General features: G+C 39.5%; 1 long non-coding RNA gene across 3 annotated transcripts; it reads right to left on the bottom strand.

The window, feature by feature from the left end:
* Positions 1-4419: 4419 nt before the first annotated feature.
* Positions 4420-7560, bottom strand: LOC126069087 (uncharacterized). 3 transcript variants are annotated; one of them, XR_007515841.1, is made up of 2 exons: positions 5988-7560; positions 4420-5043 (listed from the first exon to the last, which is right to left on the bottom strand). It is a non-coding gene; the product is annotated as an uncharacterized LOC126069087 (long non-coding RNA). The 3 variants fall into 3 exon arrangements; XR_007515838.1 differs by having other exon boundaries at positions 4420-6344; positions 7145-7560; XR_007515837.1 differs by having other exon boundaries at positions 7145-7560.
* Between the last annotated feature and the right edge of the window lie 56879 nt (positions 7561-64439).

The following is a 64439-nucleotide window of genomic DNA, read 5'->3' as shown; positions in this document are numbered from 1 at the left end:
ACATGGAAAATGACTCTATCAGCCTATAGAGGTGCTTCTTTTGAACATCAACAGAACTTGGTAGTGTCTTCATCAACATTTTATTAGTAATTTGAATTAAGCCATAAAAAGTTTATAAGGGAGAGCTATGTAATTAACAACAGAATCAAGATTAAAAATCTCAATATGATGGAACAATGGGATAAAAATCAACCAGGAAAGCTTAACAGGATATATGTGAAGTCATGTTTTTAGGTTATAATTAATTACACAAATACTGTAGAAGTCTAAAACAGAAAATGTAACAATACGACAGTACTAAATTAAGCATGCCTCCATTTGGACCTCTTCCTACAAGCTGCTCCCTTCCTCACATACACCCTAATATGATGTGCTATATACAAGAGACACATCTAAAATAAAGGGACTCAGAAATGTTGGGAATAAGAAAAGTATATATATTTTGCCTGGTAAATAAAATACTGTCTTAGTCATTTAGTGCTGCTATAACAGAAATACCACAAGTGGATGGCTTTAACAAAGAGAAATTTATTTCCTCACAGTAAAGTAGCCTAAAAGTCCAAATTCAAGGCATTAGTTCCAGGGGAAGGCTTTCTCTCTCTGTCGACTCTGGAGGAAGGTTCTTGTCCTCAATCTTCCCACGGTCAAGGAGCTTCTAAGGCACAGGGACCCTGGGTCCAAAGGACACGCTTTGCTCTCCATGCTGCTTTCTTGGTGGTATGAGGTCTCCACTCTCTGCTTGCTTCCTTTTCATCTCTTGAGAGATAAAAGGTGGTGCAGGCCACACTCCAGGGAAACTCCCTTTACCTTGGCTCAGGGAGGTGACCTGAGTAAGGGTGGTGGTAAAATCCCACCCTAATCCTCTCAACATAAAATTACAATCACAAAATGGAGGACAACTACACATGGCCTAACAAAGTTGGAACACTTTGCGGGGGACATAATTCAATCCATGACAAATATGGACATTTTACAATGGTAAAGGATACAATTCTCGATAAATAAATAGCTCTTATGAATTTTTAGGCATTAAATAAAAATAGTATCTACATTTAGAATGCAAAAACCTCAGGGACAAAAGGAAATACAGAGTTATAGCGGCAATACCCATTGTTGTTGAGTGAGTCCGACTCACAGTGACCCTACAGAACCGAGGAGAACTTTCCAAGGCCGTAATCTTTATGGAACTAGACTGCCACATCTTTCTCCTGATGGTTTTGAACCGCCAACCTTTTGGTAAGCAGCCAAACGCTTAACCACTATGCCACTAGGACTCCAGTAGGAGACTTTACTCAGCTCTCTCAACCTACTGCTGAAGGAGACAAAAGTAAAGACAAAGATTATGAAAATAGCATAATTAACAAGATAATCCCGATAGATAAACATTGTTTTTGACTTACAGCAACCCCATATGACAGAGCCATAGGTTTCCTTGGCTGTAACCTTAACAGATGAAGATTACCAGGTCTTTCTCCCAGTGAACTTCTGGGTGGGACTGAAACACCAGCTTTTTGGATAGCAGCTAAGAACTTAACCTTTGTGCTACCACGGCTCCTTCAACAGATATATAAATTAGAATTTGCAACTTTCCATTAACCATGGAACATTTATAAAACTGATCATATATTAGCTCACAAAAAAAACCTTGATAAATTTCAAAAACTATTTTTTGTTAGGTGCCATTCAGTAGGTTCCTACTCATAGTGACCCTATGTATCACTGTCCGGTTCTGTGCCATCCTTACAATCGTTGTTATGCTTAAGCCCATTGTTGCAGCCACTGTGTCAATCTGTTACCAGAGAATAGCCTCGGTTCTTGTCTTCAGTGTAGGAAAGAATTCAAATACTGAGACATATAGTGCCAAGTGAGCAGAGGTTTATTAGCAAGCAGAGGGTTAGTAGCGAAACTACACTTGACTAGGGAGCGTCAAGTGGTCTACTCAGGTAGAGAAAGAATCTGAGCGCTCGATAGTTGTTTTCTTAGGGTTTTATACCCTTCTTGTCTCTTATCTCTCCCTGTTAATGTTTAACAGTCAAGACAGGGACCCCTATAAAGACTATTTCCTTGGCTTACGGTTTAATTACCAAGTTAGGGACCTTATCAAGTTAGGGACTTTATCAAGTTAAGGAACCATATAGGGATCGTTTCCTTGGCTTAAAGTTTAACTATGTAGGAGCCATCTTATTGAGGAATGTCACCACCCCCTACCTCTTCCTTTTCCCGAGTGCAAGCTCTCCCCTTCCCCCTTACAAACCCATCTCGTTGTAGGTCTTCCTCTTTTTTGCTGACCCTCTACTTTACCAAGCATGATATCCTTCTCCAGCGACTGATCCCTTGTGATAAAATGTCCAAAGTATGTGAGACATAGTCTCATCACCTTTGCTTCTAAGGAGCATACTTGATGTACTTCTTCCAAGACAGATATGTTTGTTCTTTTGGCAGTCCTGGTATATTCGATATTCTCCTCCAACACAATTCAAAGGCATCAATTCTTCAGTCTTCTTTATTCACCGTCCAGCTTATTTTATATTAAGCTATCTATGAGATATATAAACTACACGACGTTTTACAGATAAAGCAGAAGACTCAAAGAAACTGTATTTAATGGGATGATTTGGGGCAGATTCCTTCCTCCCCAGTCCTTCATTCCTCTTAGGGGAAGAAACAACAACTTCAAGAAACCTTTTGCAGTTATGTCTCTCCACAGTTTCATGAAATCCACAGTGAGTGAATCCCTGATAAGATGAAGTTAATAAAGTGTGGCTTTTACCACCGACTCTGCACAGGAAATCAGTGAACACTCAGTGCTCTAGGAATCCCTGGGTGGTGCAAATGGTTAATACTCTTGGCTGCTAAATGAAAGGTTGGAGGTTGGAGTCCATCCTGAGGCACCTCAGAAGAAAGGCCTCAAAATCTACTTCCACACACATAGGGTTGCCAGGGCACCTGGGTTTTCTTTTCTTTTTTTTTTTTTGGCAATTTCAGATTCGAAGCAATTTCCATTATGATTGCATTTAAGGCCCTGGGCCAGGTCTTTAGAGGAACATTTTTGGGAAGGGAGCATGTCCTTACTTCCCCAGGGGCAAAGGAAACTGCCTATTCAGCTACACTGAGTTTCTCCTGGGTAAGGGAGGGCTGTGTCTTATTTACTTTTATATCCCTAGTACAGGCTGAAGGATTGGCACACAGTAGGTGCAAGGATAATGTAAGCTTCCACTTACCTTTTGGCAGCTAAGACAGGCTTAGGGACATTGACTATCCCCTTTTCTATCATTGCTCAGCCCCAGCCCTCAGGGCAGTGGAGAGGGAAAAGTTTCCACAAAGGAATAATCAGTATATTCCCATCTTCATTTTTTAGGCTGGGATCCGTGGCTAGTGTTACTCCTCCCATTGGTGTTCAGAAGGATTCTGAGTGGAGAAGAGTGAGAGGGTGCCCGTGGCTCTGGCTTGTAGCAAGCATCCAAAAATAGAAGAATGGATTTGACATCCTTTTCTCCCTTTGCATCCTGTCTCTTCCAGGTGTGCAGTAAATTCAACAGGGGAATGACGTAATTTAAGGAAAGGACAATTGGAATGCATCCTGATGCTAACCAGTTAACCAGTTGCCCTCAAGTTGCCTTTGACTCATGGTGGCCCCATGTGTGTCAGTAAAACTGTGCTCCATTGAGTTTTCAGTGGCTGATTTTTTGGGAAGTAGATATCCAGGCTCTCTTCCGAGACTCCTCTGGGTAGACTGAGCCTCCAGCCTTTTGGTTAGCAGTTGAACACTTTACCCATTTGCACCACCCAGAAACTCAATCCTGAAGCTGCCCATCCCCAAATATTCTCTCCCATAGGCAGGGCCAACACACACAAAATAAGGAGGATGTGGTCAATGGGCTCCAAGTATGAGGTGAGATAAAAACCTGAAGATAAGGGACATCCCTCAGGAAGGTATGTGTGAAAACTGTCCATTAGCTACATTAAAAAGACTATTCACAAGAAAGTTAAGAGAATTATTTTATTAAGAAACATAGAGTGTCAATTACAAAGCAACATGTACATTTTAAAAAGTGCTTACAAAATAAATTAAAAATATATTCCATAAGTTAAAAAACATATACTATTTTAGCTATAACAAAAATACTTCTTCAGGATCTACTTGCACATACCACTTATCTGTTAGACAAATTTTAAAACTTGGCTTAATGTTTCACAATATTTTACTTGAAAATTCTTTCAAATTAGTTCATTGTATTTAAAACTATTTATGTGACCTCTTTAGCTTTTATTTTCTTCTTTTGTAAGCTTTTAGAGTAAGAACACAAGAAGTATCATTACATGTAGAAGAAATGCCAGTCTTTTAAACAGATGGCGGTTCAGCACTACCATTGAGTTAAACTTTTTTCCTTTTTCAAGGGAAAAATCTCCTCTACTACACTCTTAGATTCTTCCCTTGAGTAAAGCTTCTGCAGTTCCAGCTGAAAATTACTGCCATTAAGCCAGCGGCCTGGTCATCCATGCTACATAAGCTTTCCCTCACACTTGAGAGAGATTATTTCTCCCACATTATGTTGTGCTTTAGATGCCATTGAGTCACTTCTGACTCACGGTGACCCGGTGTGTGCAGAGTAGAACTGTTCCATAGGCTGTGACCTTTCAGAAGCAGGTCACCAGGCCTGTCTTCTGAGGTGCCTCTGGGTGGGTTTGAACCGCCAACCTTTTGCTTAGTAGTGGAGCACTTAACTGTTTGTGTCACCCAGGGACTCCTGCCTGCACTATAAACCTACATTAAAAAATAAAAGGTTATAAAAATAAGTTAGAAAACCCTTCTGTAATTAAAAATAACTACTGGTGGTCTTTTAAACGTCACAGTTATATTTAACATTCTAGGTACCTAATAAAGACGATTTATTTTACTGCTGTGAAATAGGATTTGTTTTGTTTCTACAAAAGTCGGCTGAAACGGCGCCACAATGCTATTAGCTGTAAAATTTTTTTCTGGCATCTACTCGTTGTGACTTCTCTTTTCTTTCTCTCCTTCATTGTCTGGGTATTATTTACCTGCAGAATAGGAGAATAAATGGTCAAAATGAATTTACACTATCTTTAACCATTGTCTTCTCTGTGCAAATCCATCTTTCGGTGTGCCCTCAGTACACCTGCTCACTGTATATCCATCCATGTTTTCTCCAGAGGAACACCCTTCTGTCCACCTACTCTTGCTTCAAGGCCAAGTGCCACTTCCTCAACAGACCTCTCCCAATTGCTCAGACCATTCTTCTGGAAACTCTCCCAGAACTTAAGTGTGTGTCATTTATCTTGGCACTCACTCATACATTATTTTTACTATTGCATCATAGGATCACCCATAACACTGAGCACATAAGAAATGCTGAATATTTATTAAATGACTAAATAAGTGAATAAATTAATGATTTCATTATCTCCTGGACAAGATCGTAAGTTCCTCAAGGACAGGACCTATCTTATGCCTCCTTATAGAAACCACTGAGTAACCTATTCTATTGTTTGAACCCAAAGTGCAGCCCTCCCACACACCTGTATGTGCCATAAACCAAAAAAACCAAACCCATTGCCGTTGATTCTGACTCATAGTGACACTACAGGACAGAGTAGAACTGCCACATAGGATTTCCAAGGAGCAGCTGGTGGATTTGAACTGCTGATCTTTTGGTTAGCAGCCAAGCTCTAAACCACTGTGCCACCAGACACCCTGAAGTCTTATTCTCAAGAGCAGTCTAAACTTAAAAAACAAGAAGGTTTCAATAACCTTTTGGCGTATTCCTTCACCTGAATTATCGCTGAGTAGTAACAGCCTGGGCCTCCCAGACACACAGTGTTCAAACTGATATAGTCCAACAGGTTACTAAGCACTAATCTTGCAGTTAAAAATCTGCCAAATCATAACTATTACTATTGCTAGACTTTCCCTTTGGTCTTGAAGGGGGGTCAAGATAAATTACTCTAGACTTTCTCTTTCTCACATGCTATCCAGGAACTTGATCTAGCCTGTCTGTTGCATTCTCCTCATGTGGATGAACTTCGTCGTGGCCATCTGTAGATTTGCCAGGGTTTCCTTGATCAGAAGGCATAGAGCCAAACAGATTTCTTACTTGGCTGCCTGGCGCTGAGCTCCCAACTCAGAAATGTATCAACCCAGATCAGCCTTATGGCCTCAGTTCTCAGCCCCAAAAAAGTGCCAGCCTTGGCCACTCAGACACACAGTGTTCAGACTGATAGGTCCATGAGGTTAACAAGCAGCAATTGTACATATCTGCGCTGGTCTCGTTTTGTCTTTCCGAAATTTGTCACCATGAAGATAAACTCCCTGCTTCACTTGTCTGCTGAAACAAATATTTATTGAGTAGTTATAATGTGCAACACTGTTCCATGTGCTTTTACATATTTTGGCTCATTTAATCCTCACAAATACCCTATCTGGTGTTTACTAATCTGATCTTTACTCTGCAGATTAAACCGACGCAGAGAGGCTGAGGGATTTATCCAAATTTTCAGTTAGAATTCAAAGTCAGGCAGCCCGCCTCCAAAATGACTTCCCTTAACTCTCCACTATACTGTCTCCATATTTAAGGTTACACGCTCATTCGAATGCATGTAAATTCATGTACAAAAGTCCATAACGTAAAGAGACAGCAATACCACCCATAAAAGCAATTGAGCAAACACAGGGTAAAGGTTTAATGTACAATTTAATTTTAAGAAACACATAATCATTAAGTGATGAACTCAAGCAGTGCTGGTCAAATTTTGGAAAAGATAAAAATCTCTTAAGGAACTCCATTCCCAGGGATTGTGATTTTGAAGGTCTGGGATGGGTCCCTGGGAACCTGCATTTTGAGCAGTCACCTTCCAGTGCTCTAAGAGCCAGCACATTTTGATGCAGGCGGCGCACTGATCATGCCTGAAAACACTGGCCTAAAGTTTAGAGACCCTAGAAACTGGTAGGTTTTGGTTCAGGTGTCCGCGTGGAGCGAATCGACAGCTTATACTTTTTACACATCTCATTTGCTCTTCAAAAGATAAAACCTGAATAAGACTCTTAGACCGACTTCCGCATAAAAGCCCTAGTTAATTTAAAGTGAGCTCTAAAATATTAAAAAGGCCGGTGCGACCAGCTTACCTGACTTCTGGAGTAGTATGGGCACCACCGAGTCAGGACAGCTTCAGTTACAACAGCGAAGGCTTTCTTGGCAAGTGACGCGCAGCCGGGCTCGGGACTGAAGGTGCGGCGCACGATTTCAGCGAGACACTCTGACTGCTCACGGCCGGCGGCAAGGTTTACCCGAAAAGAAGAAAACACCAGTGGGTGAGGAGAAAGAAAAAAGAGAGAGAAATCAAAAACTGAGTGAAAGGGATAGCGGGGGTGATAGAAGAAGTGCCAGAGACAAAAGAAAGGTAAGAGGAAAGAGAGAGGTCGTGGTTAAGGCAAGGGACAAAGAGCCAATGCAAGAAGCAGGAAGAAGGGGCGTAGCGAGACCCGCAAAAAGCGCAGTTGGAAAGAGGCGGGGAGGAAAAAGCAGAGACAAATAAGCACAGAGGCGGCCACGGACGCTTGCTCCGCCCAAGTTCTCAGGGCCCAGCCGGCTGCCGAGGGGTGGTGCCCGGCGCGGAGGCGCCACACCCCGGGAGGTGGTTCCCCTGACGTCGTTTCCAGGTCCCGGTTCCCTATTTGTCCTTCCTCCCGGGAGGCAGCCTCTTCCGGAATCCCGCTCCATCCCCCAAGGGATTTCCTCTCAAATTAGAATAGAAGTGGCGTCAGAAGCTGAGCGCAGCCGCGGAGTTTGGTGGCAGCCCCGCGCTGGCAGCCCCGCGCTGGCAGCCCAGTTCGCCTCCCTGTGCCGGAGCCCAACCACCGACAGGATTTCTACACGCGACCTCGTACTTCCCTTTCGCCGATCGATCGCTCACGTCTATCTGGAGAAGCCAGCAGCACGGACCCCCCAACTCACCTGGCTTTTACAGTGCTTGTGGTCGATGGGCTTTTTGGTCTGGATGGAAAGAGAGAGAGACAGAGGAAAGAATACAGTTTTAACGACAATTAGGGCAAAGGCTCTTAAGTCCGGAGGGGAAATCATCCCCAGTTGCTCCCAGACTTTAAAGAAGCTCTGAAAGTAGTTTCTCATAAAGTGCTTGTTCATTTGGTATTTGTTACTGACAAGCCAGTGAAACGTTTAGAGTCTTCAGATGGTGCTAGTTGTTTTTTTAAACTGGATATCAAAAGGTCCTGGGCCCAGATGGAGATCTTCCCCACAAGCAGGCACACCTGCACACAAGGCTACACACGTGAGCAATACAGTAGTGCCATTCTTTGGATGCTCGCATCCACCCTGTAGCTATTCATGCATTTCGCACACTATCAAGACATTAGGAAAATGATAACCACTGTATATTAAAAAATCTTAAGGGCACCATATTTCGTATCAGCATCCTGAAACATCTGGAATACTAGGAGAACCTGAAGCACAGCTTCCCCTGAGCTGTCCTCACTTCTTAGCACTTAGCTGTCAAGAATTCCCTTTTACTCCCCTTTCTTTCTCAACCTCTTACTCACTCTGTCTTTAACTGCACACTTAGAGCAGAAAAGACTAGACACTTGATGGAAAACGTGTTACCTATTCCTCACCAGCTTCTGAACACTTAGAATGTGCCAATTTCTAGAAAGTTATTTCAGAAGCAAATAATATTTTGATATTACTTGTAAAAAAATCTTGACAAAATGAGGGGTCATGAGTTTTTCCAAAGTATGTCCCTTTCCTTAAAAGATAAATCGTACTGTGAGTGTGTATGTGTGTGTGTGCACGTGCATGTGTGCCTACTCTTTCAATGACAATACATTTGTTTTTTAAAAAGTCTGTACCTACCTCATTTGTATATTCCTTTAGCTTTGGATAGATGACTTTATCATATTTCTGTGTAATGTTACTAAAGTCGCATCCGGTGAAGTTGTAAGTTAGCACCAGCTCTACCAGTTGCAAGATGAAGATCTTCCTGAAAAAACCTGATAGAACAAATAATAAGGCATCAGGCAAGGTACTTGGAAACCTAAGTCCACCCGCCTTTTACATTCAAGCCTCTCCACCCAGACTGAATTGCCTCCAAATCTGGAAGTCCTGCCTTGGAGACAATTGCCCAAGCAGCACCCATAGCCTCTATTCCCAGTCCACAGGAGACCCATATTCACCCATGCTGTTGCCTTAAGTTGGAGTCTCCCTGATGCTCTTGAGCTTTCTGGCTCCAAATATATAATACCTAAACGCCTACGGGCTCTTCTCTCCTAGGCCAATGATTTTCTTTGATGTCATTTTCTTCCTTTATAGAATTCTGAATTGATGACCTGAAAGAAAAAAATAGGACTGGCCAAATCTATGGAATTTTAACATTAGTAAAATCATCAGGAATTTCCCCTTACCTTCCTTCTTTTACCTTTGCCCTACACCCTCCACGGGACTGGGTTTGGTTTTTTGTTTTTTACTGTACCCTTGATGTGTGCCTGAATGTACTTTAAGAAACGGATACCCTTACATGCATCTTTCTCCTACAGGACAATTTCCATGAGGGACTTTTTCTGGTTGGGAAAGAAACTTCTTAAAGGCAGCAGACCCTCTAAGGATTTGGTACCGATACCTGTGCATCCTGTACACCGCTGAACACTTTCTTCGACCATCTTCACCTAGTACTTTCCTTCCTCCCTGGCTTCTGAGAAACCTCTTGTGCTTATTTAAGGGGGACACTTTGGAGGGTGGATGCAGCCTTAGGGTTCCACAGCGCTTCTACCTGAAGGCATTAAATGTGTAATAGTGACCAGAACTTTAGCGGCAGGGAAGGTAAGAAGCTGAAATGAACGAAGAAATGTCTGAAGGGCCTCGCCCTCAAACAACTACTTTTCAAAGCGCCTTTCTCTATTTCAGGAAAGAAGCGCATATTCTTGAGGGCTAGGGAGTACTTAAGGGCTGCCCTGTAAGTGTCTGTGTCAAGAACTTGCTGTTAAGTGTCAGGAATTTTTAAAAGGATAAAGTCCAGCTCCTTTCACAACCACATTTTTAAGGATAGCGTAAGAGTGCGGATGCCAGATGCGAGAAGTTCTGCCACACAGCGCCGCGCGCTGAGCTGTGCACAGGCAGCGCCAGGCCGGGGTGCTGTCCAGCGCGCAGCCTGCCCAGCCCGCCCGGAGGCGGCTCGCGATTCCGCTCGCACTGCGTCCCGGGCGCACAGCCTGACGCGGCGCAGCCTAGAAAACTGTGGTCGCCTCGGGCGATTTTAGGGACAAGAGAAGTAGCTGGAGTGGCCCGCTCGAATTTGTACTTAGAAACTCTTGTTTAGCCAGAAAACGGATTTTAAGAGCAGCCAAGTGAGACCGGGAGAGAGAATGTCGTAGCCGCCTTCTGGTTTCTAGCAGCGCCAGTGAAGGGCTGAAGGGAGGAAAAGGAGACCACGACCGGGCTGCTAAGGAATAAACCCTGTTCAGTCTCAGTTGGCCCATGCCAACCCCTTCCCTCCTGACACCCAGTTCCCCTCACCTTCTCTCCCCTCCTCCACCCCCCAGCTTGTCTGAGCCTGCAGCGCCCTGGTCCTTGGGAAGTTCCTAGGAGTCATCTGCCAGAGCCGCCAAGGCAGGGCCCCACGTGAGTCCCCGCAAATGTCACAGGGAGCACGGAGCCTGGGAACAAGACCAGACGTTGATGTGGGAAGTGGGAAAGGCACAGACTCAATGGAAACCTCAAGCCAGAGATGAAACTTTTTTTCAGAGAAGGCTCTCGATAGCTATACAACTGGACCCAGCACGCTGGTGTTAAAAATGGGAATGAAAGGTTCTGGATAACAGTCGCATAGGAAAGCCTCTGACTCACCGCTTCAAAGGGAAGCTTCAAAGGGAAGCTTTTCCGGAACCTACCAACCCTAGGCTTATGTCATGAAAGCATCCTTTGGAAAAGAAGTACCCCCCTCCTTTTCAGGGTGCCGCAGCATGACACTGGAGTCTGATTCATCTACTGTGACATCAGAAGTGATTCTGGCTGAGAGCTGGACATTGGCTAGACAGACGACAGGAGCTAAAAACCCCCAAACCTATTGCAGTGAAGTCGACTCTGACTCATAGCAGCCCTAAAGGACAGAGTAGAATTGCCCCATACGGTTTCTAATGAATGGCTGGTGGATTCGAACTGCCAGCCTTTTGGTTAACAGCCATAGCTCTTAACTACTGTGCCTCCAGGCTTTATTCAATGCACTGCTAACCACTTGGTCCCTATGGCCCCCAGTCTCCTAATTTGTAATTATGTAACCTCTTAGATCACTTCAATCATATTACTTTCTGTTCAAAAACCTTCAGTGTACCCCAACACTCAAATCCTTAATCCCAAACTGTGCTACCAGCCTTACATCCTCTATTCTCCAAGGCTTCTGTCGAACAGCATCTTAATATACTTGAGACATGCCCTCAGCCTTCTTCCTAACATCACACCCCCACATATTGACATTCTTTTGCCATTTAGTGCTTGTCTCACTTAAAATCTCCTCCAAAAAGCGGTGTCCTACCTAGATGTGACTCTCCCTCCTTTAAGCCATATTTTTGTCACCCTCTGGGCTTCCCTCTTACCACCTCCATAACCCAAAATGCCCACTGCCATCCGGCTGATTCTGACTCATGGCGACCGTATGTGTTACAGAGTAGAACTGCTGCATAGGGTTTTCTTGGCTATAATCTTTACGGAAGCAGATAGGCCTTTCTTCCGCAGAGCCACTGGATGGGTTTGAGCTGCCAATTCTTAGGTTAGTAGTCAAATGCAAACGTTTTACACCACCTAGGTCCCTGGGACCTTTACAGACTCCACAGATTATGTAATATGTCAATAATATTTTTCACCTTTTTTTTTTTTAATCAGTGCATTCTTTAAAAGCGGGAAATGCTTTATAAAAATTTATTAGCTAAATATCTGTTTACTTTTTCCAAAAGCATTTAAAGTGATACAATAAATGCATTGGTGCCATAAGGGAAAAAAAAAAGTCCAGATTAAGACCAAAGAAAGGGATAAAGGCGGTGAGAACCAGAGGAAGGAAAAGCCAGATGAAAACATTCTTAAGAACTATAAAATTAGGACAGTTGAACTCAAAAAATTAGTTTTGAACTTCCAAATAGCCATGGCAAAGGGGAGAATGCAATGAGCTCTACCATTTACAAGTTCATTTGTTGTTGTTGTTAGTTACCATCGAATAGGTTCCGTTGTTAGGTGCCATCGAGTAGGTTCTGACTCATAGTGATCCTATGTACAACAGAATGGAATATTACCTAGTCCTGCACCATCCTCACGATCACTGCTGTGTTTGAGCCCATTGTTGCAGCAACTGTGTTGAGGGTCTTCCTCTTTTTTGCTGACCCTCTACTTTACTGAGAACCATGTTCTTCTCAAGCGACTGGTCCCTTCTGATAACATGTCCAAAGTATGTGAGATGAAGTCTTGCAATTTTCACGTCTAAGGTGCATTCTGGCTGTACTTTTTCTAAGACAGATTTGTTCATTCTTCTGGCAGTCCCTGGTATATTCAATATTCTTTGCCAACACCGTAATTCAAATGCATCAGTTCTTCTTTGGTCTTCGTTATTCATTGTCCACTTTTCACATGCGTATGAGGCGATTGAAAATACCATGGCTTGGGCCAGGCATACCTTAATCCTCAAAATGACAAGTCCGTTGCTGTTGTTTAGGTGCTGTTGAGCTGGTTCTGACTTATAGCAGCCCTATGTACAACAAAACGAAACACTGCCCAGTCCTGCACCATCCTCACCGTGGTGACAAATTCATTAAGGGAAGTCATTTTTCTCCAAGGTCTGTGGTAATCTTCATAACCACCCTAGGACCCAATCTTATCTACTAATACTAGATACAGGTAGTCCCAATTTATGACGTTATGATGAGCTGCACTTATGACCATCCATTTTTTTGTTTGTTTGTTTTTGGTACATCTTATAGGTAGTAATATGTACTATATACAGTGTTGCAGTGTGTAATTTGCTGATGTTATTCTCATACCAACCCTTAAAAACAAATACAGATAAGATTTATAAAGATATTGATAACAAAGGGCAATAATAATGAAAACAAAACCAGAAAAAAAAGAAGTATTTGACTTACATAAGAACTGACTTACAATGGAGTCTTAGGAATGGAACCCCATTATAAGTCAGGGACTACCTGTACGCAAGAAATCCTAAATAAGTTGTAGCATACTAACCTTCTATGAAGATACCATTGTTAGGCAACACATTATTTGTTATTGAAAACCCATTGCCATCCAGTCAATTCCAATTCATAGTGACCCTATAGGACCGAGTAGAACTGCCCCACAGGGTTTCCAGGGAGTGCCTGGTGGATTCCAACTGCCAACCTTTTGGTTAGCAGCCATAGCACTTAACCACTATGCAACCAGCGTTGCCTCTTATTGAAAGGACCTCCCTATAAAGATCTCTTTTTCTACCTCTTTGCTGCCAACCTGCTGGGATCCACCTATGTCTCGCCATGGGCAGCCATTCAGGTTAGAGCATCACTATGAAAATTCCTGATGGGCTGAGGGCTTCCTGTTTTCTGTCTTTTCATTTGCTTAAATACCAAAAGCATGAACAGTATCTGCATGTGTATTTTGGGAACTCCTAGGTTAGACTGAGAATGGTATATCTTCCATATGGTAGGAAATAGAAATGAGATCATTTGCGACAATCTGATTACTCAAGGAGCTTAGGTAATACTCTCACCCATGAGAAAAAAAATTTTTTTTTTTCTCATGAGATGGGCCAGAAAATGATCCATGATACAGCTCTCTCTTCTCGTATCCTCACTAGAACTGTAACTCATTTATTTCCTTAATCTTTTTTATTTCTTCTTTTAATAATAGTTTCCTTTCTTCTTTCACTCATATTTTTACCCTCCCTTGGTTTTGAATTTACTTCTTTCCTCCTCTTCTTTAAACTGTCTGAAGCTTTATCCTCATTCAAAATTTAGTTTGGGTTTGAAGAATTAGATTCAGGTTTCTAGGAAAAATGGTTGCTAATTTTTACTTGATTAAATGATAGAATTATTGGATTTCAAAACTGAAAGGGGTATCAAGCAGGTTATTGATGGAGGGGAGGAGATTCCTCCCTGTTGAGTAAGAAAAGTCAATGACACAAACCTTAGCTTGGTAATATTTTAGGAAGTGCGACAGTGGACGATCCCCCAGCAGAAGAGAATTCTGTTAGGACTGAAAGTGAATTGTTCTAGATCTATCAGAATCCTATAATCCTATAATTACTCTACCTCTTTGATTTCATATACTCATGCAGAAAGGGAAGCCATATTTTGTAGAGATGAGCCTTATTTCTGTGTTGTTATTGTTCACCTCATTGTTTGTAGTTAGGCATTGCATTTATGGACTGTGAAGTGGTCAGTGTATGGTTTGTGACCCCAGCACACGGTCAGCGTATGGTTTGTGTAGACTCCAGCACGTGTCCATTTTGTCCATTGCTTTGCCTAGTCCATTTGTATGCAAGCAGTCTTGTTTGTCCAAATGATTGATTTGGCTCACCAAACATCATATTTCACCTCAGATCCTTTGGAGATATTTCTGGATCTGAAGGTGAAGTAAGGGAGTTTCCTATGACAAATTAAAAGAAAATAGCTCTTTCATTTTATATTATTCCTAGGCTGGTGATACCAGCCTAATCAGTCTATGACTGACTAATGTTGCCAGATCTTTTCGAATTAGGAAGTGAAGGAGGCTAAATATATTCATGTAAACATAGTGCTTACACCCATTCCTCTGTAAAGAAACAGACCTACCCTCAGCAAATTGGGGTAAAAGAAAATCTTACTTACCTTACTATTTTTCTGCAAACTAATAGTAGGGAGAAGATTGTTAAAGAAGAATCTAGGAGTTGAGCTTTCTTAGAATGCTTCAAAAAGTTGTAGAAATTGTTGAACCGAAGGATAGTTCTAATTTTTGGTACTTCTACAAGGGTATTTACTTTGCTGGATACCTTCTATTTTCCCCTCCAGATATACCGTCTGCCTTTCCCCACCCTATTTTCTGTCAGGGGAAGCTGAACCTCAACGACTGCACCAATAAGCTCCCCTGATCTTCAGCTTCTGGTTGGGTTCAGCCAATGGGAGGTTTTGGCAAGAGATCAGAGGATGGGAGGACAGTTATGATGGGATTTTAATTCACCCATTCCCTACCAGTTGGCTTGCCACAGATTGGATGCTTTCCTCTACTGATGGCCCCATCTCCTGTTAGTTGGCTTTTCTATCCTGTGACCTTTCAGGTGCAGGAAACCATTTCCTCCCTTTGCCCCTTAAGGTCTAGGGGTGATAACAGCTCTGTAATCTTTAAAGTTGTATGTCAACTTGGCTGGGCCATGATTCTCAGTGATTTGGCAGTTATAATGTAGTTTGGAGTCATACAATGATGTGATCACCTCCATGATGGAATCTGCTGTGAGTAGCCAATCAGTTGAAAGGGAGTTTCCTTGGGGGTGTGACCTGCATCAAATATATCAGTGGACTTCGTGGCAAGACTCATGGGCTTTTGCTTGCTCTGGATCCTGCAGCTGGCTCCTGTTCATCTGACCTCCGGTTCTTGGGACTTGAGCTAGCTGCTTACCTGCCGTCTTGCCTGCTGATCTCGGGATTGGCTGGTCTTCAAAGCCTGTGAGCCAGAGCCCTGCTCTCTGACCTGCCAATCTTGGATTTGCCAGTCCCTATAGCTACATGATTCAGGAGAAGCCTCTTTCCTGACCAATGGACTTGAGGCATTCCAGCCTCTGCAATTGCATGAGCCATTTCCTTGATCTAAATCTCTTTCTATATATACTTATATATTTCTATGCTTTACTGATTTTTATTCTCTAGAGAACTCAGCCTAAGACAAGCTCCTCATTCTTTCTACTCTTGGGTACTGCAGTATTCCGAAGGTTATAGTTTGGCTGGGCCAGACCTAGTTTATACTAATTGTCCTGGCATAATTTATTAATAAAGCTTCCTTTTATCCTTATAAGTGTCATAGTTTGAGTAATAAATTGTATGATATTACTAATTTACCTACTTACACCTTTTTAAGTAGTTCCTTTATTAAACTCTCCTAAATTACCCAGTTTGAGTGTGCTATTTGTTTCCTGTGGGCCCCCTGCTGACTGATACATTTATCTACAGTTGTCACTGATGTGTAACCACATGAGACCATCAGGTAACATCTTTGCTCACCTTTTGTGTCTATCTTATGGTCTCATCCTAATGTTACAATTTTTTGCATAGGCAAGGTGACTCCTGATGTATAATTAAATTCTAATTTTTAGAAAAAAGTTTCTCTACTTTTATTTTAACTTTAAAAGATGAACTGTAGGGAATTCTGGAATTTTCCTTTTTTTTTTCCCCCAAACGATATGTCTTCCTAGTAATATCAGCAGCCAGGACAAGTAAGAAAGCTAGGCACCTACTGGACTCTATTACGTAATTTGCTTAAGAATTGAGCCCTCTTTATTGTTAAATAAAAGTGTCTTAAGAAAAGTGACCATTGTGTGAGTCAGATGGTAGCCATTAGTTTATTTCTCATCTAGTGTGTTTGAGGCCCTCCATATATCTCCCCTGTGGTGAATCCCACTATTATCAGTAATAATCTCTGGGCTAAGCAATCACCCTAAGTACTTCATGTCTTAACAGTAATAAACCCCTAGTAACCATTTTGTGATTATGGCTCCTTACTATTTTCTTCCCATAGAGCTAGTCAGAGCTTCTGAGAAAGAGCTGCCTGAGAGTTCCAGACTCATGGTGGGGGTAGAAAGATGAAACAACAGAAAATAAGGAGGAGGCTGTGGAAAGTTAGGAAGAGGGCGAAGGAGTCTAAGAGTTTGGTCTGTGCCTATCCTCAGCTGACATTATTACTTGGGGAATATGTTGGAGTTTAGAGCAGAGGGTCAGCAAACTAAAACCTGCCACCTACGTCTTGCATATTTTCATAAGTGAAGTTTTATTGGAACACAGACTTACCAATCTGTTTATAGTATTGACTTTGGCTACTTTTTTTGCTGCAAAGACAGAGTTGTGTAGTTGTGACAGAAACCATCTGGCCAGTAAAGACTAAAATATTTACTCTCTGGCACTTAATAGAATAAGTTTACAGCCCTCTGCTTCAAGAATCACAACATTCAGCCTTGTAATAGGTTTGGTTGTTGACACTCTGTAGTTTACAATCCCTTTATCCAAAACAAAACAAAATGAAAGAAAAACAAAAAATAAACATGGATAGTGTGTGACCCAAATCTGTAATTTCTCCATTGGAGTCATTCAATCAAGAGATTCCCCCGCCCCCCACTTTGTTCTGCCTTATCTCCCTCATCCGTCCAAATTTGGAGAATAACAGAAGCTGGCTGAATGGACATGGGCAATACAGGGCAGAGAGGAGGAGGGTGCTGTCTCATTAGGACGAGAGCAACTAGGAGTACATAACAAGGTGTATATAAAATTTTGTATGAGAGACTGACTTGATTTGTAAACTTTCATTTAAAGCACAATAAAAATAAAAAATAAAAATGTATATAAAAAATTTGGAGAATAAACTCCTAATTCACACCAGGTGGATAAGGATATTGATTAATTATACTCCCAAGTTCCCAAGTCCTTCCTTGGGTGCTCTTAACATTTTTAAAGGTTCCGATCTCTTTTAGAAAAGAGTTACTCTAAAAATGCCCTTGAAAAGAAGATATTGTAATTTAAAGTATGATATTGTATGTCATAGTTTCTTATTTTAGAGAACCAGGAAAGAACCTCGATAGCCCCTAAATCTCGGAGAATATAGGCTACTCTTACCTCTTGCTGGAGGGGTGGGGGTGGGGGTGGGGGGTGGGGGGGTGGGAACAGATCTGTAGAATTCTAGTTTGGGTGTTTTTCCTATTAGAAAGATGCAGCACTTCATAACCTCATTGTAATTTAATTCACTCGAGAATATTTCCTTTTCCTCTAAACCCCCAAATCTCTTTGATACAATGAGTTGCACTGCTTTTCCCGTATATACTTTTATTTTTATAAAGTGAGATCTCTTGTACTGGTGACTTTTCCTCAAGGTATTTCTTCTAAGGGACAATAGTTTTTTGAATAATTGTGATAGTTTCAAATTTATGCTTTTGTCTGCATTCTGTTTAAGACCTAGCACACCTGTTACACTCCTTACATCTGAATTTAATGCAGTTGTATTTAATATTTATTAAGCGACTATTAGCTGCAGTGAAATAAATTCAAAGATTCAGATAATGTTTCACAGTATTTCGTTTTATACATAAATAATTACAAAAGAAACATGAGAGATAGTAATTAGACAGTCCAGCAATTAGGAGATGAGGTTCAGATAGTCCTGACTTTGACCCAGAGCAATTTGCTTACACATGCTGTTTTCTCTTTTTGCCTCATTGGGATGACTTAAAGAGGAAGTTACATAATACAATACAAAAGCCCTTGAGTGTTTGAGGACAGTTAAAATGCAAAACACTGAGCTTACAGGTCTCCTTTCATCTTTGGAGATAACTGCCTTAGTAGGAATCTACTAGATGGCACTGGGTTTGTTTGTTTTTTCTTTTTCTTTCTTTCTTTTTTTTTTTTTTTAGCACTAGGTGTCTCAATGGGAGTGTGCAGCCTACAATGCACTGGAGAAAGTGTTCCCCAGAGATTATGTAAAGAGCAGCCTTGGGCATTTTTACTGCTTTTACAGAGGGCTTGAAGTAAGTTTTCATGAGTCATTACTTTTCAGTTGCACAATGAGGTTGAGTGTCTGACAAGTTGCAAGAGTGAAGCATTTCCTCAAGTAGAAACTGGAGTCTGGACCCTGGATGTCAGGAATCTTGACTTCTACTGTTTTTCAGTCTTCATGGTAGACAGGCAATACGTATTTATTGATGACTGATTAAAATTAATCGGAGAGGAGGGCGGAGCCAAGATGGCGGACTAGGCAGACGTTACCTCGGATCCCTCTTACAACAAAGACACGGAAAAACAAGTGAATCGATCACATACATAACAATCTACGAACCCTGAACAACAAACACAGATTTAGAGACGGAGAACGAACTAATACGGGGAAGCAGCGATTGTTTCCAGAGCCTGGAGCCAGCGTACCAGTCAGGTACGGCACAAGCACAGAGACCTGCTCCACCCCCCTGAACTAACCCCGGGAGGGGGACCAGCCGGTTCCACGGGCGGCGTGGGACGCAGCCGGTAGGAGAAGTCCCCGGGAGGCAGTGACTGATCTTGGAGCAGAAAGAGCAGCATCCGAGCCGGGGAACCGTCCCGCAGGGATTTGGACTGCACGCAGGCGGCTTCATTAACATCTGAATAGCCTGAGCCAAAGGGAGAACTCTGATAGGGATCTGACTGCAGTTTTTTTTTAGCGGATTTTCTGGAAAAACTAGTTTCCCAGTGATGGCTCGGAGACAACAATCCATATCAAACCACTTAAAGAAGCAGACCGGGACAGCTTCTCCAACCCCCCAAACAAAAGAATCAAAATCTTTCCCAAATGAAGATACAATTTTGGAATTATCAGATACAGAATATAAAAAACTAATTTACAGAATGCTTAATGATATCACAAATGAAATTAGGATATCTGCAGAAAAAGCCAAGGAACACACTGATAAAACTGTTGAAGAACTCAAAAAGATTATTCAAGAACATACTGGAAAAATTAATAAGTTGCAAGAATCCATAGAGAGACAACATGTAGAAATCCAAAAGATTAACAATAAAATAACAGAATTAGACAACACACTAGGAAGTCAGAGGAGCAGACTCGAGCAATTAGAATGCAGACTGGGACATCTGGAGGACCAGGGAATCAACACCAACATAGCTGAAAAAAAATCAGATAAAAGAATTAAAAAAAATGAAGAAACCCTAAGAATTATGTGGGACTCTATCAAGAAGGATAACCTGCGGGTGATTGGAGTCCCAGAACAGGGAGGGGGGACAGAAAACACAGAGAAAATAGTTGAAGAACTTCTGACAGAAAACTTCCCTGACATCATGAAAGACGAAAGGATATCTATCCAAGATGCTCATCGAACCCCATTTAAGATTGATCCAAAAAGAAAAACACCAAGACATATTATCATCAAACTCACCAAAACCAAAGATAAACAGAAAATTTTAAAAGCAGCCAGGGAGAAAAGAAAGGTTTCCTTCAAGGGAGAATCAATAAGAATATGTTCTGACTACTCAGCAGAAACCATGCAGGCAAGAAGGGAATGGGACGACATATACAGAACACTGAAGGAGAAAAACTGCCAGCCAAGGATCATATATCCAGCAAAACTCTCTCTGAAATATGAAGGCGAAATTAAGATATTTACAGACAAACACAAGTTTAGAGAATTTGCAAAAACCAAACCAAAGCTACAAGAAATACTAAAGGATATTGTTTGGTCAGAGAACCAATAATATCAGATATCAGCACAACACAAGGTCACAAAACAGAACGTCCTGATATCAACTCAAACAGGGAAATCACAAAAACAAACAAATTAAGGTTAATTAAAAAAAAAAAAAAATACACATAACAGGGAATCATGGAAGTCAATAGGTAAAATATCACAATAATCAAAAAGAGGGACTAAATACAGGAGGCATTGAACTGCCATATGGAGAGTGATACAAGGCGATATAGAACAACACAAGTTAGGTTTTTACTTAGAAAAATAGGGGTATATAATGAGGTAACCACAAAAAGGTATAACAACTCTATAACTCAAGACAAAAACCAAGAAAAACGTAACGACTCAACTAACATAAAGTCAAACACTATGAAAATGAGGATCTCACAATTTACTAAGAAAAACGCCTCAGCACAAAAAAGTATGTGGAAAAATGAAATTGTCAACAACACACATAAAAAGGCATCAAAATGACAGCACTAAAAACTTATTTATCTATAATTACCCTGAATGTAAATGGACTAAATGCACCAATAAAGAGACAGAGAGTCACAGACTGGATAAAGAAACACGATCCATCTATATGCTGCCTACAAGAGACACACCTTAGACTTAGAGACTCAAACAAACTAAAACTCAAAGGATGGAAAAAAGTATATCAAGCAAACAATAAGCAAAAAAGAAGAGGAGTAGCAATATTAATTTCTGACAAAATAGACTTTAGACTTAAATCCACCACAAAGGATAAAGAAGGACACTATATAATGATAAAAGGGACAATTGATCAGGAAGACATAACCATATTAAATATTTACGCACCCAATGACAGGGCTGCAAGATACATAAATCAAATTTTAACAGAACTGAAAAGCGAGATAGATACCTCCACAATTATAGTAGGAGACTTCAACACACCACTTTCGGAGAAGGACAGGACATCCAGTAAGAAGCTCAACAGAGACACAGAAGATCTAATTACAACAATCAACCAACTTGACCTCATTGACTTATACAGAACTCTCCACCCAACTGCTGCAAAATATACTTTTTTTTCCAGCGCACATGGAACATTCTCTAGAATAGACCACATATTAGGTCATAAAACAAACCTTTGCAGAGTCCAAAACATCGAAATATTACAAAGCATCTTCTCAGATCACAAGGCAATAAAACTAGAGATCAATAACAGAAAAACGAGGGAAAAGAAATCAAATACTTGGAAAATGAACAATACCCTCCTGAAAAAAGACTGGGTTATAGAAGACATCAAGGAGGGAATAAGGAAATTCATAGAAAGCAACGAGAATGAAAATACTTCCTATCAAAACCTCTGGGACACAGCAAAAGCAGTGCTCAGAGGCCAATTTATATCAATAAATGCACACATACAAAAAGAAGAAAGAGCCAAAATCAGAGAACTGTCCCTACAACTTGAACAAATAGAAAGTGAGCAACAAAAGAATCCATCAGGCACCAGAAGAAAACAAATAATAAAAATTAGAGCTGAACTAAATGAATTAGAGAACAGAAAAACAATTGAAAGAATTAACAAAGCCAAAAGCTGGTTCTTTGAAAAAATTAACAAAATTGATAAACCATTGGCTAGACTGACTAAAGAAATACAGGAAAGGAAACAAATAACCCGAATAAGAAATGAGAAGGACCACATCACAACAGAACCAAATGAAATTAAAAGAATCATTTCAGATTATTATGAAAAATTGTACTCTAACAAATTTGAAAACCTAGAAGAAATGGATGAATTCCTGGAAAAACACTACCTACCTAAACTAACACATTCAGAAGTAGAACAACTAAATAGACCCATAACAAAAAAAGAGATTGAAACGGTAATCAAAAAACTCCCAACAAAAAAAAAGTCCTGGCCCGGACGGCTTCACTGCAGAGTTCTACCAAATTTTCAGAGAAGAGTTAACACCACTACTACTAAAGGTATTCCAAAGCATAGAAAATGACGGAATACTACCCAACTCATTCTATGAAGCCACCATCTCCCTGATACCAAAACCAGGTAAAGACATTACAAAAAAAGAAAATTATAGACCTATATCCCTCATGAACATTGATGCAAAAATCCTCAACAAAATTCTAGCCAATAGAATCCAACAACACATCAAAAAAATAATTCACCCTGATCAAGTGGGATTTATACCAGGTATGCAAGGCTGGTTCAATATCAGAAAAACCATTAAGGTAATCCATCACATAAATAAAACAAAAGACAAAAACCACATGATCTTATCAATTGATGCAGAAAAGGCATTTGACAAAGTCCAACACCCATTTATGATAAAAACTCTTACCAAAATAGGAATTGAAGGAAAATTCCTCAACATAATAAAGGGCATCTATGCAAAGCCAACAGCCAATGTCACTCTAAATGGAGAGAACCTGAAAGCATTTCCCTTGAGAACGGGAACCAGACAAGGATGCCCTTTATCACCGCTCTTATTCAACATCGTGTTGGAAGTCTTAGCCAGGGCAATCAGGCTAGACAAAGAAATAAAAGGTATCCGGATTGGCAAGGAAGAAGTAAAGTTATCACTATTTGCAGATGACATGATTATATACACAGAAAACCCTAAGGAATCCTCCAGAAAACTACTGAAACTAATAGAAGAGTTTGGCAGAGTCTCAGGTTATAAAATAAACATACAAAAATCACTTGGATTCCTCTACATCAACAAAAAGAACATCGAAGAGGAAATAACCAAATCAATACCATTCACAATAGCCCCCAAGAAGATAAGATACTTAGGAATAAATCTTACCAAGGATGTAAAAGACCTATACAAAGAAAACTACAAAGCTCTACTAGAAGAAATTCAAAAGGACATACTTAAGTGGAAAAACATACCTTGCTCATGGATAGGAAGACTTAACATAGTAAAAATGTCTATTCTACCAAAAGCCATCTATACATTTAACGCACTTCCGATCCAAATTCCAATGTCATATTTTAAGGGGATAGAGAAACAAATCACCAATTTCATATGGAACGGAAAGAAGCCCCGGATAAGCAAAGCACTACTGAAAAAGAAGAAGAAAGTGGGAGGCCTCACCTTTCCTGACTTCAGAAACTATTATACAGCCACAGTAGTCAAAACAGCCTGGTATTGGTACAACAACAGACAAATAGACCAATGGAACAGAATTGAGAACCCAGACATAGATCCATCCACGTATGAGCAGCTGATATTTGACAAAGGACCAGTGTCAATTAACTGGGGAAAAGATAGCCTTTTTAACAAATGGTGCTGGCATAACTGGATATCCATTTGCAAAAAAATGAAACAGGACCCATACCTCACACCATGCACAAAAACTAACTCCAAGTGGATCAAAGACCTAAACATAAAGACTAAAACGATAAAGATCATGGAAGAAAAAATTGGGACAACCCTAGGAGCCCTAATACAAGGTATAAACAGAATACAAAACATTACCAAAAATGATGAAGAGAAACCCGATAACTGGGAGCTCCTAAAAATCAAACACCTATGCTCATCTAAAGACTTCACCAAAAGAGTAAAAAGACCACCTACAGATTGGGAAAGAATTTTCAGCTATGACATCTCCGACCAGCGCCTGATCTCTAAAATCTACATGATTCTGTCAAAACTCAACCACAAAAAGACAAACAACCCAATCAAGAAGTGGGCAAAGGATATGAACACACATTTCTCTAAAGAAGATATTCAGGCAGCCAACAGATACATGAGAAAATGCTCTCGATCATTAGCCATTAGAGAAATGCAAATTAAAACTACGATGAGATTCCATCTCACACCAGCAAGGCTGGCATTAATCCAAAAAACACAAAATAATAAATGTTGGAGAGGCTGCGGAGAGATTGGAACTCTCATACACTGCTGGTGGGAATGTAAAATGGTACAACCACTTTGGAAATCTATCTGGCGTTATCTTAAACAGTTAGAAATAGAACTACCATACAACCCAGAAATCCCACTCCTAGGAATATACCCTAGAGATACAAGAGCCTTCATACAAACAGATATATGCACACCCATGTTTATTGCAGCTCTGTTTACAATAGCAAAAAGTTGGAAGCAACCAAGGTGTCCATCAACGGATGAATGGGTAAATAAATTGTGGTATATTCACACAATGGAATACTACGCATCGATAAAGAACAGTGACGAATCTCTGAAACATTTCATAACATGGAGGAACCTGGAAGGCATTATGCTGAGCGAAATTAGTCAGAGGCAAAAGGACAAATATTGTATAAGACCACTATTATAAGATCTTGAGAAATAGTAAACCTGAGAAGAACACATACTTTTGTGGTTACGAGGGGGGGAGGGAGGGAGGGTGGGAGAGGGTTTTTTATTGATCAATCAGTAGATAAGAACTGCTTTAGGTGAAGGGAAAGACAACACTCAATACATGGAAGGTCAGCTCAATTGGACTGGACCAAAAGCAAAGAAGTTTCCGGGATAAAATGAATGCTTCAAAGGTCAGCGGAGCAAGCGCGGGGGTCTGGGGAGCATGGTTTGCGGGGACTTCTAAGTCAATTGGCAAAATAATTCTATTATGAAATCATTCTGCATCCCACTTTGAAATGTGGCGTCTGGGGTCTTAAATGCTAACAAGCAGCCATCTAAGATGCAGCAATTGGTCTCAACCCACCTGGAGCAAAGGAAAATGAAGAACACCAAGCCCACATGACAACTAAGAGCCCAAGAGACAGAAAGGGCCACATGAACCAGAGACCTACATCATCCTGAGACCAGAAGAACTAGTTGGTGCCCGGCCACAATCGATGACTGCCCTGACAGGGAGCTCAGCAGAGGACCCCTGAGGGAGCAGGAGATCAGTGGGATGCAGACCCCAAATTCTCATAACAAGACCAAACTTAATGGTCTGACTGAGACTGGAGGAATCCCGGCGGCCATGCTCCCCAGACCTTCAGTTGACACAGGACAGGAACCATCCCCGAAGACAACTCATCAGAAATGAAAGGGACTGGTCAGCGGGTGGGAGAGAGATGCTGATGAAGAGTGAGCTAATTATATCAGGTGGACACTTGAGATTGTGTTGGCAACTCTTGCCTGGAGGGGGGATGGGAGGATAGAGAGAGAGGGAAGCCGGCAAAATGGTCAAGAAAGGAGAGACTGAAAGGGCTGACTCAAGACGGGGAGAGTAAGTGGGAGTAGGGAGTGAGATGTATGTAAACTTATATGTGACAGACTGATTGGATTTGTAAACGTTCACTTGAAGCTTAATAAAAGTTATTATAAAAAAAAAAAAAAATTAATCGGAGAAGAAATCGTTAGGCATACTTGGGTTATCTTTATGTTTTATATTTTAGGGAACTATTTTACAGATATAGAAGAATGTAGAGAATAACGAAGCATCCATATCTCTTCTAAACATATCTAACATTTTTAATATTTTGCTGTATTTGTTCCAGTTTTTTAAAAGAAATACAACATTGCAGATGCAAAGGACCATGCATTAGAAAATTATATTACAGCAATTGTACATTCCCCACTTATGATTGCTGTACCACAGTTATTTAGGGGTGAAGAGCACAATGTGTGCAACTTAAAACAATGTAGAAAAATAACGTATGTTTGAGTGTAGGTATGTATAATGCACATGTATGTGTCTATCTCTCTCTTTCAAGATGAATATATATATATATATGCAGATATATACGGAAACTCTGATGGCATAGGTTAAGAGCTATGGTTGCTAACCAAAAGGTTGGCAGTTCGAATCTACCAGGCACTCCTTGGAAACCTTATGGGGCAGTTCTGCTCTGTCCTATAGGGTCACTATGAGTCAGAATCGACTCAATGACAATAGGTTTTTTTTTTTTTTGGCATATATATATAATATATAAATAATCAAGGACATCATACATGAAAAAAACAAGAGGTCATTGTGAAAAGACAGGAAAGAAAGAAAAGACCAAAATGATGTCAAAAGAGACTCTGGAACTTACTCTTGAACGTAGAATAGCTAAAATGAGAGAAAGAATGATGCCATAAAAGAGCTGAAAATAAGATTTTGAAGGGCAGCTCGAGAAGACAAAGTATTATGATGAAATGTGCAATGACCTGGTGTTAGACAACCAAAAGGGAAGAACACACTCAGCATTTCTCAAGCTAAAAGAACTGAAGAAAAAAATTAAGCTTCAAGTTGCAATATTGAAGGGTTCTACAGGGAAAACATTAAATGACACAGGAAGCATCAAAAGGAAATGGAAAGAATATGCACTCACTGTATCAAAAAGAATTGGGTGACGTTTGACCATTTCAGGAGATAGTATATGATCAAGAACCGGTGGTAGTGAAGGAAGAAGCCTAAGCTGCACTGAAGGCATTGGTGAAAAACAAGTCTTCAGGAATTGACTGAATACCAGTTGAGATGTTTGGACAAAAAAATCCAGCTCCGGAAGCACTCACTAGTCCACGCCAAGAAATCTGGAAGACAGCTACCTGGCCAACTGACTGGAAGAGATCCATATTTGTGCTCATTGCAAAGAAGGGTGATCTAACAGAATGCAGAAATTATCAGACAATATACACACACGAGTAAAATTTTGCTAAAGGTCATTAAAAAATGATTGCAGCAGTACATCAATTGGGAACTGCAAGAAATTCAAGCTGGATTCAGAAGAGGACTTGGAAAGAGGGTTATCGTTGCTATTGTTGGTGGATCCTGGCTGAAAGCAGAGAATACCAGAAAGATGTTTACCTGTGTTTTATTGACTATGCAAAGGTGTTCGACTGTGTGAGTCACAACAAATTATGGATAACATTGCAAAGAATGGGGATTCCAGAACACTTAATTGTACTCATGAAGAACCTGTACATAGACCAAAAACAAGAGGATTAAAGTCAGGAAAGGTGTGCATCAGTCTTGTATCCTTTCACCATACTTATTCAATCTGTATGTTGAGCAAATAATCATAGACCCTGGATTATATGAAGAAGAACAGAGCATCAGGATTGGAGAAAAACTCATTAACAACTTGCAATATGCAGATAATACAAACTTCCTTGCTGAAAATGAAGAGGACTTGAAGTACTTACTGATGAAGATCAAAGACTACATATAGCCTTCAGTATGGATTATGCCTCAACAAAAAGAAAACAAAAATTCTCACAACTGCACCAATAAGCAACATCATGATAAACAGAGAAAAGATTGAAGTTGTCGAGAATTCCATTTTACTTGGATCCACAATCAACACCCATGGAAGCAGCAGTCAAGAAATCAAATGACACATTCATCGCATTGGGCAAATCCGCTGCTAAAGACCTCTTTAAAGTGTTAAAAAGCAAAGATGTCACTTTAAGGACTAAGGTACACCTGACCCTAGCCATGTTGTTTTCAATCACCTCATATGCATGCGAAAGCTGGATGATGAATAAGGAAGGCTGAAGAAGAATTGATGACTTCGAATTATGGTGTTGGTGAAGAATATACCATGAACTGCCAGAAGAAGGAAAAAATCTGTCTTGGAAAGAAGTACAGCCAGAATGCATATTGGAAGCAAGCATGGCGACACTTACTCTCATATACTTTGGACATGTTATCAGGAGGGACCAGTACCTGGAGAAGGACATCATGCTTGGTAAAGTAGATGGTAAGCTAGAAAGAGTAAGACCTTCAACGAGATGGATTGACACAGTGGCTGCAACAATGGGCTCAAACATAGCAGTGATTTTGAGCATGGCACAGGACTTGGCAGTGTTTCGTTCTGTAGTACACAGGGTCACTATGAATTGGAATTGACTCAATGACACCTAACAACAACATCAAATCCATCCATCCATCCATCCAACCATCCATCCATCCATCGATCCATCCATCCATCCATCGATCCATCCATCCATCCATCCATCCATCCATCCATCCATCCATCCATCCATCCATCCATCCATCCATCCATCCATCCATCCATCCATCCATCCATCCATCCATCCATCCATCCATCCATCCATCCATCCATCCATCCATCCATCCATCCATCCATCCATCCATCCATCCATCCAATCTACCTATCATCTATTTATCCATCCACCTATCTATAAAAGTATCAGTATAATAGTTTCCCATCAGCAACATATGAGAGTGTGGTTTCCTGTTAACAAAAGATTTTATCAAATTTACTACCTGTGTCAAATTGATAGGTGAGAAATTATGTCTTAGTATTGTCTGAATTTGAATTTACCTTATTATGAGTCAAGGTGACCATTTTTCATATGTATAAGCGTCATTTGTATTTCCTTTAATATGAGCTTTCTGTTTAAATACTTGGCCTGTTTTATTTTTATTTTTCTAAGATTGTTGGTAATTTTGTTACTATATATGACCACTTTAATTACTAAAATTTTACATTAAAATTTATTCCCAATAATATTTTTTACTCTGAAATGTAGTTTGTCTAATATTAATATTAATATAGCCATCCTAGCTTTCTTTTGATTAGTGTTAACACTGTATGTCTTTTTCCATACTTTTAATTTTAACCTATTTGTGCCTTTATATTTAAAATGGTTTTCTTGTAGGTCTCATATAGTTGGGTCTTTCTTTTTAATACTTGACAATCTTTGCCTTTTAATTGGGGTATTCAGACCACTTATATTTAATGTGATTATTGGTAAGGTTGCGTTTAAAGCTATTACCCTGCTATTTTTCCTATTTCCCCATTGTTTCTTTGTTCCCTTTTTCCTTTTGTCTCCTTATTCTGGATTAATTCAATATTTTTTAAATGATTCCATTTTATCTCTTTATTGGCTAAATAACTCTTTTTTTTTGTGTGGTTGCTTTGCGGTTTATAATATATATCTTTAGTTTATCACAATCTTCAAGTAATACTATTCCATGTCATGTGTAGTGTATCTTACAAAAGTATGCTTCTAATTTTCCCCTCCTGGCTTCTGTGCAATTGTTATCATATATTTTATTTGTACATATTTTATAAACCCCACAATAATACATTGTCATTATTTTGTTTAAACAATTATCTTTTAAAGAGATTTTTAAAATAAGAAAAAGATGCCTTATATATTTACTCATGTAGTTACTATTTCCTGTACCCTTCATTCTTTCATATAGATTGTATTTCCATCTGGTATAATTTTCCTTCTGCTTTAGGAACTTTTTAAAAAGTATTTATTTAGTAGTGCAGGTTGTGTTGGTAATGAATTTTTTCAGCCTTTGTATGTCTGAAAAAGTCTTTATATTGCCTTCAGTTTTCAAAGATATCTTGTTGGGCATAGAAAGTGTTTTTCTTTCAATACTTTAAAAATCTTGCTCTGTGGTTTAATGGCTTGCATTGTTTCCAGCAAGAAATTCATTGTCATCCTTATATTTGTTCTTCTGAACATAAGGTGACTTTTTTCCTCTGGTTTATTTTTAAGATTTTCTCTTTATCATTGGTTCTAAGAAATTTGATTTTGATGTGACTTAGTGTAGTTTTAATCATGTTTCTTGTGCTTGGGGTTTGTTGAGCTTGAATCTGTGGTTTTATAGTTTTTATCAGATTTGAAAAATGGCCATTATTTCTTCATATATTTTTTTTGTCCTCCTCTTCCTTGGGAACATCAATAATGTGTATGTTGAGACACTTGAAGTTGCCCTACAGCTCACTAATTCTCTGTTCATGTTTTCGCCAGTATTTCCTCTCTGAGTTTTACTTTGCGTAGTTTCTATCGCTATGTCTTCACGTTCACTTATCTTTTCTTCTGCAGTGCCTACTGTGCTGTTAATGCCATCTAGTGTGTTTTTATTTAAGATGTTGAATTTTTCATCTCCAGAAATTTCATTGGGAAGTTAGAAAATATCTTCCATATTTCTATCTGATAAGTTCGATCTTTTCTTTACCTTATTAAATACATGGAATACAGTTATATTAACTGTTTTAATATCTTTTCCACTAATTCTATCATCTCTGTTGTTTCTGAATTCGTTTCTTTTGATTTATTTTTTCCTCATTATGAGTGGTATTTTCCTTCTTTCTCATATGCCTGGTAATATTTGATTGGATATGAGACATTGTGGATTTTACGTCGTAAAGAGTCTGATATTTTTATATTAATGCTTTGCTCTGGAACATGGTTAACTGTAATATTTGCTTCTTTTGAGGCTTTCATTTCAGCTTTGGTAGGGAGGGCCAAAGCAGCATATAGTCTAGGGTGATTGTTTTCCCCCAGAACAGTGGCAACAACTTTCTGAGTACTCCACTTGATGACCCATGAATTATGAGCTTTCCCACTCCAGCTAGTTGGAAGCGTGTATTATTCCTGGCCCTGTGTGAGCACTGACAAATTTTTCCACTGCTTCTTTCTGTGATTCTTTTCCCAGTATCAGTAGTAACCTCACATGTATACACCAATCAGTACTCAGATGCAGACTCCAAGGGACCAGAATAGTGTCACAGAGAAAGAACATGCTTTGGAATTATACAACCTTGTGTTCCAATGCCAGCTGTAAGAGGTACCAGCTGTGTGATTTCATTTCAATTTTCTAAGCCTCATACTCCTCATTCATAAACTGGGAATAATATCAATTCATCTGGAAAACAGGAATAATAACAATAGTAATGACTGTGCTGGATAGTTGAGAGGATAAGTGTTTCTCAGGCTGATCACAGCTCCCGGCATATGGTAAGTTTTGAATACCACTGTAAATGTAAACAGAGATAGTGAATAATGTTAATAGAATATAATTAATGAAGTGAAGCACATTGTCCAAAATTCGAAAACAATATTTGTCAAAGATAGATAATCTGTAGTTGATTATATAAGCAGGATTATCACCTTTCAATTCAACTGCCTGCTAAAGACGTGTGAAATACAATCACCCTTCCATTTTTGGAGATTGGCTGAATCTTAGCGTAACTTTTTATTTCACTTTGAGTAAATATAGCTTTTTTTCTTATTTTAAATTTTTCCAAAAAGTTTCAAATTTTTCTAGGTTGAATTACTTACTGTTGGCCACTTTGTCAATGACAGAAGTAAAACTAGAATGCAAGTGTCTTTTCATATTTTTCATATAGCCTTATTGAAGGAAATGCAATTTTTTTTGCTTAAAATTATGATAATAATTTCTTAAATCATCCATTATAATATTAATTTTTCAAAAGCATTAGCTTAGCTTTATGTTGCCTGATCATTGCAACTTCATTTAGTTGCCTTGCTCTATTTGGAATTAGAAAGTAGCTCTTATTGATGCTTTTTTATCTTGTTTTATTAGATTGTAAAACTTTATTTGATTTGCTGAGTTTGGTTATCACTCTGGCTTTAAACTGCTCTAATGATTGTGGCATTATCCTTTCCTTCCACTTTTTTGCCTTGTCTACTTCCATCTATGGTTACTTGATTATAGTCCACACTGCTCCCCCTCCCCCAGGATTCCAAGTGGTATCTGTTGACAAAAAGTCAGTGGAGGATAGAAAAGGATTGGCCTTGGCAAGTTACTGTAGACAATGACAAACTATCCATAATCTGCTTTTCCTTTCTTGAAATGTGCTTTGCCACTTGCAGTTTTGTTTACTTTACGATTAATCTGGCCAATATTATCAAAGTTCACTTTGGAGTGAACTATTTTGCTTTGTTTGTTTTTCACAAATTTGTGTTCTTCTGTTCTCTATTTTTGGCTACTGTTTCTGTTTTGCTTTCATAACTTCTCTGGACCAACTCTTACTTTATGACAAATTGATGTTGACCCTCATTTTCATTTATTATTTGGTAGAATGGAGCACTAATGGCTCAGTGGTTAAGAGCTTTGCTCCTAACCAAAAGGTTGGCCATTCATATCCACCAGCTGCTCCTTGCAAACCCTATGGGGCAGCTCTACTCTGTCCTATAGGGTCACTATGAGTCAGAATCAACTCAGTGGCAATGGATTTTTTTTGTTGTTGTTTAATTTAGTGAAATGAAATTGTATAATATCACCAGGAAATTCCACTACCCATCTGTCAATTTGTCGTACTGTGGTAGCTTACGTGTTGCTATGATGCTGGAATCTATGTTGTCATTATTTCAAATACCAGCAGGGTCACCCATGGATGACAGGTTTCACTGGAGTTTCCAGACTAAGAAGATCAGGAAGAAAAGCCTAAAGATCTCCTTCTGAGAATTAGCTAGTGAAAACCTTATGGATCATAACAGAACACTCTCTGACTTACTTGCTTTGGACATGTCATCAGGAGGGATCAATTGCTGAAAGAGGACATCATGTTTGGTGAAGTAGAGCACCAGCGAGGATAAGCGACACCCTTGGTGAGATGGACTGGCACAATAGCTGCAATGATAGATTCAAACACACCAGGAATTGTGAGAAAGACGCAGGACCGGGCAATGTTTCATTCCTTGTACATAAGGTTGATATGAGTAGAAGTCAATTGATGGTCATAGTGAAATCTGACATAAGCCAGTTTACAAAAAAAATCTCAAAACCTATTAACCTCAAAAGATACTTGTCTCTCAGATAATTTTTTCATCTCATTGTGCTACACTGAGGTATTATTTCTGTGGTGTGATGGATTGCTTTTGTGCGGCCTTTCTCTCCATGGTCTTGTAAATCACTTGGGAAGGACTGTGCAAATAAGGTAATTGTGGCCCACCAAGGGGATTGGGCAGTTTTGCCATCTCAGTAGGCTTAAAAGAGAGCCAATTCCCAGAGCAGAAAGAGAGTCTCACCACTACCAAGGATGAAGGACCAAGAATGGAGCACATTCTTTGGACCAGGGATTCTTGTGCTGAGAAACTCCTGAAACCAGGAGACTGAGAGAGAGAGTTGACCCTCAAAGCTAGAGCTGAGTACTTTCGGGTCGAGACTTACTGGTGGAGTAGGGTGTCTCTGGGCACTTATCAGCAGAGCTAAAAGACCTTTGTCACACTAACATGAGCAGGGCAGAAGCTGAGAGGCCAGCGAGGGGCATGCCTGTGAGCATGGCTGGGAAGAGGCTGTCCTGATGGAAGAACTGTATCCTGAGCATTCCTCAACCTGAATTGTAACCTGGTACTTTCCAAACAAACCCCATAATCATGAGTATTGTCTGTGAGTTCTGTGTGGCCATTGCAATCAATTAGCAAAGTGGACAGAGAAGTAGAGCATGCTGTGGGAGGGACGATTGGCGTCAGAATGGGTAAAGATGGCAGAGAGAGGAGCCACGTCTGACCTCTGCCTCATATGAATCATCCTTGGGCTATTGATCTTGATTCTTCTTCCCCCTTGTGAATTTTAGAGGAAGGCAGATGTTGCCACCTTGCCATTCTTAAAACTTCATTAAATCCTATTGTGGGTTTAATGAAGACTGCTGTCTTCCAAAATCTGTTCTCTTCTTCTTGATAATAGTATTGTGACTGGGAACGTATTGTTCAGCTAGAGACTATTTCCCAGATCTTCTTGCAGTAGGCATGCTCTGTTATGTGAGAAAAATAAATTTTTGCTCTGTAAGTTACTAATCTCTATTCTAGCAGTGGAATCTACCCTTATTAACTTAGTGGTATTCTACCAAAACAGAGTATGAGTGTAGTAGGATCAACCTTCTGTTTTCTAATTTTGTGGGATATGTTTTTTTGGGATAATTGTTAGCTCCACTGTTACCTGTTTCTTTCAAATCTCAAGCCATAGTTGTCACCATCTAGAACTCAGTCAACCCAAGATATGCAAGGTAGCCAAGTATAACTTTCCTCCTCAGCTTTAGCTTTTGCTTCCTATCAATTGTACTTTCTGTTATCCTTCTGTGACCATTACGGTTGTGTGTCAACTTGTGTGGGCCATGATTCTCATGGTTTGTCAGTTATGATGTAGTTTGGTAGTCATATAATGATGTGATCTCCTCCGTGATGAGATTTAATATAATGTGACCACCTTCACGATAGAATTTGCTGTGAGTAGCTAGTCAGTTGAAAGGAAGTATCTGGGGGTGTGTGGCCTACATCCAATATAAGTGGACTTTCTGGCAAGGCTTTTGCTTGCACTGGATCATGCAGCTGGCTTCTGTGCGTCTGGCCTCCTGTTCTTGGAACTTGAGCTAGCAGCTTACCTGCAGTCTTGTCTGCTGATCCTGGAAGTCATGGGTCTTCTTAGAAAGCTGAACAGAAAACTGAGAAGAATGGAGAAGAATTGATGCCTTTGACTTATGGTGTTGATGAAGAATATTGAATATACCATGGACTGCCAGAAGTATGAACAAATCTGTCTTGGAAGAAGTCCATCCAGAATGCTCATTAGATGCAAAGATGGTGAGACTTCATCTCACATACTTTGGACATGTTCTTCTGGAGAAGAACTTCATGCTTGGTAAAGTAGAAGATCAGTGAAAAAGAGTAAGACCTTCAACTGGATGGACTGACAGAGTGGCTGCAACAATGGTCTCAGACATAACAATGATTATGAGGATGACCCAGGACCAGGCAGTGTTTCATTCTTTTGTACATAGGGTCGCTATGAGTCAGAACCAACTTGACAGCACCTGACAACAACATTATACTGATTAAAAAAAAAGAAAGAAAGAAAGAAAAAAAAAAAAAAGCCAAAAATCTTCCAGGTGATAAAAGTAAAAAATACCAACTTGCTTATACTTCACAGGCACCTGAGGAAAGAGATGGTAATGAGTATCAGTTAATCAACTCAGCTACTAGCTAAATTAGGCAAGGAATGTTTACAGATTAGAAGAGATTAAACTAATGCATATACAACTGTCATCATTTTAACCATTTTGCATATTAATGAAAATGTGATTCTAAATAAAGTAATGCATACCAGAATTTCTTGTGTTTTTATTCTGTGCTTTGGCACTGTGTTATGACCATTACATGCTCTATCCGTTTTAATATAGATAATTCTCAAGTTATGATGTCTTTGAGTTATGATGAACCGTACGTATGGCTGTCCCTCTTTCTGTGTGTGTGTGTGTGTGTGTGTGCATTTTCTCATTAGTATTACGTACTAAATACAATTCACCATTCATCTATCAGTTTGTCTCACCGTAGTGGCTTGCATGTTACTGTGATGCTGGAAGCTATGCCATGGACTGTATGAAGTATGAATCTAGGAATATTGGGAATTGTCAAAAATGAAATGGACTGCATGAAGATTGATACTCTAGGCATTAGTGAGCTGAGATGAACTGGTATTGGCCATTTTGAATCAGACAATCATAGACTCTACTATGCCAAGAATGACAAATTGAAGAGGAATGGCATTGTATTCATCGTCAAAAAGAACATTTCAAGATCTATCCTGAAGTATAACACTGTCAGTGGTAGGATAATATCCATATGACTAAAAGAAAGACCAGTTAACACCACTGTTATTCAAATTTATGCACTAATCACTAATGCCAAACATGAGGAAACTGAAGACTTTCACCAACTTCTGCAGTCTGAAATTGATCAGACATGCAGTTAAGATGCATTAATAATTACTGGTGATTAGAATGTGAAAGTTGGAAACAAAGAAGAAGGATAGGTAGTTGGAAAATATGGCCTCAGTGATAGAAACAACACGGGAGATTGCATGATAGAATTTTGCAAGCTCAACAACTTATTCATTGTAAATACCTTTTTTCAACAACATGCATGTGGACCTGGCTAGATGGAAAACACAGGAATTAAATGACTACTTCTGTACATTCAGAAGATGGAAAAGGTCAATATCATCATTCAGAACAAGGCCAGAGGCTGACTGTGGAATAGGTCATCAATTGGTCATATAAGTTCAAGTTGAAGCTGAAGAAAATTATAACAAGTCCTTGAGAGCCAAAGTACAACCTTGAGTGTATCCCAGCAGACAAGTTGTGGGATGACATCATACATGAAGAAAGCAAACCAGAAACTAAACCCGTTGCCTTCAACTTGATTCTAACTCATAGCAATCCTATAGGACAGAGTAGAACTGCCCTATAAGGTTTCCAAGGAGTAGCTGGTGGATTTGAACTGCTGACCTTTTGGTTAGCAGCCTGAGTTCTTAACCACTGTGCCACCAGGGCTCCTAAGGAAGCAGAAGGTCATTGAAAAGATGGGAAAGAAAGAAAGGACCAAAATGGATGTCAGAAGAGATTCTGAAACTTGCTCTTGAACATAGAATAGCTAAAGCAAATGGAAGAAATGATGAAGTAGAAGAGCTGAACAGAAAATCTCAAAGAGCAGCTCGAGAAGACATAGTAAAGTGTTGTAATGAAATATACAAAGATCTGGAGTTAGAAAACCAAAAGAGAAGAACACAGTCAGCATTTCTCAAGCCGAAAGAACTGACGAAAAAATTCAAACCTCAAGTTGCAATTTTGAAGGATTCCACGGACAAAATATTGAACAAAGCCGGAAGCATCAAAAGAAAATGGAAGGAATACACGGTCACTGTGCAAAAAAGAATTGGCCCACATTCAACCATTTCATGAGGCAACATATGATGAAGAACCAATGATACTGAAGGAAGAAATCTAAGATGCACTGAATGGTTTGGCAAAAAACAAGGCTCCTGGAATTGATAGAATACCAATTAAGATGTTTCAATAAACATGCAGCGAAAGTGCTCACTCATCTATGCCAAGAAATTTGGAAAACAGCTACCTGGCCAACCAACTGGAAAAGATCCATATTTGTGCCCATTCCAAAGAAAGGTGATCCAACAGAAGGCATAAATTATTGAACAATATCATTAGCATCACAACCAAGTAAAATTTTGCTGAACATAATTTAAAAAATGGTTGCGGCAATACCTCAACAGAAACTGCCAGAAGTTCAAGTCAAATTCAGAAGAGGACATGAAGCGAGTGATACCATTGCTGATGTCAGATGGGTCTTACCTGAAAGCAGAGAATACCAGAGAGATGTTTACCTGTGTTTTATTGATTATGCAAAAGCATTTGACTGCATGGATCATAACAAATTATGGATAACATCATGAAGAATGGGAATTCAAGAATACTTAATTGTGCCCATGAGGAATATGTACATATACCAAGAAGTAGCCGTTCAAATAAAACAAGGGGATACTGCGTGGTTTAAAGTCAAGAAAGGTGTGTGTCAGGGTTGTAACCTTTCACCATACCTATTCAATCTGTATGCCAAGCAAAGAATCTGAGAAATTGGACTATATGAACAAAAGCATGGCATCAGGATTGGAGGAAAACTCATTAACAACCTGCATTATGCAGATGACACAACCCTGTTTGCTGAAAGCAAAGAGGACTTGAAGTACTTACTGATGAAGATCAAAGACTACAGCCTTCAGTATGGATTAAATGTCAACACAAAGAAAACAAAAATCCTCACAACTGGACCAATAAGCAACATTATGACAAATGGAGAAAATACTGAAGCTGTCAAGGATCTTATTTTACTTGGATCTGCAATAAATGCTCATGAAAGCAGCAGTCAAGAAATCAAAAGTTGTATTGCACTGGGCAAATCTGCTGCAAAACACCTCCTTAAAGTGTTGAAAAGCAAAGATGTTGCTTGAAGAACTAAAGTGTGCCTGACAGAAGCCATGATATTTTCAATCTCCTTATAGGCATGTGGAAACCCTGGTGGCGTAGTGGTTAAGTGCTATGGCTGCTAACCAAAAGGTCAGCAGTTCAGATCTACCAGGTGCTCTTTGGAAACTCTATGGTGCAGTTCTACTCTGTCCTATAGGGTTGCTATGAGTCAGAATCGACTCGACAGCACTGGGTTTGGTTTGGTTTGGTATATGCATGTGAACCTGGGCAATGAATAAGGAAGACTGAAAAAGTGTTGATGCCTTTGAATTCTGGCATTGGCAGAGAATGTTGAATATGTCATGGACTACCAAAAGAATAAACAAGCCTATCTTGGAAGAAATATAGCCATAGTGCTCCTTGAAAGAGAGAATGGCAAGACTTTGTCTGACATAGTTTGGCATGTTATCAGGAAAGGCCAGTGCCTGGAGAAGGACATCATGCTTGGTAAGGTTGAAAAAGAAGAAGACCCTTGACCAGATAAATTGATACAGTGGCTGCAGGAATCAGCTCAAATTCAGCAACGATTTTGAAGATGGTGCAGGACTGGGCAGTGTTTCATTCTGTTGTACATGTGGTCACTATGAGTTAGAACCACCTCAATGGCACCTAACAACAACTACATACAGTGTTGCAGTGCATAATTGGCTGATGTCATCATTCTCAGATCTTCACTTGCAGATTTTCAGTTTTATGATTTACTGTTCAGAACACTGTTGTATAGACTTAGTTTTCTAAGCCAAATCACGGGCTTAAGTTGCTTGAAAACATGGACCCAAATGCTGATTGTTTTGCTAAAGTGGATAGGCTGATTTGGGAAGCAATGAGATGTTACTGTGAAATACATGACGAAAAAAAGAAAAGAAACATGCAGACAGCTCTCACTAATTTTCTGACTAGAAAGCCCATCCGCATTCCCAAGAAAGCCCATCCGCATTCCCAAGAATAATCCAGATGATCCAGAACCTTCCACAAGTTATTACAGCAGTTGACAAAATTCCAAAGTTATCCAACTTTTCTTCATCGTCGTAGTAAATTTTCACGATCGTGTATTTTTTTATGAATGTATGGAAACCCTGGTGGTACAGTGGTTAAGTGCTATGGATGCTAACCAAAAGATTGGCAGTCTGAATCCACCAGACACTTCTTGGAAACTCCATGGGGCAGTTCCACTCTGTCCTATAGCGTCGATGTGAGTCAGAATTGACTGGACGGCAACAAGTTTTTTGGTTTTATGTATGTATTATACTGTAAGTTTATATGTAATGTTTCCAACCCCCAAAGACAAATAAAGATTGGATTTGTAAAGATAAAAAAAAAAAAAATTTTTTTTTAAAGATACTGATTATAAAAGGCAGTAATAATGAAAACTAAAAAAAAAAAAAAAAAGAATGAGCTATTTGGCTTATGTCAGAACTGATTTAAGATGGAGTCATTGGAATGGAACCCTGTCCTAAGTCAGAGACTACTTGTATTCACAACTATTGTATAAGGTAGTTCTATTAGGTTGAATCATATGAAATTGCCCATATTTGACCATTTGTGACCTAACAAAAAGTCAACATCATAAGATTCAACCTATTATATTACCCTTAACTGCTGGAAGAACAGAAACTTAAGATGGTTAAATTTCTTTTCCAAGGTTACATAGATCATTAGGGGTGGTGCTGATAGCTTGAAATCAACTTTGTCAGACTCCAGACCTCATGCTCTTAGCCAAAATGCGATCCTGTTTCTATATGTGCTGTTTCATAGGACTTTTCATTAGATGGCTGCATATCCTACCTTTCCTTTTCCTACGTCCGTACACGTGTTTGCATATATTCAGAATGGTACTGCTGCTGTTCCTTCTTAACACTGAGATCACTCTAGGACCATGCTGCTCAAAGTGTGGTCTGTGAATCAGCAATGTTGAGACAGTTTGTTAGAAATTCTGAGTCTCAGCCTCCACTCAGGACTCCTGAATCCATACCTACATTTTAACACAATCCCCATAAAAGCACTACTAACCAAAAAAAACCCACAAAAACAATAACAAAAAAAAACCATTGCTGTTCAGTAGATTCCAACTCATAGCTAGGGAATTTAAAAAGACTGTCTGAAAGCTTAAAGCACTCACAGATCTCACCTGGTAAGAAAAATCAGTATAAAATTCCTTAAATGGAAAAATGGGAAGAAATACACCCAATCAAATATAGATGATTCTTACATATCCACATAGGTGGGACTGACATGTTCAGAACATGTTGAGAAAGTTCAGATGTTGGCATCCTTACTGAATGAGAGAAGTGAGGTCATGAAGTCTTGTCCAATTGGCCAACTCTGGAGGCTTTTTAATTCTTTTCTTCCTCATATTCATCTTCTAGCTACTCTGTCTCCACCTCATGAAAACAGAGCTCTGTTCCTGACAGTGGTGATAAAACTTTCATTTTTCTAGTTTTGTGGGATTTAAAGGATGACATGTTAAAAACATATAAATGAAAATTTTCTAATCAAGGGGATTTACCTAGCTCTGATTCACATCCTATTAACTCTAGGGAGAACCCCTCAACCATACTGGCAGAGAATTTACAGGAAAAATTTCTCAGATTAGGTAGAACATGAATCAGGCCTTGGGAAATCCCAGATGCTAAAATAGAGAGTTTTGAGAGGATGCAGCTAGAATTTGGTCTGAGCTAGCAAATATCAAGGATAACAAAAAGGGCCAGAGTGCTGAGAAATACGCGGAGGCTACCGATTAGACCAGTGGAAGGCACAGATGTAGTCTAATCCCAAATTTCGACCCTAGTTTAGTTGAGCTCTGAACTACTACTTCACAGGTACCTGAGGAAAGAGAAGATAATGAGTATCAATTAATCAACTCAGCTTCTAGTTGGATTAGGCAAGGGATGTTTATGGATTAGAAAAGATTAAATTAATGCATATGTAATTATCATAATTTTAACCACCTGTTTATTTTTGCATATTAATGAAAATAAATTATTTTATCTCAAATGGAAATTAGAGGTACATATTTCAAAACTTAAATGGTAAAAAATGGTATTCAGAGAAAGTATCCTACCAAATTCCCAGTTTTCTTCTCAAGGGTCAACCAGTATTACCAATTCCTTATGATTTTTCCCCCAAAGAAATTAATTTCAAAAATGTTTACACGAATGATAGCACACTCCACACTTTGCGTTGTACTTTAATTTTTTTTGCTTAGCTATATATCCTGGAGGTTGTTCCATATCAGTACACATAAAACTGGTTCATAGCTCTTAATAGCTTTGTAGCAGTCTATTGTTGGAATGTTATAATTTACTTAACCAATCTCCTTTTGATGGACATTTAGACTGTTTTCAATCCTTTGCTTTGACATGTCTCTATGCACGAATCAGGCAATATACCATGGTGGTTAAAGGCAGAGTTTGAATATGAAGTACTTGGGTTCAAATCCCAGCTCTCTCAATTATTAGTTTGTGGGGAATTTACTATCTACTTTGTGGCTTCGGACTTGTGGTAAGCAGTATGCAAGAATGAGCTACTTCAACTTGACGGCAACTACCGACAAAAACGACAGTGTATATTTCTAGAAGGAGAATTGCTAGGTCAACGGGTATGTGCATTAAAAAATTGTGATAAATATTGTCAAGTCACCCTTTCTATGTGTTAACGACTTACACAAAGAGTAATTGTACCTTTACTTCCATATCCTTTCCAACATTGATTATGCTGAAAAACATACACTTAAAAACTTTTTGTTTCTCGTTGTTGTTTTTAGGTGCTGTCCAGTCAGTTCCGACTCAGAGAGACCCTGTGTACGACAGAACAAAACACTGCCTAGTCTTGCGCCATCCTCACAATCATTGCTATGTTTGAGACACAACCACTGTGTCAATCCATCTCGTTGAGGATCTTCCTCTTCTTTGCTGACCCTCTGCTTTACCAAGCATGATGTCCTTCTCCAGGTACTGATCCCTCCTGATAACATGTCCAAAGTATGTGAGAAATCTCTCTATACTTGCTTCTAAGGACTATTCTGGCTATACTTCTTCCAAGACAGATTTGCTTGTTCTTTTGGAAGTCCATGGTATATTCAATATTCTTCACCAACGCCATAATTCAAATGCATCAGCTCTTCTTAGGTCTTGCTTGTTCATTTTCAAGCTTTCACATACATGGATATGAGGCAATTAAAAACACCGTAAATTGGGTCAGGCACACCTTAGTCTTCAAGATGACATCTTTGCTTTTTAACAGCTTAATGAAGTCTTTTGCAGCAGATTTGCACAATGCAGTGTGTCATTTCTTTTCTTTTTTTTGTGATTTTTTCAATTTCTTTTTTTTAAAAATTTTTATTGTGCTTTAAGCGAAAGTTTACAAATCAAGTCAGTCTCTCACACAAAAAATTATATACACCTTGCTACGTACTCCCAATTTGTCTACCCCTAATGAGACAGCCCGCTGCCTCCCTCCACTCTCTCTTTTTGTGTCCATTCCGTCAGCTTCTAACCCCCTCTACCCTCTCATCTCCCCTCCAGACAGGAGATGCCAACATAGTCTCAAGCGTCCACCTGATCCAAGAAGCTCACTCCGTACCAGCATCCCTCTCCATCCCATTGTCCAGTCCAATCCATGTCTGAAGAGTTGGCTTTGGGAACAGTTCCTGTCCTGGGCATTTCATTTCTTGACTGCTGCTTCCATAGGTGTTGATTGCGAATACAAGTAAAACGAAATCCTTGACAGCTTCAATCTTTTCTCCATTTATCATGATATTGCTTATTGGTCCAGTTGTGAGGATTTTTGTTTTCTTGATGTTGACGCATAATCCATACTGAAGGCTGTGGTCTTTGCTCTTCATCAGTAAGTGCTTCAAGTCCGCTATCCCTAATTTGTTATGATCCACACAGTAAAATGCCTTTGTATAGTCAATAAAACACAGGTAAACCTCTTTCTGGTATTCTCCGCTTTCAGCCAGGATCCATCTGACATCAGCAGTGATAACCCTTATTCCATGTCATCTTCTGAATCTGGCTTGAATTTCTGGCAGTTCCTTGTCCGTGTACTGCTGCAGTCCCTTTTGAATGATCTTCAGTAAAATTTTACTTGTGTTTGATACTAACGATATTGTTCGATACTTTCAGCATTTGGTTGGATCACCTTTCTTTGGAACAGGCATAAATATGGATCTCTTCCAGTCAGTTGGTCAGGTATCTGCCTGCCAAATTTCTTGGCATAGATAAGTGAGCACTTCCAGTGCTGCATCCGTTTGTTGAAACATCTCAGTTTGTATTCAACCAGTTCCTGGAGCCTTGTTTTTTGCCAGTGCCTTCAGCGCAGCTTGGATCTCTTCCTTCAGTACTATCAGTAACTGATCATATGCTATCTCCTGAAATGATTGAACGCCAACCAATTCTTTTTGGTATAGTGACTCTGTATTCTTCCGTCTTCTTTTGATGCTTCCTGCGTCATTTAATATATTCCCCATAGAATCTTTCAATATTGCAACTCGAGGCTTGAATTTTTTCTTCAGTTCTTTCAGCTTGAGAAATGCTGAGCGTGTTCTTTTCTTTTGGTTTTCCAACTATAGGACTTTGCATATGTCATTATAATACTTTACTTTGTCTTCTTGACCTGTCCTTTGAAATCTTCTGTTCAGCACTTTTACTTCACCATTTCTTCCTTTTGCTTTAGCTACTGGATGTTCAAGATCAATCTTCAGCCTTTTTTCTGACATCTGTTTTGGTCTTTTCTTTCTTTCCTGTCTTTTTAATGACTTCTGGCTTTCTTCATGTATGATGTCCTTGATGTTGTTACACAACTCATCTGGTCTTTGGTCATTAGGGTTCAATGCTTCAAATCTATTCCTGAGATGGTTCCTAAATTCAGGAGGGATATATTCAAGGTTGTACTTTGACTTTTGTGGACTTGTTCTAATCTTCTTCAGCTTCAACTTGAACTTGAATATGAGCAATTAATGATCTGTTCCACAGTTGGCCCCGGCCTTGTTCTGACTGATAATACTGAGCTTTTCCATTATCTCTTTCCACAGATGTAGTCAATTTGATTCCTATGTATTCTATTGGTGAGGTTCATGTGTATAGTCACCATTTATGTTGTTGCAAAAAGGTATTTGCAATGAAGAAATTGTTGTTCTTCCAAAATTCTGTTATAAGATCTCCAGGATTGTTTCTACCACCATGGCCATATTTTCCAACTACTGATCCTTTTCTTTGTTTCCAACTTTTGCATTCCAATCACCAGTAATTATCAATGCATCCTGATTGCATGTTTGATCAATTTTAGACTGCAGAAGTTGGTAAAAATTTCTAATTTCTTCATCTTTGGCCTTAGTGGTTGCTGTGTAAATTTGAACAATAGTCATATTAACTGGTCGTCCTTGTAGGTGTATGGATATTATTCCATCACTGACAGTGTTGTACTTCAGGATAGACCCTGAAACGTTCTTTTCGAGTATGAATACAACACCATTCCTCTTCAAATTGTCATTCCGGGCATAGCAGACCATATAATTTTCTGATTCAAAACGGAGAGTAAAAGTAAAGCTTGTGGAAGACAGAAAGAGAACCCAAAGTCAAAGAATAGGATTAAAATAAACCGTTATCCATTCTTTCCAGGGTATGTTCTATCGTTGCAAAAGGAGTTAAACATAATTCGACCTCCAGTGACCAATGGGTTTGCAGAACTGTGAGAGTCCTGTATGAGGAAAAGAATGACTGGTCGTTCTCCAATATTTCTGTTTTCTCCTTCCTTGCACAGTGGTAGACTATTTCCAGGTGCCTTGCATTTAGGAGAGGCCGTGTGACTATTTCATGACAATACAAATTAGGCAAATGTACTGCAAGAGACTTCTTTCATTTTAAAAAACAAAGATGTCACTTTGATGACTAAAGTGTGTCTGACCCAGGCTATGGTCTTTTTTTATCATCTCATATGCATGTGAAAACTGGATATTGAAAAAGGAACATAGAAGAATTGATGTGTTTGAACTGTGGTGTTGATAAAGAATAAATGGATATACTATGGACTGCCAAAAGAACAAACAAATCACTCTTAGAAGAAATACAACCAGATGTTTCTTAGAAGCAAGGATGGCAAGACTTCAATTCCCTTACTTTGGGCACCAACAGGAAAGACCAATCACTAGAGAAGGACATTATATTAGGTAAAGCAGTTGTAGTTATTGTTAGTTGCAGTCGAGATGGCTCCAGCTCATGGCAACCTTATGTATAACAGAACGAAATATCATCCAGTCCCGTGAAACCTCACAATCACTGGTATATTTGACTCCATTGTTACAGTTATTGTATCAGTCCAACTCATGGAAGGTTTCCCTCGTTTTCACTGACCTTCTACTTTACCAGACATGAGGTCCTTTTCTAGCCATTGGTCTTTTCTGATGACATGTCCAGAGTAGGTAAGATGAAATCTTGAAATCCTTGCTTCAGAGAAGCATTCTGGCTGTACTTCCTCCAAGACTGGTAAAGTAGAGGACCAACGAAAATGAAAGAAACCCTCAATGAGATGGACTTACATAGCAGCTGCAACAAAGAACTCAAACACGCCAAAGTTCACGAAGATGGCGCAGGACAAGACAATGTTTCATTCTGTCATACACAAGGTCACCGTGAGTCTGAGCTGACTCAACAACAAATAATAGCAACAAAATTTGTGCACCCACTGCCAGGCCAAGTGTCTAAAATCTCCCTTGTGATCTTCTAGTTTCTTTACACATTGTCCAGCTTGATGCAGAGGATCTCATAGAGTTCTCAAAGCTCCTGGGGGATGGCGGAACTCCTAAAAGCAAGAATCAGGAGTTCCCGTATGACCATGTGGAGGAGACGCACTCCACCACCCCCACTAACTAACACTAGACTGTAAGGTGAACAAGAAAAAAAAAAGGTTATTTTGTAAAGCCATTGAGGTGGGGGTGTTTGTTAAAGCAGTGTAACCTACTCTAGCACTTCTCAAGTTTTCTTCGTTATTATTATTATCACCTTTTAAAAAAGCCTTATTAGACTTTTTTTGTAATTGCCCCATTTATGAAATTAGTACCACAAATATATTGTATTTTTGTTTATGCACTGTATGTATATTTGTGCTTTATGCATAAGAGGTTTTTTTTTTTTTTGCCTCCCCACCCCAAACTAATTTTTGTCCCCTTAGGGGTGCTATTGCCCCCATTGAGAGTATGCAGCTTATCTTGACTAATAAGGTTTCAAACACTTTAAAGATCATCTTTTAATTTTTCTTGGGTTAGTTCATGGGCAATGATACCTGAGAGTAAAAAAAAAAGGTAGAGGAGAAAAAAAAAATTGGATGACTCTCCAGGAGTTCTCCTCACTCTAGGATTCTGTTTGGCATTTACAATCTTCATAAGTGATAGACGTGATAGTCACTGTCAGGAATTCTGACAGAATATGTGCTTTCAAACAACATATTACAGCACTGATTCCTGTTTGTATGGGAGAGGGTGGTGATAGGTGGAGAAGGAGTGGGGGATTGGGACAGTGACCCAGTCCAGAATGCAGTATAGCCATATTAATGGGGCCAAACCAAACCAAACCCAAACCCAGTGCCATCGAGTCGATTCCGACTCATAGCGACCCTGTAGGACAGAGTAGAACTGCCCCATAGAGTTTCCGAGGAGCGCCTGGCGGATTCTAACTGTCGACCCTTTGGTTAGCAGCTGTAGCACTTAACCACTACGCCACCAGGGTTTCCTTAATGGGCCAGATTGTATAATTAGCATCACAGACGCCTGTGCCCCAGGGGAGTGAGCTGAGGAATAGAAAGAAGGCCCAGAACCACTGCATAATTAATATTGGCTTGGATAATTTGTTCATAAGATTCTGTATTTGAAAGGACATTATCATCTCTACCTTCTCAATAAATAAATGTCTTTAAAAAAAAAATGCCTTAAAAAAAAAACAGAAAGAAATAGAGATGGAGACACAGGAGATCTTCTGTGGACCAAGCACTCTCCTATGTGGTATGCACCAGCATAGTGACAGAAAGACCAGAGTGACTTTAAAAGACACAGGAATGCACACCAGTGAGATGGGTAGATTTAGCCTGATGATATTGGTAAAGGTGCCACCCATCAGGGACCAGTTTTATGTTCTGGCTGTGGGAAAAAACCAGGGCTACCAGTTATGCAGTCTATGTTAGGTTAGTACCCTGGTGTGCATAATGGGAACTTGTTTTGTAATATATATGATTTATAAAAGGTAAGTCAACTTTACTATGACTGATGACTCAACAATGTGTAATACACTGTTGCATCCCTTCTTGGCTGTTAAGTTAAAGTCTTATGGAATATGAAAAAAGAAAAAATAAGCCAAGAAGAATTCTCTTGACACCATTTCCCACTTTCTCTTCCAATTTGGTTTATCTCCAACACAGAGATCACTTCCTGGTCATTCAGAGAGCCATATATTCTTTTTTTTTTTTTTTTTCTTATCTATGGCATGTAATTACTGCTGGTGATATGAGCTTAACAAAGCCATAGGACTCAGTTCTGTGGGGCATGTGGTTCTTCCGAATATCTCCCATGTGTTCCACAGTGAGATGTCCTATGGCCTAGGTTAATACACCATTAACTCATTAGAGTCCCATTGAAAGTATCATCTCCTTAATTCAGATCTGTTGAATTTGGGTTAAGCCAAAATGTCTGGTTTCAGAGCTCTCTTGCCTTGAGTTGGCATATATTAGCCAATCCTCACCATTTGGTGTGCCTCAGAATTAAGCCAAAACATCTATATCAGACTTGGAGAACAGTATGCCAACCAGGGGACTATGTGTTCTCAACTCATGGGCATACCTCTCCCTAGTCTTGGGACTAAATTTTTGTCTTCACCCACTTCCCCTACTCTCTAACCCTGAGCCCAACTCTGTGAACATCCTAGATATACTTCTTTTTATCCTTTATTTTAAGGTCCAGTTGTTGTTGTTGTTAGGTGCCGTCGAGTTGGTTCTAACTCATAGTGACCCTATGCACTACAGAATGAAACACTGCCTGGTCCTGCGCCATCCTTATAATCGTTGTTATGCTTGAGCTCATTGTTGCAGGCACTGTGTCAATCCACCTCGTTGAGGGTCTTCCTCTTTTCCGCTGACCCTGTATTCTGCCAAGCACGATGTCCTTCTCCAGGGACTGATCCCTTCTGACAACATATCCAGAGTATGTAAGATGCAGTCTCGCCATCCTTGCCTCTAAAGAGCATTCTGGTCGCACTTCTTCCAAGACAGATTTGTTCGTTCTTTTGGCAGTCCATGGTATATTCAATATTCTTCACCAACACCACAATTCAAAGGCGTCAACTCTTCTTCAGTCTTCCTTATTCATTGTCCAGTTTTCACATGCATATGATGTGATTGAAAATACCATGGCTTGGGTCAGGCGCACCTTAGTCTTCAGGGTGACATCTTTGCTCTTCAACACTTTGAAGAGGTCCTTTGCAGCAGATTTACCCAATACAATGCGTCTTTTGATTTCTTGACTGCTGCTTCCATGGCTGTTGATTGTGGATCCAAGTAAAATGAAATCCTTGACAACTTCAATTTTTTTCCGTTTATCATGATGATGCTCATTGGTCCAGTTGTGAGGATTTTTGTTTTCTTTATGTTGAGGTGCAGTCCATACTGAAGCTGTGGTCTTTGATCTTCATTAGTAAGTGCTTCAAGTCCTCTTCACTTTCAGCAAGCAAGGTTGTGTCATCTGCATAACGCAGGTTGTTAATTGCATAATTCTATAACTAGTTGAATGTCTTCTACCAACCCTGAAGTTCTTATATTCTAGCTAAAGGGGCTGGGAGTCTGCTTTTCCTCAGGGACACCACATTGCACAAGCCAGGGGACCTATTCACATTCTGTTGTGCAATGTTTAGCAAGCTACGTGTGGTGGCCCAGCTTGCCATTTCTCGAACAACTAAGACCCTATCCTAACATATAAGACTTCTTGGAATCATAAAGTGACTTAGCTAACTCCTTTGCTGTTTTGTGCTACTTGGGATGTGATGCTTTTCTTTATTGTCTGGACCAGACTTCCTGGAAGTGACACTTACGAGAAACATTCCTTCCTGAGTTGCCTTTGTAGCCAGTATGATGGGACAGCTCACACATAGACAGACATCACTCTCCAGACTCAACATTTTCCCATTTTGACAGCAAGAGGCCGCGAGGTACGTAATCACCTTGCAGAAAGTCCTTTGGACTTTGGTCTTGATTCCTGAGAGCCAGATCAACACCTGAGGCTAATGACTGTGGGGCTGTCTGGCCCAAGAGGGAACACCTGTGGGCCCAATGCCAGCTAAGCCACACAAGGCATGAAGTTATCTATCTTGGCCACATGGTGAGGCCAGTAAAAAAATAATGGTGAGGTCAGTAAAGGCTTTGGAAAATGAAGGCTTAGGGAGCTTCCTGTTTGTTTGGTATCCATACACAAGAGGGTAGTGCTTCCATGTTTGGAACATGGAAGCTCTGTGCTGTGACCATTCCTGGACCTCACCCTATGTGTCTCTTTGTTTATATCCTTTTTTGTTGTTGTTATATTAAAGCTGTTATCACAGTCACGGTGTCTCCTATGAACTCTGTGTCATTCCAGTAAATTATAGGACCCAAAGGAGGAGGGGGAGGTGGCTGGTCTGAAGTGGAGGGAGTCATGTGGGCTCCCAAGCTTGTGGACCCAGCCCCGAGTGGCTGGGAATCAGACAGAGAGTGGGCTGCATGGGCAGCTGGAGGTCTAAACTGATCAGGGAAGGAAAGCTGAAATAGGACACTGCTGGCCTGTGAAGTGGGGTGTGTGTTACCTATCACACAATTTAGCATCAGAAGTGGGTGATCTTATTCTGCCTAAACTGGTTTACACACCTGCCCTTCTACTTCATTCCAGATGAGGTATTTCCTCTCCTTGAGAGAAAGAAACAAGACCACATAAGGAGAGATATGAGCTGCCTTTGAGCCCCTCGTGTTGGAAGGAACTCAAAATATGACTGGGGAAAAGCTGCTGCCTCAAAGTAGAGTCGACGTTAATCACATGGATGCAATCACGTTTTCAGGACCTTCATTTGTGATGTGGCACAACTCAAAATGAGAAGCAGCAGCAAGCAACCATTCATAATCAGAAAGTGCAATGTACAAAGTGTGAATTTAGGAAAATTGGAAATCATCAAAAATGAAGCAGAATGCATAAATATTGATATCCTAGGCATTTGTTGTTAGGTGCTATCTAGTCATTTCCGACTCATAGCGCAACTATGTACAACAGGATGAAACACTGCCCAGTCCTGTTCCATCCTCACAATCATTGTTGTGCTTAAGCCCATTGTTTCAGCCACTGTGTCAATCCATCTCATTGAGTCTTCCTCTTTTTCTCTGACCTTCTACTTTACCAACCATGATGTCCTTCTCCAGAGACTGATCCCTCCTGACAACATGTCCAAAGTATGTGAGATGTAGTCTCGCCATCCATGTTTCTAAGAAGCATTCTGGTTGTACTTGTTCCGACATAAATTTGTTAGTACTTTTGGCAGTCCAACACCAAAATTCCAAGGTGTCAATTCTTCTTCCTTATTCATCATCCAGCTTTCATATGTATAGGAAGCAATTGGGAACACCATGGCTGGGATCAGGCACACCTTAGTCCTCAAGGTGACATCTTTGCTTTTCAACACTTTAAAGAGGCCTTTTGCAGTGGATTTGCCCAATGCAATGTGTCTTTTGACTTCTTGACTGCTGCTTCCATGGGTGTTGATTGTGGAGCCAAGTAAAATGAATTTCTTGGCAACATCAATCTTTTCTCCATTTATCATGATATTGCTTATTGGTCCAGTTTTGAGGACTTTTGTTTTCTTTATGTTGAATTGCAGTTCACACTGAAGGCTGTGGTCTTTGATCTTCATCAGTAAGTGTTTCAAGTCCTGTTCACTTTCACCAAGCAAGGTTGTGTATCTGCATAACGCAGGTTGTTAATGAGTCTTCCCCCAATCCTGATACCTCGTTCTTTATATAGTCCAGCTTCTCAGATTATTTTGCTCGGCATACAGATTGAATAGGTATGGTGAAAGAATACAACCATGACACACACCTTTCTTGGCTTTTAAACCATGCAGTATTCTCTTGTTCTGTTTGAGTGATTGTCTCTTGATCTGTGTACAGGTTCCTCATGAGCACAATTAATTATTCTGGAACTCCCATTCTTCCCAATGTTACCCATAATTTGTTATGATCCACACATGTCAAATGCCTTTGCATAATCAATAAAACAAAGGTAAACATCTTTTTGGTATTTTCTGCCTTCAGCCAGGATCCATCTGACATCAGCAATGATATTCCTAGTTCTGCGTCCTCTTCTGAATCTGGCTTGAATTTTTGGCAGTTCCCTGTTGATATACTGCTGCAGCTGCTTTCGAACAATCATCAGCAAAATTTTACCTGTGTGTGACATTAATGACATTGCTTGATAATTTCCCCATTCAGTGGGATCATCTTTCTTGGGAATAGACAAAAATGTAGACCTCTTCCGGTCATTTGACCAGGTAGCTGTCTTCCAAATTTTTTGGCATAGATGAGTAAGTACTTCCAGCACTGCATTCATTTGTTGAAACATCTCAATTGGTATTCCATCAGTTCCTGGAGCCTAGTTTTTCAACAATGCCTTCAGTGCAGTTTGGACCTTTTCCTTCAGTACCTAAAAAAAAAAAGAAAAAATCCTAGGCATTAGTGAACTAAAATGGACAGGTGTTGGCCATTTTGAATCAGACAATCATATGGTCTACCCTGGGAATGACAAGTTGAAGAGGAATGGTGTTGCATTCATCATCAAGAAGAACATTTCAAGATCTATCCCAAAATACAACACTGTCAGTAATAGGATAATATCCATACACTTAAAAGGAAAATCAGTTGATATGACTATTATACGAATTTATCCACCAACCACTAAGGCCAAAGATGAGGAAATTGAAGATTTTTACCAACTTCTGCAGTCTGAAGTTGATCAAACATGCAGTCAAGATGCATTAATAATTACTGGTGATTGGAATGGGAAAGTTTGAAACAAAAAAGGATCCGTTGTTGAAAACATGGCCTTGTTGATAGAAACTACTTCAGAGATCACATAATAGAATTTCACAAGACCATTGATTTCTTCATTGCAAATACCTTTTTTCAACAACATAAACAGTGACTATATACGTGAACTTTACCAGACGGAATACAAAGGAATCAAATTGCCTACATCTGTGGAAAGAGATGGAAACCCTGGTGGCGTAGTGGTTAAGTGCTACAGCTACTAACCAAGAGGTCGGCAGTTCGAATCCACCAGGTGCTCCTTGGAAACTCTATCGGGCAGTTCTACTCCGTCCTATAGGGTCGCTATGAGTCGAAATCAACTCGACGGCAGTGAGTTTGGTTTTGGTTTTGGTGGAAAGAGATGATGGAAAAGCTCAATATCATCAATCAGAACAAGGCTAGGGACTGACTGTGCAACAGGTCATCAATTGCTCACGTGCAAGTTCAAGTTGAAGCCAAAGAAAATTAGAACAAATTCACAAGAGCCAAAGTATGACTTTGAGTATAGCCCTTCGGAATTTAGAGACCATCTCAAGATTTGGCACATTGTACACCAATGACCAAAAACCAGATGAGACGTGGGATTACAACAAGGACATCATACATGAAGAAAGTAAGAGGTCATTAAAGAGATAAGAAAGAAAGGACAGACCAAAATGGATATCAGAAAGGACTCTGAAACTTGCTGTTGAATATAGAGTGGCTAAAGTGAATGGAAGAAAAGATTAAGTAAAAAAGTAAAAAAGAAGATTTCAAAGGACGCTCCAGAAGACAAAGTATAGTATTATAACGATGTGCAAAAATGTGGAGATAAAAAACTAAAAGGGAAGAACACGCTCGGCATTTCTCAAACTGAAAAAACTGAAGAAAAAATTCAAGCCTCGAGTTGCAGTATTGAAGGATTCTACAGGGAAAATATTAAACAATGCAGGAGGCATCAAAAGAAGATAGGAGGAATGCACAGAGTCACTGTACCAAAAAGAATTCATCAACTTCCAACCATTTCAGGAGGTAGCATATGATCAAGAACTGATGGTACTGAAGAAAGATATTCAAGCTGCACTGAAGGCACTGGCAAACAATAAGGCCCTAGGAACTGACAGAACACCAGTTGAGATGCTTCAATAAACAGATGCAGCACTGGAGGTGTTCACTTGTTTATGCCAAGAAATTTGGAAGACAGCTACCTGGCCAACTGAGTGGAAGAGAACCATATTTGTACTCATTCCAAAGACAGGTAGTCAAACAGAATTCGGAAATTATGGAACAATGTCACACACAGGTAAAATTTTGCTGAAGATCATTCAAAAGTGGCTGCAGCAGTACATCAACAGGGAATTGCCAGAAATTCAAGCCAGATTTAGAAGAGGCTGTGGAACAAGGGATATCATTGCTGATGTCAGATGGATCATGGCTGAAAGCAGAGAATAACCAGAAAGGTGTTTACCTGTGTTTTATTGACTATGCAAAGGCATTTGACTGTGTGGATCATAACAAATTATGGATAGCATTGGGAAGAATGGGAATTACAGAACAATTAATTGTGCTCATGAGGAACCTGTACATAGATCAGAGGCAGTCATTAGAACAGAACACGGGAATACTGTGTTTTAAAGTCAGGAAAGGTGTGTGTCAGGGCTGTATCATTTCACCATACTTTTTCAATCTGTATGCTGAGCAAAGAAGCCAAGAAGCTGGACTATATGAAGAACCAAGCATCAGAACTGGAGGAAGACACAACCTTGCTTGGTGAAAGTGAGAGGACTTGAAGCACTTACTGATGAAGATCAAAGACCACAGCATTCAGTATGGATTACAACTCAACACGAAAACCAAAAGCCTCACAACTGGACCAATAAGCAACATCATGATAAATAGAGAAAACATTGAAGTTGTCAAGGATTTTATTTTACTTGGATCCACAATCAACACCTATGAAAACAGCAAAGAATCAAAATACTGCAAATGAAGACAGAAGCCAACCAGACGAAAAGGACACTTGTCAGGCGTAATAGACCTTTAAAGTGTTAAAAAACAAAATGTCACTTTAAGGACTAAGGTGCATCTGAACCATGCCATGGTGTTTTCAACCACCTCGTATGCATATGATAGCTGGAGAAGAAATAAGGGAAGACTGAAGAATTGATACCTTTGAATTATTATATTTGTGAAGAATATTGAATGTATCAGTACCAGAAGAACAAATAAATCTGTCTTGGAGGAAGTACAGCCCGAATGCTCATTTAGAAGCAAGGATGACAAGACTTCATCTCACATACTTTGGACATGTTATCAGGAGGTACCAGTCCCATGAGGAGGACATCATGTGTGGAAAAGTAGAGGGTCAGCAAAAAAAGAGGAAGACCCTCAATGAGATGCTTTGATACAGTGACTGTAACAATGGGCTTAAGCATAACAATGATTGTGAGGATGGCACAGGACTGGGCAGTGTTCAGTTTGTTGTATATGGGGTGGCTGTGAGTCAGAACAGACTTGAAGGCACCTAGCAACAAGAGCAATAGGATTATTAACGGGAACCCTAAATCCTGAAGTAAATTTAGACTTGCATTAAAGAATTAGTTACTCCTACGAACTAACCATCTACCTCATCATCCTCCCCCTAGCTCTTTTTTCCTCAATTCCTCCCTTCAGGCTCCTTGTAAGAAAGTTCTTTTTTCTATTCACGGCAAATCCCTTGAACTGGAATAGCAGATCCACCTTTCTTGATACACTTCATTAATTATTTAGTCTCCTTATTGTTTCTTCTCTTTTTACTGTCTTCTGTCTTCTTCCCCATAGCCTTTAAGATGTAATTAAATATTTCCCATCTTACCAATAGACAAGTTACTACATTCATACAATGACTTCCTGTGCAGCATTCAAAAGATTTACATGCATCTAAATCTTTTGAATGGCTGCACAGGAAGTCATTGTATGTATGTACTACAGTTTTATCAGTCCTTTGATGTTAGAGAAATTTTGGAACATAAGCATAACCTCCCATAATTCCATTGGGCAGCCTGAGATGCTAAGAGCAAGAGAGTCCAGTGGTGGTCACAATAAGAAATATCAACTTCAGGAAAACAATATCAGGTAAGTAGGTTATTCTCTAAAATTTGCCAAAAGACGACATACATGTGCATGTAACATGTTAAAAAAAAACCCAAATCAAACCCATTGCTGTCGAGTCGATTCATCATTTTTTAGTATATGTGTGTTTTTACTTATTCTCCTTTTAAGATGTGATTCTATGATACTTTAGCTATGCCGTAGTTTTGCTATGATAATACTGAAATGCATACCGCCTACTTGTATCACTTGGAACTGGTATTACTATACATCTCTATGAAAAATTACGAAGAAGAAGAATTGCTAGGTTCAAGGGCATGTACATTTAACATTTTGTTAAAAAAAAAAAACATTTTGTTAGATACTACAAAATTGTTCCCAAAAGATTACAGCACATTATACCTACATCAACAGTATGTGAATGTGAATTTCCTTACACCCTCACCAAAACTTTATTTACCAACCTGACAGCTGTTTCACAGGATTCTGTTCTTTTAATTTTTTAAATTTCAAGTTCCTTAATTGTAAGAGAGCATTTTCAAGTGTTTATGGGCCATTTGTACTTCTTTTTCTATTTACGCCCTTTCCCTGTTTTTCTGTTTGATAATTTGTATTTTCTTTTTGAATTGAAAGTCTTTTTTGCCTCTGATGAGTTGAAAGTTGTTTTTCTCACATTCCATGTGGTTTTTGAATTTGTTCATTGAATTCAATCAGTACAGATAGGTAAATTTACCTATCTTTTACTCCATGCCTGAGAAAAGCCCCTGAGCCCTGCCTAGTTAAAATTGCGTAATAGGTAAATATACATACACACAAATCCATACAAATCCACACACAAATCCATACAAATCCACCTATTATTTTTCCAGCACCTTTGTGTTTCAGTTTAAAGTTTTTGGATTTTCTGTGTGCTCTGGGAAAGGAGGAGAATTGGTGAACAGCTTATTTTCCCCCAGTGGGCTATGCATTTTCTTCTCACAGGCTCTATTAAATAATCCTATTTACTCCCACTGATCTGGAATGCTACCTCTGTTATATGTTAAATACTTATTAAGCAGGCCTGTTTCTAGACTCTTTAAATTAATTTATTTGGTCCATGCCAGTTTCAAGGTATTTTAATTATTACAGTGAATCCTGTGAGAGCCTAAACAGGACAGAACTGGCTTATTTTTCCTGCTCTTACAAGTTTTCCACCTTTGACAGGGTACAGTCTTAACCACTTTTATATTGCTCATTTTTGTGGAAATTATTTTAATTTTTCTTCTCTGACAGGTTTCTGCCTCACACAGGTTCCGGCTTTACTGTTGTATTATAATATTCACAGGACTAGTCAGCCTTCATTACATTTTCCCCTCAAGGTTTCACTGCTATTCACATATATTCAGTTTTCTAGGTACTCAATCCCTTGTTCTGAGCTATTTAATATGTACACATTATTACATTTATAGATTAAAGTTACTGAAACAAGAGAGTACTATAAAAAATGTAAGATGACTTTTTAGGATCTTAGAGTGAGGTGGTGGTGTGCTCTGTCGAACTGAGTCAATTCTGACTTGTAGTGACCCTATAGGACAGAATAGAACTGCCCCATAGGGTTTTCAAGGCTATGAGTCGGAATTGGCTTGATGGCAACACATTTGGTTTTTAGTTTTTGACATCTTTGCAGATGCCAGCTGCCACACCTTTCCCCTGCTGAGTGGCTGGTGGGTTCAAACCGCCGAACTTTCGGTTAGCAGCTAAGTGTTTAACCACTGTGCTCCTTATTAGAGTGAGGTAGACCTTTTGTAAGTATTAAATGAACACCGGAAACTATAGAAGAAAATAATTCTAACATATATATACAAGACAATTTTATGTCAAAACCATACCATGAGCACAGTCCAAAGCAGAGAACAAACTGAAGCAAATGTTTTTGATCACAGAATAAAGACCAGGTTTTTCTTTTTTTTTTCAAAATATAAGCTCTCACAAATCAATAAGAAAAATAGGCAAAGGATGTAAACAATTAACAGGAAAATGTTTAAAATGTTTCTTAAATGTATGAAAATGTGCACAGCTTCATAATAAGGGAAACGAAAATTAAAACAATGTATCATTTTCCACAGGCAAAGATAAAAACTTTGCTAACATGTCGTATGGTGAGAATGTAGGCCAGGGCGCTGTCACACATGACTGATTAGATGTGTCATGTGGTACAATCTCTGCAGAAGGCAATTTGGCAATACCTATGACCCAGCAACTCCCTTCCTAGACATTTGTGTTGCATATGTAGTTGTATTTTTGTATTTGCATAAAATGGCCCATGCACAAATAAATAAATTCCAGCATTGTTTGTAAGAATCAGAGGTTAGCAACAACTTAAATGTCCATCAACAGAAGACTATCTAAATAAAATATGGCGCATAAGGCAATGGAATGCAAGAAAGCTGTAAAAAAAGGAAAGGGGCTGCTCAGTGTGCTCTTTTGTGAACACTGCCAACACACACTGACAAATTGAAAAAGTAAGGTTCTGTACAGTGTGTAGAGTAGCTACCATTTGTATCATAAATTACATGCATACTTATAAGTGAATATATTCAAACCAGGGCATAATTCAGAGTAAAAGAGGGTACTATTAATAAATACTATGTGACAACAGGAATAAATTGAAGCTGCCCTGAGCAAACCAGAATTCTCTTTCTCTCTTCCTTTCCCTTCTCTTCCTCTCTCCCTTCCTTTCTGTTTTTCTTTCCTATTCTCTCTCTCTCTCTCTATCTATCTGAATATATATTTTTGCTAAAGCACAGAGTGTTTTTGGAAGGATACAGCACAAACAAATAATTGATGTGACTCTTGCAAAGGGAACAGGGTGACTGGAGGAAATGGAGAGAGAAAGAGGATCTTACTTTTCACTGTATACACCTTTGTATATTTTGAATTTGGTGCCATTTGCAATTATAAATAAAACAAAAATGGTGCATAAACATTAAACCTCACTACTCCTCTTCCCTCTTAACTCCTGCCTCCTCATAAGCATGTTCTCTTACCATTAAATCCCAGTCATTCCCGGAATCTTCTGCCTTTCCTTCAACAACCACTTCCTTGGGGCCTGAAGAAATATCCAGTTCCCGAAGATGAAATCTGTAGGACCACTACATTTACTACATTCCTGACTTCTGACAGGAAGAATATGCGTTGTTCGCCCTGGGAAGCAGATGGAGCTGCAGAGAGCAGTTTACACATGCTCCCAGTACGTAAAGTTGCCTGGGAAGGCAGTATTTTCTAGTGAGGATTCTTGAGGGCTTTTGGGAACCATAATGCTTAACTTTATCATCACCTACAATAAAACTTTGGTGTGACATCAGTCTCTCAGAGTAACCAGTTCTGGTTAGTTTTATTCTCCCCTTGTGGTCAATGAGCTTAGCAAAATCTCCTTCTTGGAGAATGATGATAAACAGTAACATTTTACATGTCTGAGAAATTTTGCAGTATAAAAACCTCTTTGGAACTAAAATTTCTAAACTTCTTTAACTGCAAAATGCTTTCATCCACCCTATCTGTCCAATACGGGTCATGACCTCCTGAGCTGGCATCCAGTGGGAGCAGCATCAACTGTAACAATCCAAAGAAATAGACAGATGCTGAAATAATGGGTAAGAAGTGCCAGTCTGAACTTGTGTGGAGTTAAGGTTTTTTTTTTGTTGTTTAAGTTATAGTCGAATCTTTATTTAAAAGTCTCATCTGCCAACTTAGCATTTTTCAGCAAAAAAAAAAAAAAAATTTTTTTTTTTTTTAGGGAAACAGAAACTTAGACGTTTGTTTAGCTTTTTTTTTTGCTTCCTTGGCTTTTTTTTTTGGCAGCCCTGATAGCCTGTTCTCATTGAGCCTTTGTAACTTCCAGTTTCTGATTCCCCTGGGCCATTACATCAGCAAGAGATGCACCAGAAACGGCCCTCTGGAATTTGATTGCATGGTGAGCTCTTCTCTTTTGAATTTCTTTCACCTGCCCCTTTTTGTTCTTTCTCCTGTAGAGCACAGTCTAGTTTATCTGCTGAGGGTTCGTCTTGGAAAGAAACGCTGACTCACGTTTTGTGTTAAGATATTGGAAAACCTTCCATCGTCCTAGCATAGCACCTCACATGTCCTGGGTAGATCTCGTACACACTGAAGCTGCACAGCTGGACCTTCCTGGCTGCACCTGTAAGGGAACAGAGAGATGACCTGGAGTTAGAGCTTTAGAAGACTGTTGTTGATATTTTCATCTTAATAAATACAGCCAGATGATAAACTATTCAGCAAATAAACATCTTGCTTACAAATGGGTGTTTTTGACACTCCAAAACAAACAAACAATTCTCTTCTGCAGCCTGAACAACACCAATCATCCTGTTTTTACGCTTCACATGTTAACAAATCCTATCATGGCCAAAGTGGCCATCAGTCCAGAACCGTTCTGAATGAGCACAAATCTGAATTAGGCATGACTAAATCGGTGACTAAGTATGCAAGCTCTGCAATAGGTATAACAAACTGTTTTCTGATTTTTTCCTCTAGAATGTCTAACGCAGTGGCTGACAATGGTAAATTGAAAGCATAGGTTGACAATGGTAAATATCCATGAAAAGCACGGACAGGAAGGAAATGGTCTGAGACATGGTCAGAAAATAGATGCCTATGGCAGGGATTGTCACTGACTATGCCTCAAATACCACTTACTGGCTTCAAAGTTGAGGGTCACCTTTCCCGAGTCTGTAAGGCTTCAAAGTTCTCCATTTCTCAGTCCAGGCACTTTCGAATCTAGGTAGAGACAGTGTGCTTACTCCACCTTGAGGGAACTTTCTGTGTCTGATCTGACATTGCTAGCTAGTGAGATTGTTCACAACCCTCATCTTATGTCTGAACAAAGAAAATGCTGTAAGATCAGGGCTCTCAACTCAGGCAATACATTGTAATCACTCAGGGAACCTTTAAAACATACTAATGCCTAGGCTCTACTCTCCACTACTTAAATAGGAGCCACTGGTGTTGGGATCTGCTGTTGTCATTGTTAGGTGCCATTGAGTTGGTTCCGACTTATATTGACCCTGTGTACAACAGAACGAAACACTGCCCGGTCCTGTGCCATCTTCATAATCGTTGTTATGCTTGAGCCCATTGTTGTTAATCTGTGTCAATCCAGCTGGTTGAGGGTCTTCCTCTTTGCTGACCCTCTCCTTTACCAAGCATGAAGTCCTTCTTCAGGGACTGATTTCTCCTGATAACACATACAAAGGATGTGAGACGAAGACTCATCACCCTTTCTTCTAAGGATCATTCTGGCTGTACTTCTTCCAAGACAGATTTGTTCATCCTTCTGGCAGTCCAGAGTATACTCAATATTCTTTGCCAACACTGTAATTCAAAGGCATCAACTCTTCTTCGAGCTGTAGATGTGAGTATTTTTTAAAAGCACCACCAAATGCTTTTAATGTACAGTAAGACACAGAGACATTGCTGTGAAGATCCAGGAGGTGCCTATTGAGAACCCATCAGCTCACCAACAAAGGTACAAAGGACAATAGGCAAATGTGGTACATTTTAGCTCAGTGATGTTGGGGCTGCTCCTGAATCTTTGTGATTAAGTCTGTAGTTATGTAAAATCTCTAATTTTTTGCATCAGAGGATTCTAATATAAAACTATTTGTTGAGTGGCCAGTAGTGATTTCAAATATGGCTCCAGAGTTGAACAGGCACTGGTAGGATGGATTAGGAATCAGACAAGGAAGCATGATATAATAGGAGATAATGTTGGGCTAAGAATGTGGGCTTCGAAGTCAGACAGACCAGAGTTTCAATTCTGGTTCTGATGTTTATTAGATATACAATGTTGAGAATGTTGGTTTATCACTATGAGCTTATTTGTCCTTGGATATCAATGGCAATAATAATGCCTACATTGTATATTGTTGTAAGAAATAAGAAAATATCAGGCATGGTGTTTGGCACATGCTAAGCACTCAATAATGTTAGTGTTTATTATTATTATTACTTGTGCTACAGCTCTCCACTTATTGTGTGTTAGTTAACCTCTCTCTGACTTGGTTTACTGAGATAATACTTTTCCTATTGTTGTTAGTTGCCATCGAGTCAACTCCAACTCATGGCGACCTTATATATAACAGAACAAAACACTGCCCTGTCTGCACAGTCTTCATGATCATTGGTATGTCTGGGTCCACTGTTGTGATTCATAGTGTTTTCTCTAGGGCAGCTTAACTCAGATAATTGTTGTGAAGAGCAATACGAACCATAAACACTCTATAATGCAAACCTTCGTTTTAATCGAATACTACTATATAAGACAGAATCGCTTTATTCCTGATTGAAAACAGGTACCCAAACAAATACATGTGCACACATGCTCAGAGCAGCACTAATCACAATAGTCAATGGGCGGAAATAACACAAATGCCCATAAATTGATGAGTGGGTAAATAAACTGGGTAAACACAATGGACTATTACTTGGTATTAAAAAGGGATGAAATATTGATACTTGCTACAATGTAGATGAACCTTGAAAACATGCTAAAAGAAGCCAGACAGAAAGATCACACACTGTATGGTGCTATTTATAAAATGCCCAGAATAGGAAGTTCATAGAGACAGAAAGTAGTTTCACGATTATGAAGAGCTGGGGAGAGAGTAATGGGAAATGAATGTTTAATGGGATTAGGGCTTCCTTTTGGGGTGATGGAAGTGTTTCGGAATTAGATAGTTGGTTGCACAACACTGTGAATGTGCTAAATACCACTGAGTTGTTTACTGACGAGAAGACTGAGGGCCAGAATAGTTAGACTTGGCTTCAGTCCCATAGATTAAAGGCTAAGAACTCTTGCCTCTGGTCCACAGCAGGCTTGTGTAGATAAAGTATGTTCAAAAACATTTAGATAATTAAAATTATCTTCATTTTATCCTAGGTAATGATCTACTACCCAGTTGCTCTAGGGTGACGCAGAAAAAGTCACATAAAGTTTTGCTTCCTCTAATTGTGTGCTGCTTTCATACTCTTCACACAGAAGTCAGAAAGGTTTTTATAAAAGCACAGATCTTATCCTATCACTACTCTTAACATTTTTCAGTGCCTCCAATCTTCCCAAGGATAAAGTTCAGATTCTGTGCCAGGGCTTATTATAAGGCTGTCTATTCCTGATGACTTCTTCAGCTTAAATTTATGCCATTCTCCCTCTCTTTCTCTTTAGTCACCCTGAACTTTCTTTTCTAGAATTTGCAGCATGAGCACTTTTTAAAAAATGAGATTTTTAATTGTGGTAAATATTTATGTAATAAAACATTTGCCATTTCAACATTCTTCACATGTAAAGTCAATGACATTAATTATGTTTAACATGTTATTCAACCATCACAACTGTTTCCAAATTTTTCCACCATCCTAAAGGGGTTAAGTGTCCTGCCTGCCCCTGGTAACCACTAATAGACTTTGGTCTCTATATACTTGCTTATCCTAGATAGTTCATATAAATAGAATCGTACAATATTTGTCTTCTTGTGACTGACTTATTTCACTCAATATAACTTTTTCAAGGTTCCTCCATGTTGTAGCATGTATCAGGACTTCATTTCTCTTTATTGATGAGTAATATTCCACTGGTTGCATGTCCCACGTTTTGTTTATCCATTCCTCTGTCGATGGCCATTTAGGCTGTTTCCACCTTTTGGCTATTACAAATAAAGCTGGACTGAGCATTGGTTTGTAAGTTTCTATTTGTGTGCCTGCTTTAAATTCCTTTGGATATGTGTAGGAGTTGAATTGCTGGATCATATGGTATTCCTACATTTAACTTTTTGAGGAACCACCAAAATGTTTTCCACAGTGACTGTACCATTTTACAACCCCACCAGCAATGGATAAGTGTTCCGATGTCTCCATATCCTCACTAGTACCTGTCGTTTTCCATTTTTTACACGTGAACACTTTTTTTTTTTAATTAATTTTTATTAAGCTTCAAGTGAACATTTACCACTCCAATCAGTCTGTCACATGTAGGTTTACATACATCTTACTCCCTTCTCCTACTTGCTCTCCCCCTATTGAGTCAGCCCTTTCAGTCTCTCGTTTCGTGCCAATTTTGCCATCTTCCCTCTCTCTCTATCTTCCCATCCCCCTTCCAGTCAAGAGTTGCCAACACACTCTCCAGTGTCCACCTGATTTAATTAGCTCACTCTTCATCAGCATCTCTCTCCCCACCACTGACCAGTCCTTTTCATGCCTGATGATTTGTCTTTGGGGATGGTTCCTGTCCTGTGGCATCGGAAGTTCTGGGGAGCATTGTCTCTGGGATTCCTCTAGTCGCAGTCATACCATTAGGTATGGTTTTTTCATGAGAATTTGGGGTCTGTATCCCATTGGTCTCCTGCTCCCTCAGGAGACGTGAACACTTTTGACTCTAAACCTACCCACATGTGGTTTCCTTTGCACACTTCCTGTGGTTTCAATCGAAGCATCACTCCTCAGAGAGGCCTTTTCTAAGTAGGTCAAATCCCTCGCCATATGTTTCCACGGATCTTTTTGTTTCTTCTGCCACCACACTCATTACACTTACCTTTTCTGCTTGATTTTGGCAGGGGGCACATCTGTCTTGTTCATCTCCTTATTGCCAACTCTCAGCTTAGTGCTTTGGCATATTATAAATCATGTCTTGAATGAATTAATCAATAGGTAAAAGAAGTCTTCATTTTCTCTGTTCTTAGATTTAATGTAACCCACATTATATCGGGTGTAAAGAGATTGATCCTAACCCTGGGCTTGCAGGAGAGATAGCTTTAGGTGCTAGTGATGCCTAATGTGGTAAGTTCCATGGCACTAAATACCTAAGAAAGAGTTCTCTTTTTCAATTTCAAGCAGCAAATTTCTATTCTGGTCAACAGGCATTTAAGATGCTTCTCTGTTTCCCAAAGATAGAAGAAACTTGTCTGAACATCATTGGTGGACAAACAGCAACAACAACAAAAGAATTATCCAATTCATGTATTATTATTGGAGCAAAATTAGAAAATGCATTTGAGCCAAACAAAAATATATCAATGAAAATACAACTACTCAGAGGAGATCATGATCAACATTTTAAGGTACAGTAGAATCTCTCTTAATGGACTTTCTCTTTACTGAGGAGCTATCGACTTGGACTGCTGATGCTCTTGTTCTTTCTACCTAGCATAACGTTGTCTTCCGGGGATCGGACAGTAGTGGCCAGCAGACTACACTGGACTGTGCCTGACAAGGGTCCTTTCCATCTGGTTGACTTCTGTCTTCATTAACGATCATCAGTTATGTTTGTTGCTCATCCTAAATTATGTAA

Source organism: Elephas maximus, chromosome 2 (assembly GCF_024166365.1).
Source record: "Elephas maximus indicus isolate mEleMax1 chromosome 2, mEleMax1 primary haplotype, whole genome shotgun sequence".
Lineage (NCBI taxonomy): Eukaryota > Metazoa > Chordata > Mammalia > Proboscidea > Elephantidae > Elephas > Elephas maximus.
This window is presented reverse-complemented; position numbering and strand designations above follow the sequence as displayed.